General features: G+C 40.2%; 3 protein-coding genes and 1 non-coding gene across 4 annotated transcripts; 2 read left to right on the top strand and 2 right to left on the bottom strand.

Annotated features, from left to right (window-relative positions):
• Positions 1-25,001: 25,001 nt before the first annotated feature.
• LOC138910554 (uncharacterized) lies at positions 25,002-26,791 on the bottom strand. The gene is made up of 2 exons (XM_070201796.1): positions 25,817-26,791; positions 25,002-25,553 (listed from the first exon to the last, which is right to left on the bottom strand). The coding sequence occupies exons 1-2, from the start codon at positions 26,789-26,791 to the stop codon at positions 25,002-25,004; spliced, it is 1,527 nt and encodes a 508-aa protein (XP_070057897.1).
• Positions 26,792-32,119: 5,328 nt separating this feature from the next.
• On the top strand, positions 32,120-32,226 carry LOC117279702 (small nucleolar RNA R71). Its single transcript, XR_004510111.1, has one exon. It is a non-coding gene; the product is annotated as a small nucleolar RNA R71 (small nucleolar RNA).
• A 6,666-nt stretch (positions 32,227-38,892) lies between these two features.
• On the top strand, positions 38,893-43,278 carry LOC138910553 (uncharacterized). The gene is made up of 4 exons (XM_070201795.1): positions 38,893-39,484; positions 39,899-40,164; positions 40,277-40,426; positions 43,120-43,278. Exons 1-4 carry the CDS (start codon positions 38,893-38,895, stop codon positions 43,276-43,278), a joined length of 1,167 nt encoding a protein of 388 aa, XP_070057896.1.
• An 11,592-nt stretch (positions 43,279-54,870) lies between these two features.
• Positions 54,871-57,453, bottom strand: LOC138910552 (uncharacterized). The gene is made up of 3 exons (XM_070201794.1): positions 57,252-57,453; positions 56,534-56,874; positions 54,871-55,038 (listed from the first exon to the last, which is right to left on the bottom strand). Exons 1-3 carry the CDS (start codon positions 57,451-57,453, stop codon positions 54,871-54,873), a joined length of 711 nt encoding a protein of 236 aa, XP_070057895.1.
• Positions 57,454-72,089: the final 14,636 nt, after the last annotated feature.

The raw sequence follows: 72,089 nt of genomic DNA, 5'->3' as shown, positions 1-72,089 counted from the left end.
TTCTTCATGTAACTGATTTTGTGGTTCTGTTTGTGTGATGATTGGAGATGTGCCTTCAGCTGGTGTAATATATTATTAGAATTAGGTTGAGAGGTGAAGGATTTCGAGGGTATCTCAATAGGTGTTAGCTCAGGATGATCTTGTTGGAATATGTCATCTAGGTCTGAAGTCATTCCTTTGAAAGGAAATACTTGTTCTCTGAATGTGACATCTCTGCTCACTAAAAAGGTCTTGTTCTCCAAATCATATAACCTGTAGCCTTTTTAAGTTTCTGAATATCCTATTAGTACAACTTTCCTAGATCTTGGAGCAAATTTTTCTCCTCTAGGCAGAATGCTTGCAAAACACAAAGAACCAAAAACCTTTAGATGCTCAATCTTAGCTGGTTTCTTATAAAAAATTTCATAAGGTGATGTCCCTGATAGAATAGAAGTTGGCCATTTGTTTATCAAGTATACTGTTGTTTTAACACAGTCTCCCCAGAATCTGTTTGACAAGGAGATTTGAAACTTTAAGGCTCTAGCTACTTCCAGTATTTGGCTGTGTTTTCTTTCCACTGCCCTATTTTATTGGGGTGTGTATGGGCAGCTACTTTGATGCACAATTCCTAATGAAGTCAGTAACTCATTACATCTTGAATTGAAGAATTCAGTGCCATTATCTGATCTCAATGTTTTGAGATTCAAACCAAATTGATTTTGCACCATGGTAAAAACATTCTTCAATACAACAACTACTTCACACTTGAACTGTAACAAACATAACCAAGTATACCTGCTAAAGTCATCCATCAGAGTTACAAAGTAGTATTTTCTGTCATATGTTGGTATCCTATGAGGACCCCAAACATCTACATGCACAAGTTAAAAAATCTGATTTGTTCTATTAATACTAGGTTTAAAAGGTATTCTATTTTGCTTAGCTAAAGGACACACTTCACAACTATGTTGTAACTTGGTATCCACCTTATTCTTTAATAGAGGAATATGTTGCATTGAAACAATTGAATAATGACCTAATTTGATATGCCATAGTGTGCACGTGGAGCCGCAGATGCGAAGGTGCGGAAGCGTGGATGGGGCCGCAGATGCGGAGTTGAGGGGCCTGAAAGAGGACCGCAGAAGCAGTATTTTGGCCGCACCTGCGGGACCGCAGAAGCGGTCAAGTGACCGCAGGTGCGAGAGGTCGCTGGGCAGTGTGTTTCTTTAAGAACGGGATTTGGCCCATTTTCTTTCATTCTCTCTTTGTTTGAGCGATTCTTGGAGTGTTTCAAGATGAGGTTTTCATCATCAATGGCAAGGTAAGTTATCTCCACCCATTGTGAGTTAACATTGATTATATAAAGATTTTAACATGGAAATTAGTGGGAATTTGGGAATTTTGGAAGAAACCTAGAAATTGGTATTTTTGGATTTCGACCGCGAAATTGGGCATGGAATTGAAAAATAAATTATATATTTGAGTTCGTGGGGTTATGGATAATGTTTATCTTTGAAAATTTTTGGAATCCGGGCACGTGGGCCCGAGTGTGATTTTTATCGACTTTTCGAGCGGAGTTGGAAATTGTTGTAAATTAGATTGTAATGAGTATTAGAGTATATATTTATGAATTTGCACATTTATTGGCTAGTTTTGGAGCGTTGGGCATCAGTTGGAGTTGTTGGGAAGGATTGGGAGTCGGTTATGGAATTTCGGAGCGAGGTAAGTCTCCTTTCTAACCTTGTAAGAGGGAATTAACCACATAGGTAAAAATTAATTATTATGTGCTCATATATGTGGGGGCTACGTACACAGGAGGTGACGAGAGTCCGTATGTAGCTACTAATTATGCTATTGTTCGGGTAGTCTAGGACCCATATCATGCTATACCTGCAATGTTTGCCCTTACTTGATAACATAATTGCTTAAGTCATATTGAAATTTGATAAAAGAGTTGTAAAAGGTTAAATTTTACTTACTTGAAGTTGTGAATGGGACAGTTGACTGTTATTGAAAATTTGTGTTTTTTTAAAGTAATTTCTTTTGTGGAGCGGGCCGAACGCCTCGGTAGCAGATAGATGCATCTATGATTTGTGACATTCGACCTTCGGCATTACACATTTTAGATATTTATGTTGGAACGGGCCGTACGACCTTGGCATTGTTTGCGCATGATAAATCTTTGGAATTATTAATATTTGTTATTTCTTCATTTGCTTGAGATATAAATTGTTAAATGACGAAACCAGAGTTGGAGATTTCCTAAATAATAAAAGAAATGTTTACTTACTTAATGATTATTGAGCCTCCCGCTGTTTAATATAATTCATGTTTAATTATAATATCGGTATTTTATTGATAGCCCATTGTGAGTGTCGCAATCGACCCTTCGTCACTACTTCTTCGAGGTTAGACAGAATACTTACTGGTACACGTTGATTTACGTACTCATACTACACTTGCTGCACATTTTTGTGCAGGTGCATTTATGTTTAGCGGCCTTGTGAGAGCCGAGGCATGTATGCATGCAGAGACTTAGGTAAGCTGCACTCCATATTACAACCCGAAGCCAACCGAGTCTCCTTCAGAGTATTTGTATTTCTCCTGTCCAATTTGTATTTCGGGCAGATGCTGTATTTTATTTTATATTCATAGATGATGCTCATGCACTTGTGACACTGGATTTTGGGGTGATTATGGGTTGTCATGTATTAACAATTTTTAAAATATTATTATTTACTCTGTAAATTCCATATTTTACTAGTTAATTGAAGGAAAATATGATTTCTAAAATATTGAAATAGGAACCAAATAAAGAATTTACTGTTGGATGGCCTGACAGTGGTGTCCGGCGCCATCATGACCTTTAATGAATTTTGGGTCATGACAGGATGCGCATCTGCGAGCCCGCAGATGCGAAAAGGGAAATGTGAGCATTTCCGCAGAAGTGGGCGAAGGGCCGCATAAGCGACTCTGCAGGTGCGAGACCTGGAGCGCAGGTGCGAGCCTAGTGTTTTTAGTGAGTTCCGCAGGTGTGGATAATTTTGCGCAGGAGCGGTTCCGCATGTGAGGAAATAAGGCCGCATGTGTGAAAGGCCTGGGCAGAACATATAAATAGGAGACTTTGAGATTTTTCACCATTTTCACTATTTTGAACTCGGATTTTGGAGGATTTTGAGAAGGATTTTAAAGTGATTACTAAGGTAAGCTCGTTGTGTCCATTTATCTTCATTAATGATCTTTCCCCATTAATTTTACACCTAATTGGTGAGTTTTTCAGGTAAAATTTGGGGGTTTAGGGCTAGAAAATTGGAGAGTAAATTTTGGGGATTTGGATGACCAAATGGTACCCGATGTTGATAAATTTGGGATGGTTAGACTCGTGAGTGAATGGGCTTTCAGGTTTTGTGATTTTTGTCAGATTTCGAGACGTGGGCCCGGGGGCCGGGTTGAGCCTATTTCAGATTTTGGCCTATAATCTCGTATTTTTCTTCTGGAATTGATTCCTTTAGCCTATATTAATTATATCGTACTACTTGTGGCTAGATTTGGGACATTTGGAGAATGATTCGAGCGGCAAAGGCATTTCAAAGTAGGATTTTGCGCGGTCTGAGGTAAGTAGTAGTTCTAAATCTGGTTCTGAGGGTATGAAACCATAGATTTTTTATAGTATATGATTGTTTGAAGGTGAAGCGCATGCTAGGTGACGGACGTGTGGGCGTGCACTTTTTGAATTGGGACTTGGTCCATTCCGTGAAAACTATACTTGTTGAATAAGCTCGTTGTTAGCTATGTGCCCTTCCAGTGTTATAGAAACTTGACAGTGAATCATGTTAGAAATCATGCTTAGGCTATGTGTTGGTGCTATAAAGACCCCTAGTAGTCGTGATACCTGTTGAACCTTCCTGCTTATTATTATTATGCTCTGTTGTAGTATTTCTTGCATATTATACCCCAGTCTCTGTTATTCCCTATTGATACATTATATCATCCTGTTTTGGTTGATTCTCCTTTATTATTATGGGCTATGAGACTAGAGAGGTTGATGACTGAGTGAGGCCGAGGGCCTGTCTGTGAGGTATTGATACTATAGCATATGAGTTGTGCGTGAAGATTCTGATACGATACTGTAGCACATGAGTTGTCTATGCAGATCTTGATATGATACTATAACATGTGAGTTTTCCGTGCGAATTATAGTGCTTGGGCTGTAGGAGCCCCTCCGGAGTCTGTACATCCCAAGTGAGCGCGGGTATCCATTGAGTGTGAGTATTGAAGGCTGAGAGCCGAGTATTTGAGCTATCGAGAGCTTTAGTGATTGTTGCCCTGAGAGGTTGCATTTGTCTTCCTTTGTTGCTGCCCGTAGCTAAATTATGTCATTGTTCTGAACTTCTGGAAAATATTATATCTGGTTTACCTGAACTTAGTAAATAGGCAACTATCTTGACTTATATTGCCGGAATCGACTCGTGTCTACTTTCATTGTTGAAATTACTGAAATGAACTGTATTTGTATAGCTCGGCACTACTTCTCAGTTCTTTATTTACTATTGTTACTTACTAAGTTGGTTGTACTCATGCTATACCCTGCACTTCGTGTGCAGATCTAGGTGATTGCAGTCACAGAGGACGTTGCTCTCGTGCGTGGCTGAGTATCGGAGATTTACGAGGTAGCTGCCGGCGTTCGCAACCCTTGTCTCTCCTTCCTTGTTACCTATTTCTTTTCTGTGTTTGTATTATGACACAGAGTCTTGTAGACACTGTTTCCTAGACTGGTTGTTTAGATGTTCATGACTTGGTGACACCCCGATGTCTGGGGCTATTATTCCGCGTTGTATTTTGAGTAAATTCCTGTTTTTATGAAAATTCTGTCATATCAAAGATTTTGTTTTATTTTGTAAAACATTTGAAGTATTTTTGAAAAATCGGCTAGCCTAGGACCATCGATAAGCGCCATCATGACAGGTTAGGATTTTGGGTCGTGACATTGCAACAGAAGTGGGGTCCACAATTATAAATGTCTAAATTTATTTTAAAAATGAATATGGGGCGGCTAAAATAGTGACATGTCGTACATGTCATCGCGATTGTAGAACACACTCTGTAAGGGGCGTTTTTCAGTTGTGTTTTTGTAAAGTAGAAGTGTTTAAATAGAAAATGTATAAGTTTATATACCGGGATGAAAAATGGGTGCAAGTTTAGGTGGTCAGGAGGCTCTTTTGCCTTAAAATAATAGGGCAATTAGGAAGAGTTGGCACTTAAATGCGGCATTACCTCATTGGTGACACTAGAGAAATCATGTGGAAAAGGGTGGCAACTTTTCATTTTGTTTATTTCACTAATTATTTTATGATCTGAAGTTAGGTAGATATCGTAAGAAATATAAGGTTTTATATAAAAGTATGTTCGAGAATTTGGGATGTAAAATTATTTATTCTAAATCAATTGTTTTTCTTTACTTGTTATTGTAATAGAATCATGAAAGTATTTTGTGATGTCGGATGACCAATGAAAACACATCTTACATCTCTTCTCACTACCAAATAAATTCAGAAAAAAATCTATCAGCATATAAAAGTTAAGATAATGCCCTTAATTATCAGACAACTCAACGATCAATGAATCACAATTCAAACTTGTTACAAATTTAATACCAGTGGTCTCAAAATCATCGCTTGTCTACTTCTAACTTTCCTTACTCTTCCATTTAACTATGTAAATGAACAATGTCTATATACTACATTGCAACAAAAATGAAAGCAAATTTGCATATTACAAATTGTGTTGGTCATATGGAGTTTGCAAATGTAGTAAATTGCCAATTGCCAAATGAGTTGGTGAAGGATGGGATGAATACATTTGAGTTTCATTTTTATAGCATGTTTGGCCAGATCTGTCAGGGAGCTCGATTTGTCAGGGAGCCCGATTTTGACAGGGAGCAAGATTTTGACAGGGAGGCTGAAAAAAATTGCTTATTTTGATTTCGAGAAGTGCTTTTCGAAAAAATACTTTTGAAAAGAAGCAGTTTGTATTTGGCTAATCAATTTGAAAAATACTTTTGAGCAATAATTTGTGTTTGGCCAAACTTTTCAAAAAGTGCTTTTAAGTATCAAATTACGAATAAAGACAGGAAGAGATTTACTTAATAGTTAATATTATATGAATAAATAAATAATCTCAAATATTTATTATTAAAGACAATAATTAAGTTTTTTCATTTTATTTAAGTAAAATATGAAAATAAAATTTAAAAGTACTTTAATTCTTTCGAGATGATTTAAATATATCAAAAAAATATTTTAACAAATATAAAAGTATTCATTTCAAAAGTTACCATATATTAGAAAGTTATCCTAAAAATAAAAATAAATATTTATACATTAGTAGAGTTCAATAATATAATCTCTAATTCTAAGTATAATGTTTAAAATAAGTAAGGTTATTTTGATATATACCCATATTTTGCTAAGGGTATTTTTGGTAAGAAAAAAAGTTAAAACTGCTTCTACTTCTGCTTCTGGGGAGAAACTACTTTTTTCTGCTTCTGCTTATGCTTCTTCCCAAAAGCATTGTTTTCCCAAAAAAGCTTGGGCAAACACCTCAAGTTGAGAAAAAAGTACTTTTTGAGAAAAACTTGACAAGGGACGCCAAAATTGAGAGACGCGGATTACTTAGCTAGCGTTTGGCCATAGATTTCCAAATTTGTTTAGAAAAATCTGATTTAGGTGATGTTTGGTTTGAAGATGAAAATGTATTTGGACATGAGTGTTGGTATTATATAAACTTGATAATGCAAAGTCAAAGATTTCTTTGTGGTCCCTTTTTCCTTCTTTACTTCTTTCTCTTTTGTGAAAGACAAAGTGTCCCTCATTGGTTGTGAAAAGTCATTTCCTTCTCTTTATATTGAATTGCTTTTTGTTGGGCTTGTAAATAGCTAGTAAAAGGGAGCAGTCTCTCGCATATGAGAATTTGGTACTGGAGGCAAAATGGGTCGATTTGCCCCCCTGCGCGCGAGATATACGTGAGGCCTAATCCAAATCTGATTTTGCTAAAATTATTTTTTCATTATTTTTAGCTTACCAGAAGAGTGTCCAAATACATGCTTACCAGAATATGTCCAAATTCTTTCTCTTTGAATTGAATTTTGTAATGTTCCATTTATTTTTTTGTAACTGCCATGCTTTAATTTCTGTAACAGTTGTGTTTAATTTATGTAATAGCTGTTGTTAATTCATGTAACAACTCCATCTTTATTTTTTGTAACAGCAACAGATTAATTTCTTAATATATAATTGTCCAACAACTTTTCCTATAAAAGACAGTCTTCTTTGTGAATTATCGAACACAGAAAAACACCTTCATCTTCTTTCTACTTCAACAGAATTCTGGGCAATTGTTTTTGTGTAAACTCCAAACTTGCAGCCACGAGTGCAGGTGTTTGGAGGCGCTGTGGAACCTTGGAAAGCATCCGATCTTAACGATTTTCCCCCAGTCGGGCCGAAATCGCTTTCAAGACAGTGACTTGCCACGATAATTTTTTTTGTTACGTTGTTATTCTTTCCGTCTTGTTCCTTGTCAATACAATCTATCATTATTCTTACAATTTGAAAGCGATTTTTACATATAATATTGATTAATGGCTATCACTTTGAACAAAACACTTCCTGACTTGTCAAAGCTTGAACCTTTATATGGAAACAATTATAAGTGTTGGTCCCAGAAACTTTTAATTTTCTTTGAACAGTTAGAAGTTGATTACGTTTTGTTTAATAAACCACATGCTGATGTTGTTGCTGATAGTTCTAATGTTGCTACTACTGTTGTTGCTCATGATGCTGCTAAGAAGAAATTTGAAAAAGGATAACAAAACTATTCGAGGGCATTTTCTTAACCATATGACTAACCCTCTCTTTGATTTATTTATAACTTATAAATCTGCTAAAGTCATATGAGACAGCTTGGATAAGAAACATGGAGCAGATGACGCGGGAAAAAAGAAGTATGTCGTTGGAAAGTGGATTAAGTTTTAGATGGTTGATGATAAGCTAATCATGGAGCAGGTTCACGAGTATGAGAACTTGACTGTTGATGTTTTGAACGAAGGCTTGGATATGTGTGAGATTCTTCAGGTTAGTGTTCTTCTTGAAAAGTTTCCACCTTCCCGGAGTGATTACATGAATCAACTGAAACATAAGCAGAAAAACTGTAATGATCCGGCCGGTTGTTTCGAGCGTTATAGCCCCATTTCCCCCATTTCTAATTCTTTTGTGCTTTACAACTGCATTATATTGTACAGGATTGGTTGGTTCGGGTTCGGAGTGGTTTCAGAGTAAATTAAGACACTTAGTCTCTTTATTAGAAACATAAGTAGGAAAGGTCAACTGGATGTTGACTTATATGTAATCGATCTCGGATTTGAATGTTTATGGTTCCGTTAGGTGATAAGGACTTAGGAGCGTGTCCGGAATGTGATTTGGAGGTCTGTAGTAGAATTAGGCTTGAATTGGCGAAAGTTAGAAATTTGGCGATTTTGGTCGGCAGTGGAAATTTTGATATCGGGGTCGGAATGGATTTTCGGAAGTTGGGGTAGGTTCGTGGTGTCATTTTTGATGTGTGTGTAAAATTTGAGATCACTCGGACATGGTTTGATATGTTTTGACGTCGTTTGCGGAATTTGGAAGTTTAGAAGTTCTTAGGCTTGAATCCGATAGTAATTTGGTGTTTTGATGTTGTTTTGGTGATTAGAAGGTTCGACTAAGTTTGTATGATGTTATATGACTTGTTGGCATATTTGGTTAAGGTAATTCCGGTAGCTATCAGAGTGTTGGGAGTTTGGAAAATGCAGTTGAAGCTGCTGCTACTGGTGTGTTCCGCACCTGCGGAGTGGGAGCCGCATGAGCATGGGGAGAGTCGCAGGTGCGGCTAAGGAAGGCTTGGGCATAGACCGCATGTGCGATGGGATTTTTGCATATGCGGTGGTCGCAAAAGCGGTTTGGGAGTCGCAGATGCGAAGCTGGGCCGCAGGTGTGGCTAGGGTCCCGCATCTGCGATGGCCGCAGATGCGGTCAGGTGATCACAGGTGCGAAGCCAGCCTTTTAATGAATTTCCACAGACACGGAGCCCTCTTCGCAGATGCGGCTCCGCAGGTGCGGAGCCAGGACCGCAGGTGCGGTTTTTGCTGGGCAGAAAATTCAGCTTGAGGCTTTTGTCTCTTATTTCGATTTTTTGGTTTGAGGAGCTCGGGAGAGAGGCGAGTTTTCGAAGGTTTTCAAGGAGCAACGTTGGGGTAAGTGATTTTAACCCATAATGGTATAAATTTCATGAATCCATGGATTTATTCATCATCTAATTAGGGATTTGAGCTAGAAAATTGGGGGTTAGGGCTTGGGAATTGGAGAGTGGATTTTGGGGATTTGAGGGACCAAATGAGGTCGGATTTTGATAAATTGGGTATGGTTAGACTCGTGAGTGAATGAACTTTCGGTTTTTGTGAATTTTGTCGGGTTTCGAGATGTGGGCCTGGGGGCCGGGTTTGGGCTAATTTTGGAATTTTGGCTATAATTTGATACTTTTCTTGTGGAATTGGTCCCTTAGCCTAAATGGATTGTGTTGTATTACTTGTGGATAGATTCGGGATGTTTGGAGGCAGAAATTAGAGGTAAGGCATTCCGGAGTAGGACTTTGCATGGTTTGAGGTAAGTAACGCTTTCAAACTTGGTTATGAGGGTTCGAAACCCCAAATTATATGCTATGTGATTGGTGTTGAGGTAACGCACATGCGAAGTGACGGGCGTGCAGGCGTGCACCGTAAGAATAGTGACCTGGGTGATCCCATGGCACTGTTTAGTGACTCTACCTGTTGATATCCATGTTTTCATCATGCGATAAAAATCATTGAGCTGTAAATCATGTATCATGTATAGGCTTTATGCCGATATTGTTGGGACCCTTAGTGGTCGATTCCTACTGTCATCTCACTATTTTCATTTATATCCTGTACTCAGTCATTTTCATGCATTTTTATATCGTATCCCAGTTTCGGTTATTTATCGATTCATCATATCATTGTTCCAGGTTTGTTTTCATGACATTGTGAGCCTGTGGGTGAGACTGGAGAGATTGATGACTAAGAGAGGCCGAGAGCCTGAGTGTGAGTGACAATTATGGGATCAGGCTGCATGCCGCAGCGGTTGATATGATTGAGGGATGGATCTTCCCTGGACATGGATCTTGTCCGATGTACTTATTACCTGGAGATGAATCTTCTCCATAGGGCTGGATTGGCCTTAATCCTCGGTACTGGATGACCTATGGTCAGCGTTGTGTATATATTCCGGGATGGATCTTTCCTGGGCCGTATGAGCCATATATAGTACCGAGTGGTTGAGATATCGAGAGTGAGGACATTTGAGACTGATACCATGGTGCATCATTTTCATTATATGCATTGGCATGTAGTGATAGTAGAGTTATTTTCATTACGTTGTACGACACTGCCTTACTTCCGGTTAAGAATTGCCTAAATTGTCTAAAGAGCATACTTATGTTTCTATACATTTATTTCATATTATTTGCACTGGTTGGGTTTGTCACTATCTTCAGTCCATAGTTTGGACTTGTTACTTACTGAGTTGAGTGTACTCACGTTACTCCCTACACCTTGTGTGCAGATTTAGGCATTTCTGGTCATGGCAGAGGCTACTAATTTTGGCATTTGGAGTCAGGGACTATTGATGTAGCTGCATGACGTTCGCGGACCTTGATTTCCCTTCCTTAGTTTATTTGTACTTTTGCGTTTACCTATATAGATATTGTTATGGACTATATCCCGGTTATTAGACACTCATGTACTCAGTGACTCCCCGATTATTGGGACGGTTGTATCGTATTTTGGGTAAATTCTATTTTCAAATGGGCTTTTATTTAACCGTTAAACATTTTCGATGTTAATTCAAAAGGATGTTTTTACTGTAATGGAAAGGAAATGTTGGATTAAGGCTTACCTAGCTCCATGATAGGCGCCATCACGATAGGTTAGGTTTTTGGGTCGTGATAAGTTGGTATCAGAGCGTAGGTTACATAGGTCTCATGAGTCATGAGCGGGTTTAGTAGAGTCTTGCGGATCGGTACGGAGACTTCTGTACTTATCTTCGAGAGGCTGCAGAACCTTTAGGAAATTCCACATTCTTGAATTCTTGTCGTGCGAATGTGTTGATTCTGGTAACTAAACTTCTGTTGTTCATTCTCTCACAGACGGTGAGGACTCGCACTACCGAACAGGAGGGCCAGCCATCAGTACCACCAGCTAGGGCCGCGAGAGGCTAAGGCTGCGATAGAGTCCGTGGTAGGGGAAGAGGTGCAGCCCGCATAGCAGCTGGGGAAGTACTTGCAGATCCACCAGTTCCCCAGATAAGGACCAGGTCCCAGTTATGGGTGCTCTAGCTGGACTAGCACAGGAACCACCTGTGCCTATTGTGATTCCTGGATTTAGGAGTCCCTAGCTCAGATTCTGATAGTGTATACTGGCCTTGCTCAGGCGGTCTCTGTTTTGACGGCCGCAACCACTTCTTAGACCGGGGGAGGCACTCAAACCCTTGCCGCCCGCATACCTGAGCAGGTTCCTACTATGCCTGAGGATGAGCTGCGTAGATTAGAGAGGTTTGGGAGACTCCAGCCTCCATCTTTCAGTGGTGCAGGGGGTGAGGATGCACATGGTTTCTTGGATAGGTGTCAGAGGATACTCCGTACAACAGGCATTCTGAAGACCAGTGGGGTCTCATTCACTACTTTCCAGTTCTCTGGGGCTTTATTCAGTTGGTGGGAGGCTTATGAGAGGCGTAGGACGGTCGGCGCAGCACCCCTTACTTGGCAGCAGCTCTCCGTTATCTTTCTGGAGAAGTTCGTGCCTCAGTCCCATAGAGAGGAGTTGCACAGACAGTTTGAGCAGCTCCGTCAAGGTGATATGTCTGTGATGCAGTATGAGATATGATTCTCGGAGTTGTCCCGTCATGCTATCTGGTTGGTTTCCACAGACAGAGAGAGGATCAGAAGGTTCAAAGATGGCCTCAGTTCTCAGCTACGACTGCTTATGACCAGAGAGAGAGTGTGTGGTGCTACCTTTGATGAGGTTATCGACATTGCTCGGCAGATTAAGATGGTTCGCAGTCAAGAGAGGGTCGAGAGAGAGTCCAAGAGGCCTCGTGGTTAGGGTGGATTTAATGGTGCTCCTTCTGGGGGTTAGTTCCAGCACAGTAGAGGTCATCCTTTCTAGCATGCTCAGACGGCTCGCCTAGTGCACCAGGGTACATCATCCGGTCATGGGCCCCATGGTTATCAGCAGGGCTAGACATTATACGGTGCACTACCAGCTCAGAGTTCGTCTCATGCACCATCAGCTCAGGGATCATCTGTGTCAGAACCTTCTAGCAGTTATTCCAGTGCTCGCCCTTCAATCCCCACCGCCATTTGCAGGGTGAGATTGCTCTGAGTATGGAGACTTGGGTCATATTAAGAGGTATTGTCCCCGCCTTTCAAGAGGTTCATCTTAGCAGAGGAATCAGCCTGCGACTTTAGCACCAGTTCCTCCACCACTCGCCCAGCCAGCTAAGGGTGGAGCCCAGTCAGCTAGGGGCCGCCCGAGTGGGGGAAGCCGATTAGGGGGCAGCTAGGCCTATTTTTAGGCCCTCCTAGCCAGACAAGATGCCATTGCCTAAGATGCTGTGATTATAGGTATTGTTTCAGTTTGCCACCAAGATGCCTCAGTATTATTTGACCCTGGTTTCACTTATTCATATATTTCCTTGTATTTTTCTCATTTTCTGGATATGCCCCGTGAGTCTTTAGTTTTATTTGTTCATGTATCTACTCTTGTTGGCGATAATATTATTGTGGACCATGTATATCGGTCATATGTGGTGACTATTAGGGGTCTGGAGACCCGAGTGGACCTTTTGCTGCACAGTATGGTTGATTTGAATGTGATATTGGGTAAGGATTGGTTATCTCCATGTCATACTATTCTAGATTATTACGTTAAGACCGTGACGTTGGCGATGTCGGGGTTGCCAAGGGTTTAGTGGAGCGGTTCTATAGACTATGTACCTAGTAGGGTGATTTCATATTTGAAGGCTCAGAGTATGCTTGAGAAGGGTTGTCTATCCTATTTGGCTTTTGTGAGGGATGTTAGTGCAGAGACTCCTGCCATTGATTCTGTTACAGTGGTACGTGATTTTTCGGATGTGTTTTTCCTGCAGACCTGCCAGGAATGCCGCCTGACATGGATATTGATTTTGGTATTGATTTGGTGCCGGGCACTCAGCCCATTTTTATTCCACCATATCGTATGGCACCAACGAAGTTGAAGGAGTTTAAAGAACAGCTCCAGTAACTCCTCGATAAGGGGTTTATTCGGCCTAATGTGTCATCTTAGGGTGCACCAGTTCTATTTGTGAAGAAGAAGGATGGTTCCATGAGAATGTGCATCGATTACAGGCAGTTGAACAAGGTCACCGTCAAGAACAAGTATCCTTTTCCTTGTATTGATGATCTATTTGACCAGTTTCAAGGAGCGAGGGTATTCTCCAAGATTGATTTGAGGTCCGGGTATCACCAGCTGAAGAATCGAGATTTGGATATTCATAAGATAGCTCTTAGGACCCGATATGGCAATTATGAGTTCTTAGTGATGTCTTTTGGGCTGACCAATGCCCCAGCAGCCTTCATGCATTTGATGAACAGTGTATTCCAGCCCTATTTGGACTCATTAGTTATTATATTCATTGATGACATCCTGGTGTACTCTCGTAGCCAGGAGGAGCATGGTCAGCATCTGAGGGTTGTATTGCAGAGATTGAGGGAGGAGAATCTTTATTTAAAGTTTTCCAAGTGTGAGTTTTGGCTCGGTTCAGTAGCATTTTTGGGGCACGTGGTGTCCAGTGAGGGTATTCTTGTGGATCCGAAGAAGATATAGGTGATGCAGAGTTGGCCTAGACCGTCCTCAGCCACAGAGATTAGGATATTTCTTAGTTTGGCGGGCTACTACCGTCGCTTTGTGGAGGGATTTTCATCTATTGTATCGCCCTTGACCAAATTGACCCAAATGGGTGCTCCATTCAGGTGGTCGGATGAGTGCGAGGAGAGCTTTCAGAAGCTCAAGACTGCTTTAACCACGACTCCAGTTTTAGTTCTGCCATCAGCTTCAGGTTCTTACACCATGTATTGTGATGCCTCGAGGATAGTTATTTGATGTGTTCTGATGCAGGATGGTAGGGTGATTGCCTAGGCCTCACACCAGTTGAAGACTCATGAGAAGAACTATCCTGTCCATAATCTTGAGTTAGCAGTTATTATTCACGCCTTGAAGATTTGGCGGCGCTATTTGTACGAGGTTCATTGTGAGATCTATACCGATCACCAGAGTTTGCAACATATGTTCAAGCAGAAGGATCTTAATTTGCGTCAGCGGAGATGGTTGGAGCTTCTTAAGGACTATGATATCACTATTTTGTACCATCCCGAGAAGGCCAATGTGGTGGCCGATGCCTTGAGTCGCCAGGCGGAGAGTTTGGGGTGTATAGCATAGCTTCCAGTGGCAGAGAGACCTTTGGCATTAGATGTTTAGGCCTTAGCTAGCCAGCTTGTCAGATTGGATATTTCGAAGCCGAGTCGGGTATTGGCTTGTGTGCTCTCTAGGTCTTCCCTTTATGACCGTATAAGGGAGCGTCAGTATGATGAACCACATCTACTTATTCTTCAGGACAGGGTTCATCGAGGTGATGCTAGGGAGGTGAATATTGGTGATGATGACGTGTTGAGGATGCGGGGCCGGTTATGTGTGCGTAATGTAGATGGGCTTCGGGAGTTGATTCTTGAGGAGGCCCACAACTCGCGGTATTCCATCCATCTGAGTGCCGCGAAGATGTACCAGGATTTGAGACAACACTGTTGGTGGAGGCGAATAAAGAAGGATATTGTTGGATTTGTGGCTCGGTCTCTCAACTGTCAGCAGTTTAAGTATGAGCATCATAGACCGGGTGGTTTACTGCAGAAGTTAGAGATGCCAGAGTGGAAGTGGGAGCGGATCACCATGAATTTTGTAGTTGGGCTCCCACGGACTTCGAGGAAGTTCAATGCTATTTGGGTGATTGTGAATCGGCTTACCAAGTCCGCGCACTTCATTCCAGTTGGTACTACTTACTCTTCAGAGCAGTTGGCTGAGGTTTACATCTGAGAGATTGTTCGCCTGCATGGTGTCCTAGTTTCCATCATCTCAGATAGGGGCACTCAGTTTACATCGCAGTTTTGGAGGGCCGTGCAGCGGGAGTTGGGTACTCAGGTTGAGTTGAGCACAACCTTTCACCCTCAAATGGATGAACAGTCCGAGCGCATTATCCAGATATTGGAGGAAATGTTACGCGCTTGTGTCATTGACTTTGGGGATTCATGGGACCAGTTTCTGCAACTTGCGGAGTTTGCATATAACAACAGTTATCAGTCGAGCATTTAGATGGCTCCATACGAGGCTTTATATGGGAGGAGGTGTAGATCTCCAGTGGGATAGTTTGAGCCGGGTGGGGCTAGACTCTTGGGTACAAACTTGGTATAGGATGCATTAGACATGGTGAAATTGATTCAGGAGCGGCTTCGCACGGTGCAGTCTAGGTAGAAGAGCTATTCGGACAGGAAGGTCCATGATGTGTCTTTCATGGTCGGGGAGAAGGTTTTGCTGAAAGTATCAACCATGAAGGGTGTTATGAGGTTTGGAAAGAGGGGCAAGTTGAGCCCCCGGTTCATTGGGCCTTTTAAGGTGCTTCAGAGGTTAGGGGAGGTGGCTTATAAGCTTACCTTGTCACCCAACTTGTCGAGTGTGCATCCAGTGTTTCATGTTTCTATGCTCCGGAAGTATATTGGCGATTCGTCCCATGATTTGGACTTTAACATGGTTCAGTTGGATAGCGATATGACTTATGATGTGGAGCCGGTGGCCATTTTGGAGTGGCAGGTTCAGAAGTTGAGGTCAAAGGATATACCTTCAGTGAAGGTGCACTGGAGATGTCAGCCTATGGAGGAGGCCACTTGGGAGACCGAGCGGGAGATGCGAAGCATATATGCACACCTATTTGAGACTCCAGGTATGTTTTTAGACCCGTTTGAGGACAAACGATTATTTAAGAAGGGGAGGATGTAACGACCCGGCCGGTCGTTTCAAGAGTTATAGCCCCGTTTCCCCATTTCTGCTTCTTTTATGATTTACAACTACATTATATTGTACAGGGTTGGTTGGTTCGGGTCCGGAATAATTTTATAGTGAATTGAGACACTTAGTCTCTTTATTAGAAGCTGAAGTTGGAAAAGTCAACTGGATGTTGACTTGTATGTAAACGACCTCGGATTTGAATTTTCATGGTTCTGTTAGCTCCGTTAGGTGATTTTGGACTTTAGAGCGCATCTGAAATATGATTTTGAGCTCCGTAGTAGAATTAGGCTTGAATTGGCGATTTTGGTCGGTAGTGGAAATTTTGATATCGGGGTCGGAATGGATTTCCGAAAGTTGGAGTAGGTTCGTGGTGTCATTTTTGACGTGTGTGTAAAATTTGAGGTCACTCAGATGTGGTTTGATTGGTTTCGGCGTCATTTGCAGAATTTGGAAGTTTAGAAGTTCTTAGGCTTGAATCCGAGGGTAATTTGATGTTGTTTTGGCTGATTCAAAGATTTTACTAAGTTCGTATGGGGTTATATGACTTGTTGCCTTGTTTGGTTGAGGTCTCGAGGGCCTCGGGGTAATTTCGGGTGGCTATCGGAGTGTTGGGAATTTTGAAAATGCAGTTGAAACTGCTGCTACTGGTGTCTTCCGCACCTGCGGAATGGGATCCGCTGGTGCAAGGCCGCAGGAGCGTGGGGAGAGTCGCAGGTGCATCTAAGGAAGGCCTGGGCTCAGACCGCAGGCGCGATAGGATTTCCACATCTGCGGTGGTCACAGAAGTGGTTTGGGAGGCGCAGGTGCAAAGCCAGCCTTTTAATGAATTTCCACAGAAGTGGAGCCCAGTTCGCGGACCTGCGGATCCAGGACCGCAGGTGCGGTTTTGGCTAGGCAGAAAACATAGCTCGAGGCTTTTGTCTCTCATTTCAATTTTTTGGCTTAAGAGCTCGGGAGAGAGGCGAGTTTTTGAATGTTTTCAAGGAGCAACGTCGGGGTAAGTGATTCTAACCCATAATGGTATAAATTTCGTGAATCCATAGCTTTATTCATCATCTAATTAGGAATTTGAGCTAGAAAATTGGGGGTTAGGGCTTGGGAATTGGAGATTGGATTTTGGGGATTTGAGGGACCAAGGGAGGTCGTATTTTGATAAATTGGGTATGGTTAGCCTCGTGAGTGAATGGGCTTTCGGGTTTTGTGAATTTCGTCGGGTTTCATGACGTGGGCCCGGAGTCCGGGTTTGGGCTACTTTCAAAATTTGGGATATAATTTGATACTTTTCTTCTGGAATTTGTCCCTTAGCCTAAATGGATTGTGTTGTATTACTAGATTCAGGACGTTCGGATGTCGAATTGAGAGGCAAGGGCATTCTGGAGTAGGCCTTTGCTTGGTTTGAGGTAAGTAACGCTTTCAAACTTGGTTATGAGGGTTCGAAACCCCAAATTATATGATATGTGATTGGTATTGAGATGACGCACAAGCCAAGTGCCGCGTGCGGTCGTGCACCATGAGAATAGTGACCTGGATGATCCCATGGCGCCGTTTAGTGACTCTACCCTATTGATATCCATGTTTTCATCATGCGATAAAAATCATTGAGCTGTAAATCATGTATCATGTATAGGCTTTATGCCGATATTGTTGGGACCCTTAGTGGTCGTTTCTTGCTGTCATCTCACTATTTTCATTTATATCCTGTACTCTGTGATGTTCATGCATTTTTATATCGTATCCCAGTCTCGGTTATTTATTGATTCATCATATCATTGTTCCGGGTTTGTTTTCATGACATTGTGAGCCCGTGGGTGAGACTGGAGAGAATTATGATTGAGTGAGGCCGATAGCTTGAGTGTGAGTGACAATTATGGGATCGGGCTGCACGCCTCAGCGGTTATATTGATGATTATGATAGCGCTTGGGCTGTAGGAGCCCCTCCGGAGTCTGCAACACACCCCCAGTGAGCGCGATTGATATGATTGAGGGATGGATCTTCCTTGGACATGGATCTTGTCCGATGTACTTATTACTTGGAGATGGATCTTCTCCATAGGGTTGGATTGCCCTTAGTCCTCGGTACTGGATGACCTATGGTCAGCGTTGTGTATATATTCCGGGATGGAACTTCCATGGGCCGTATAAGCCATATACAGTACCGAGTGGTTGAGATATCGAGAGTGAGGGAATTTGAGACTGATACCATGGTGCATCATTTTCAGTATATGCATTGGCATGTAGTGATAGTAGAGTTATTTTCATTACAATGTACGACACTTCCTTACTTCTGGTTATGAATTGCCTAAATTATCTTAAGAGAATACTTACGTTTCTATCCATTTATTTCATGTTATTTGCACTGGTTGAGTTCGCTATCTTCAGTCTATAGTTTGGACTTAATACTTACTGAGTTTTTTGTACTCACGTTACTCCTTGTATCTTGTGTACAGATCCAGGCATTTCTGGTCACGGCAGCGGCTGCTAATGTTGGCATTTGGAGTCGGGGACTATTGAGGTAGCTGCATGACATTCGCGGACAATGATTTCCCTTCCTTAGTTTATTTGTACTTTTGAGTTTATTTCTATAAATATTGTTGTGGACTATGTCCCGGTTATTAGATGCACATGTACTCAATGACGCCCCTATTATTGGGACGGTTGTATCGTATTTTGGGTAAATTCTATTTTCAAATGGGCTTTTATTTAAATGTTAAACTTTTTCGTTGTTAATTCAAAATGATGTTTTTATTGTAGCGGAAAGGAAATGTTTGATTTAGGCTTGCCTAGTTCCACGATAGGCGCCATCACGACAGGTTAGGTTTTTGGGCCGTGACAAAAACTTAACTCTTCAAGAACTGATCAGTCACATGAGAACTGAGGAAGCAAACCGTCTCAAACATGAGCGGCTTAAGGATAATATGAAATCTCTCTCTCTTAATTCTTCTAAAGCTAACCTTGTGGAATCTTCTAGTACTTTTGTGAAAGACAGGTTTAAAGGGAAACAGAAGACAGGCCAGAAGAAAGGACATGTGAAGAAGAAGAATTACTTCAATAAAATGGAGGGTCATATTCAAAAGTCGAAAGGACCTTGCTATGTTTGCGGAAAAAATGGTCACAAGGCTTTTCAGTGTAACCAAAGACAAGCACAAAGCTCAAAGAAAGGAGGAAAAGCTCCAGTCCAAGCTAACCTTACTGAGGATAGTAATGTCATTGCTACTGTGGTTGTTAAGGCGAACATGGTGGCTAACAAGACTCACTGGATATTGAACGCATGCGCTTCAAGGCACCTTTGTGCCAACAAGGAGCTGTTTCACGACTTTGAGGAATCTGCTGATGGTGAGTGTGTCTACATGGGTAACTCCACTACAGCTGGAGTTATGGGTAAAGGAAAAGTTCTCCTTATGTTAACTTCTGGAAAAACCATAGCTTTGAACAATGTTCTGTATGTACCCTCCCTTCGTAGAAACTTAGTTTCTGGTGCGCTTCTCAACAAAGCAGGTCTTAAACTTGTTTTTGAATCTGATAAAGTTGTTATTTCTCATGGGGGAGACTTTGATGGGAATGGTTACCTTAGTGGGGGTTTATTTGTACTGAACATTGCTCAAGAGATTACTAATACTCTAGAAGTATTTTATGGGGAAAATGATATTATACATGAGGTTAGTGCTCCCTATACCCCCCCAACAAAATTGTGTAGCCGAACGGAAAAATAGAACCCTTAAGGAAATGATGAATTCTATGCTTTTGAGTTCGGGTTTATCTGATAATATGTGGGGGAAGCTATTTTATCTGCATCCTATGTTCTTAATAAAGTCCCTTATAAGAAGTTGGATAAAACCCCGTATGAGTTATGGAAAGGGTTTTCCCCTAACTTGAAAATTTTAAAAGTGTGGGGGTGTTTAGCTAAGGTTGGTCTGCCCGATTTTAAACAAGTAACTATTGGACCCCAAGACTTTTGATGTTGTTTTCATTGGCTATGCTCAAAATAGTGCTGTGTATAGATTTATGTCTTTGAATGATAATTCTATTTGTGAATCTAGAGATGCATAATTTTTTAAGCATGTTTTTCCATTGAAAAATAATGTGCCTAGTGATGTGCTTAATAATGCTTCTACATCTGTGTTTGTTAATTCTCGTATTGTACCTTCTTCTAGTGTTACTGCTAATGAGCATGAAAATGAACTTAGAAGGAGTAAGAGGCGTAGAATTAAAGCTAGCTTTGGTCCTAACTTTATCACTACTTTCTTGACTGAAAATATTGATCTTGATGTTTTGAGTGATGAATTAGTGTCAATCTATTTAATAGAAGAAGTCCCTAAGACATATAGTGAAGCGATGAGGTCAATAGATTCTAATTTTTGGAAAGAGTCCATTAAAAGTGAATTAGACTCCATAGTTTCTAATCACACTTGGGAACTTGTTTGATTTGCCTAAAGGTTGTAAACCCATAAGTAATAAGTAGATATTTAAGTGGAAATTGAGACCTGATGGTACAATTGAAAAATATAAGGCTAGACTTGTTATTCTCCTATGACTAAGATAGCAACTATTAGAACTCTTGTTGTTTTAGCCGCTATTCATAATTTAGTGATACATCAAATAGATGTTAAAACGGCTTTCCTAAATGGTGATTTAAAGGAAGAGATCTATATGTATCAACCTGAGGGGTTTGTTATCCAAGGACAGGAGAATAAAGTATGCAAATTGAGAAAGTCTCTATATGATCTAAAGCATGCACCTAGCAATGGTATGAAAAGTTTAATAGCACATTAGTGGGTAATGATTTTGTTGTTAATGCATCTGATATTTGTGTTTATTCCAAGATGATAGGATCATATTGTGTTATTATATGTCTGTATGTGGATGACATGTTAATCTTTGGCCCTAGTGTGAATGTTGTTAATGAGACTAAGATTGTTTTGTCTTCTAAATTTGAAATGAAAGATCTTGAAGAATCAGATGTGATTTTACAGTAGCCGAAAGCATCACTAGCTTATGCTCTGACCTGTTATTAAAATCAAAAGAACTTCTAATCTCAGTCTCATTATATTGAGAAAATGTTGAATAGGTTTAATTGTTTTGATGTAGCACCTGTGAGAACTCCTTATGATCCTAGCATACACTTGAAAAAGAATAAGGAATCTAGTATTTCTCAAACTGAGTATGCTAGGATAATTGGTAGTGTAATGTTTCTCATGAATTATACACGGCCTAATATTGCTTATGCTGTTAGTAGATTGAGTAGATATAATATACTTACAACCCTAGTAGTGAACACTGGAATGTTCTTCATCGTTAGCTAATGTATTTGAGAGGTACTATGGATTGGTGTTTGCATTTTAATAAATTTTCTGCTGTTTTAGAAGGATTTTGTGATGCAAACTGGGTTACTGACAATGATGAAGTTAGATCCACTAGTGTCTATGTGTTTACTTTGGGTGCAGGTGTTATTTCATGGAAGTCTTCAAAACAGACTTGTATAGCACGATCTACTATGGAGTCTAAATTCTTTACTCTTGAGTCCAAAACTTGTTCTCTCTAGTCTAAGAACTGAAAATAAGCCAAAGATGTGCAAAAGATCTGCTAGGTCGTGTATTTGTGGGTTTTGAATTGAGGAGATGTCAATTTCCAAGTCTGCTCAGGTCTGAAGCTCGTCAACCGTACAAGCGGAAGGATCCTCACAGGTGCGGCTCCGCAGATGCGGCCCATGATGAGAAGCACTGGTTCTGCAAAAGCGAACGTACAAGCGCAGATGTGCGACCACAAATGCGGACTTCAAGCGCAGCTGCGCTTCCGCAGATGCGTTGATCAGATCGCAGATGCGATTCTAGCCTTCCAAGTCTTCTTCCGCAAATGTGGCTATTTCCTCGCAGATGCGAGGTCGCAAAAGCGACCAGTGTTCCGCAGATGTGGAATCACTGAAGAGTTTGGCACTGTTTCCATCTTTTGTTTTCTCAATTCCTCTTCAATTGAATTCAAATCACTGCATGGCATCATTTACCTGAAAATCTAACAATACACACCATAAACGACCTCATATTATAATTAAAGGACGCAAAATCTAAAGAAAAGAGACTAGAATGAGTGGTAAAATCACTACTCATCATACTCCACACTTAACTTTTACATAATTCATAACCATTCAAGTGCTCATGAGAGGCGACAAAGTTCAAATAGATGGTTAATTCAAATAAAAGGGTAAGGCTTGTAATGTGGTTGCCAAAGAAATATGATTACATGCTCAAAGAGGTTAACTACGTTTCATAACATTTAGGCGGGTAAACTATATATCTCTGGCTCAACAAAGAAATGCCTATATCACTTCCCAGACTGAACAAGACTATTATTTCGCTTTGCAAAAACATAGGTACATCAACTGCAATGCGCATAATACACACAAACCTCACATACACATGGCATATAACTCACTCAGGATTGGTTTTATCAAGACACTCTAGTCAAAGCAGTTAAGCAAATTTAAAATTATATGATTTAAGGTACTTATACTAGAGTCAAAAACTGAGCCTAAGTGTCACAACCAGCGTACTCACTATTCTCAAGGCATAACAAAGTCAAGAGATATTGCTTCAATTCAATTCATAGCACAATGGTTCCTATTCCTAAAAAAATTAAAACTAACCGGTTCAACCTAAACCGTTGGAAAAGAACCGCGGTACAAAGAAAACCCAAGGGGGAATTACTACACTAGCTACAAAGAAAATGTTTTTTTAGACTTAATTCCCTCAAGAAAACTTCTAGGAGATCCATCGTCGGGTAGAGTTCATTTTTTCTACTTTTTTTTTTCAAAAGCTAAGACGACACTAAATATTTTCATCCTTTTTTAATATTTTTTTCCCTAAAAGTCTAAGACGACACTAACTAAAATAAATAAATAAATAAAATAAAACTAATATCTACAAATTACCACCCCACCCTTAATTCATGCAATGTCCTCAGTGCATACACAAACTGACAAAATAAAAAACAATGAGTAGGGTGGTATGAAAACTCCCTGATAAGGCCTCATCCTCGCCTTCATCCTCGAAGGCTCCATCTGCAGCTGTCTACTCCTCATCTTCTGCTTCCTCCTCATCATAATCATCATCATTCTCAGACTGCTCCGGCTCGACCTCAGACTACTCTGGTGTGTTGACATCCTCATCCTCAGGGAGTCTGTAGCCATCGCCAAGCCTAACCATCTGCTAGCATGAGCATTGAGCGGGAACCGCTCCTCCAAGATGTCCCTCTCTTCAGTAGTGGCCAGTTATCCCCCAATACGAAACTGGAAGTCCATCGTCCCATATAAATGGGCAATAAAGTTATCATCGCGAGCATTGCGCTTGGCACCTGTCAGTGAAGACATAACATTCTCCTTATTAACCCAGAAGATTGTGATGTCCCTTAGTCGAAGGGCGGAGGAATGACTATATCGAAAGCTTTCTCCTCCTCCACCTCTTTTTGTCTCAAGTACTAAGTCAACATGTTCGCAAAGGGCATTCAATCAATTCTCTTGCTAGTTCTCATTTAGGTCATCTGGAAGCGGATCAAATGGCCCACATTCACTCTCTGACCAGTCATTAGGAAATATAACATGCAAGTCCTTTAACGATTAATAATAATGTTAGGGTTACATGGTAGGAGTCCTGTATTAATCAATTTCAACCACACTTGCGCTTCTGCCTTCATTTGCTTCTTAGGGAATTTCCTATGGCGATTGGTTTTCTTGTCTATAACCCAAGCCACCACAGAATTGAGACCGCAAAGAGTGTGTATCAGTTCTCGATATGTAGGATGGGTGATGAAGTTGTCCAAGGGTTCCCGGGGAGCTTCGGTATTGCATATTACCGAAGCTGAAAAATCGATCAACCTTCCCCAAATAGGCACAAGATGCTCAGGATAATTTGGATTAAAACCAGCATAAAACTCCTGAACAAGATTGAAATTGATATCTCCGGTGTTTCTAAACACATAACTCAACCCCAGATCATGAATACCTTTCTAGATTGCATGATACTTGGCTTGTAGGCAACGCTCATGAACAGCTGATTCTGAATGTATATGTCTCGGCCGACAACGCTTGTACCAGTCCTTGACATGTGGGTGTATGCTCTTGATTTCGAATTCCCGCTGTCCCTGAGGTTATGGGCGAGTGGCTACTATAGCTGCAACTGCTTGCAACCCTTCAACCTGACTTGAAGTGGCTTCCCCCCCCCCCCCCCTTATCTCTTTTTCGTTGGAGGCGCGGAGGGAGCCTTAGCCTTGGACGGAGCAGTGGCTTTGCCCTTACCTTTACCGGTATCCTTCTTTGAAGGCATGTTCGTACCTTCACAAGTGAGCATTAGTCAGTTTTAGACACATTGCAAAATTTCAAAACATGGTCTTGCGACCCCACACTTAAGAGTTCCTCACATAATGTTTAACAATTTTTGAGGTTACTCAGACTTCACCTCGTTATTTTAGCATGAGAATCAAGCAATGACACAAGGATGTTTTCTATAATTTCAAAGCATCGGGCTACCGGTGAGCCACCCCACACTTAAAATTTGAAGTGGTGCATGGCGACATAGCAATAGTATTACAATCCCGGGGACTCGGGCACCAATGGGGACAAAGAATGTCTTTAAGGCATTTTGACAAACACTTGGCATGCACTGGTGCCATGGAAATGCTTATAGGAATGAGGGATTGTCTCACCCTCCCAAATCGGCTTGGGAATTCCGTGTTACCACTTTTTCACACAACAACAATACCATTCCTATGGGGTTTATGGGTTTAGGACACATAAACACATTGTTACTATGAAGAACAACCCCAAAAGTTTTATCTGATTTCATGGCATACGGCTAAAGGCAAAGGCAAAGGTCCCATACGGGTATGTGAATGTAGTCTTCTCTTGATCTTCTAAGGCGATGTTGATTTGGTTATAGCTAGAATAACCCTCCATGAAGTTATAGAATGACCTTCCCGCTAGCCGATTAAGAATTTGATCAATAAAAGGCATAGGGAAATTGTCCTTGCGAGTAGCACTGTTGAGTTTCCGGTAGTCCATGCAAACTCTCCACCCGATCACCATCCTCGTTGGGATGAGCTCATTCTTGTCATTTTGAATCACGATCATGCCTCCTTTCTTTGGCACATATTGCACTGGACTCACACAAGGGATATCGGCAATGGGGTAGACTACCCCGACATCTAACCATTTTATGATTTCTTTCTTCACCGCCTCTTGCATGGAAGGGTTTAACCTTCTTTGATGCTCCACGCTAGGTTTGATCTCTTGCTCCAATTGTATCTTGTGCTCACAAATTCCAGTGGGAATCCCTCGGATGTCTGATATTGTCCACCCAATGGCCTTTTTGTGATCCCTCAAGATATTCAACAACTGTTCAACCCGCACATCATTCAAAAAATAAGAAACGATTATAGGTAGAGTTTCATTAGAGTCAAGGAATTTATACCTTAAGTGTGGTGGAAGTGGCTTGAGCTCAAGTTGTGGCAGCTCGATAATTGAAGGCCTAGTGGGAAGAGTGACTCTATTCTCTAAGTGAAGAGAGATTTCTTTGGTGCATAAGTGTAGGACCCAAGCCTTTCTAATGCATTTAATGATAAAATGTATCCCTCCATGTATTCACCATCAAAATTCACCAAAATAGCCGCAAATGCCTCACCAAGGCATTCTTCTTCCATCTTCAACTCGATTGCATCCTCTACCTCATCAAAAATATAAATGACTGAGATGCTTTCATATGCATGTGGTAATTTCATACCCTTACTCGATTGAAAAGTAACCTCTTCGTCATTAACTCTGAACTTGATCTCATTTCGTTCTGAATCCATGAGTGCTCTTCTGGTAGCAAGGAATGGTCTCCCCAAGATGATAGGGATTTCTTTATTAACAGCACAATCAAGGATCACAAAGTCAGCAGGGAGGAGGAACTTTCCCACTTTCACAAGAACATCATCAACAATCCCCACCGGTCTCTTTATTGAGCGATCAGCCATTTGCAACCTCATACTTATAGGCCTCGGCATACCTAAACCCGCTTGCTTGTAAATATCAAGAGGCATCAAGTTGATTCTAGCCCCATTATCACAAAGAGCTCGTGCAAAATAGCGCAACCCGATAGTGCATGGAATGGTAAAAGCTCCTGGGTCTTCTTTCTTTTGAATGGTGGTTGTTGCATTGATGGAACTAACCCGGTGAGTCGCATTCACCACTTTATTCTTGGAGGTTTTTTTCTTGGTGATGAAGTCCTTCAAGTACTTAGCAAAACTCGGCATCTCTTGAAATATTTCCACAAATGGAATGTTCACCGATAATTTCTTTAGAATGTCATAGAATTTCTCGAGTTTGCTATCATCAACCCTTCTAGCAAGCCTTTGAGAGAAAGGAGGGGGAGGTCTAGGAATTGGTGCTAGATCTTTTGGTGTCTCTTTTACCTTTTCCTTAACCTCTTCATGGTTCACTTCTTGAATTTTTACCTCTTTTGGGAGTCTTTCAGCTTCAACAACAATTGGCACCTCAACTTGTGCCTCAACCTCTTGTTCAGGATCTTCCACTTCGACCACTTGGTCATTCTCTCCTTGAAGTATTTTCCCACTTTGGGTTGTGATTTCCATACAATGAGAAGTCGGACCACTCCCATTACCTTTTGGTTTTGCTATTGTGTCACTTGGGAGTATGTCATTCTGCTTCGGATTTTGCTATCTTAATAGATCTCTCATTTTCATTTCTAACTTTTGTATGGATGCGGTGTGAGAACTCACAATCTTGGTTATGTTCTTCATTGAAGTGTCAGATCTTTCTTGATTTTGCAATACTCTTTCAAGTATGTTCCCCAATTTGGACTCACTTGAATAACTTTCCTTCCAGTGCGACGAGTTAGAGTATTGCCCCTTTGGTGGAACATAGGGTTTTGAACTCCGATTTGTATTGTTGTTGTTATTGTTACTCCAATTACCTTGATTTGAACTACCTTGATCATTTCACCACTATTGCTGGCCTTTGCCCTTGCGGGTTAGACCTCCATTGGTTTTGTTGTCCAGAACCTTAGTAGGGTTTTCTTTGGTAACCACCTTGAGAGTTGTTCACATAATTTGCTTCCTCGTAATCCTCATTTGACAAGGGTTGCACATCTTCCACAATATTCACCTTTTTTATTTGGCTTTCAGTGACCATCTTAATCAACACATTGATGTTGATAGAAAGCCCGGCAATTACTTGATCTCTTTCTTGGTTCTCCTTATCATGTTGGTTAAGGAAGGAGTACCATATGCAATTCCACCCGTAGTGTCTTCCGAGTGCCAAGCTTGGTTATGTTCTTCCATCTTGTCAAGAATTTGTGTGACCCTTGCAAATGTTTTATCGATAAAAGATCCATAAGCTGCATTTTTGGCTATGGATTGATTCATAGGATCCAAGCTCATGTAAAACTTCTCAAACAAGATGTTGTTCGGAAAACCATGATTCGGCGACCTCACTAGATATAGCTTGAATCGATACCATGCCTCATGTAAATGCTCTCCCGGTAGTTGGTTAAAGAAATTTTTTTTATCCCGGAGCTCGGACTTCTTGCTTTGCAGGAACCATTTAGCTAGGAAAGCTCAGACGAGTTCGGGCCAAGTATGAATGGAATTAGGTGGTAGATTTTGGATCCATTGCCTTGCCTCTCCAGTTAGTGAGTACTTCAACACCCTCAACCTTAGGGCATCATCTGAAATGTGATTCTGCTTTTTCATCTCACACACACCCAAGAAGTTTCGGAGATGTTGTGTCGGATCATCATCGGTGGAATTTCTAAAACCCCCTCTACCTTGAGCATTAGGATTAGACTGTGTTCCACCTTGAAGGTGGGAACATCAACTCTTGGAGGCACAATGGCATTTTTATCCTCAATATACTCATCTATATCCGCAAAAGTGTTCTCTTCTTCCGGATCGGCCATGTTTACCTAGTAACACCAAGCAAAGCAAGAAAAGTGTGATGGAATAGAAGAAGACGTAAAGTAAAGCACACACTAAATAGTAATTTCAAAACCATATTCCCCGCAACGGCTCCAAAATTTGATACGCTCAAATTACACCTAAATAAATGGTGTAAGGCAGTCGATGTAAAATATAATAACCCAACTAGGTTGGGGTCGAATCCCACAGGGAATAGGTATGAAAAGGTTACTTGAATAGTGTGAGACTTGACTTAAGTAGTAATCCTACTCCGTTAGCTTAAAAGAGAGTGTTGTAATTATGAGTAATAGAGAAAACTATTTTGTTGTGAGAATGTAATTAATTTGATTAAGAAAACCAAGGTTATGTCCCCATCAATGGAATGTAATGCTATCGGTGTTAATATAATATATTTCTAATGGAAGGTCCTTTGATATGAAAATAGTTTCTAAATGACTACCCAATATTTCCCAATGGTTAGGCAGTATTTTCTCTTTATGATTTTCCCAAATAAAAAAGAGTTGCAATTAAGAATAATCAACATATGCCAAATAGAACCCACTTATTCCTAAGTAATTCTATTAAACAAGGGTTAAAACCTTGAGTTTTTGTTATTCATTTCTACCAAACCCTAACTCACTCTTTCTGGTAAAAATAGAGTGAAATGACATTAGTCAATGTTTGCAACCACCAACATTAAATGAAGCATAAGAAATGAATAAATATCAACCAACCATTATATATATATATTCAATGGTAAACACCCATTAACATTACACCCATTTATGGTCCACAACCTTAGTATTTAAAATTAGCTACTCATACTAGAATCAAAGAACAAAGCAATAAATAAAGTCATAAATCTTACAAAGATACAAGATTTTCTCTTCAAAAGCTTCCAAAATAATGGTGTATTTAATTCTCTTAATGTAGCCTCTTTTTTAGACAAGATGTCCCACAAAAATCCTAGTAAATCTATTTATAATGGGCTAAAAGTCGGGGTTCGATTTAGACAAAAATACCCCTGCAGATCACATCTGCGACTGTAGAATGGGTCGCAGATCACGTATGCGGTCCGCAGAAAATCAAAGTCACCTTATAATTGCACGCCCAGTTGCCCAGTTGTCTATCGCAGATCTGTTATGCGTCCCCATATTGATTATGTGATCGTAGACTACATCGCAAAAGTGCTCTCGCAAAATCTTCTCTTGCACTTGTGCGGTCATTATGCGGTTCGCAGAAGCGTTATGAGACCGCATATTTCTCTCTTCAAAAACTGCAACACGTGCTTCAGTCTGCAGTTGGTTTGCGGCCCGTACGTCAATTTTGCGGTCGCAGACCTGTCACATTTCTGCCCTTCTATGGGTTTTTGTCATCTTTTCCGTGTTCTTGGTTCTTCAAGTCTGATATACTGCAAAACACCAAAACATCATAAGAAATAAATAAAAATGCTTAAAAAGATGAGTGAAAGTCTATGTAATTGGTATCAAAAGTGCCGAAATTCTACGGCATATCACGTATCCATCCAAAAAGCAAAAGTGGGATCTCCCAGCCAATCTATCTAACATCTCATCAATGAACGACAAGGGAAAATGGTCTTTTCGGGTGGCCTTGTTCAATCTTCTGTAGTCCATACAAATTCGCCCTCTCGTGACTGTTCTTGTTGAGATCAACTCGTTGTTCTCGTTTTGCACCACAGTCATTCCACCTTTCTTTGGCACATACTGAACTGGGATAACCCAGTTGCTGTCAGAGATGTGGAAAATGATTCCCGCATCTAACCACTTGATCACCTCCTTTTTCATGACTTCTTTCATGTTGGGGTTCAGACTTTTTTGATGTTCTCTGGAAGGTTTGTGCCCATCTTCCAGTAAAATCGTATGCATATAGAAGGTCGGGCTAATACCCTTAATGTCTGCAATGATCTAACCAATTGTAGTTTTTCACTCTATTAACACATGCTAAAGTTGTTCTACCTGCACATCTAACAAACCAGATGAGATATAACAGGTAAAGTTGAGTTAGGTCCCAAGAAAGCATACCTGAGGTGAGGTGGTAGCGGTTTCAGTTCCAACTGTGGTGGCTCTTCGATCGTTGGCTTAGCTGGAGGAGTCTTTCTTTCTTCTAAGTGTAAAGACTCAAATTCGAGCTCTCTTTTCCTTACCCTTGGACTTCAAGAGCCAACACCCACTCCGCCAAGTCCAATCCATTTACCTATTCTAAGTTCATGAGGCAAGCTGCTAGAGGGTCTTTAGCGTTCAGAGCCTCATCTTCCTTCTCCAAAATCACAGCCACATCTTCTATCAGAGAGCAGTTAGCAAATTCACTTGGTCGCCTCATAGACTTCTACACATTGAACGTTATCTCTTCATCGTTCAGTCTCATCTTTAACTCTCCAGTTCATAATCAATTAGAGCTCTCCCGGTGGCCAAGAATGGCCTTCCCAAAATTATGGGAATCTCCTCGTCAACCCAGCAGTCTAGAATGACAAAATCTCCCGGAAACACAAATTTTCCAACCTGCACTAGTACATCATTAATTTTACCTGATGGCCTCTTCACCGTTCGGTCGGCTAGCTGTAGTAACATGGATGTGAGTCTTGCTCTTCCAATTCCTAACCTTTTATAGATAGTCAAGGGCATCAAGTTTATGCTCCCCCCCAAATCATACAATCCTTTAGCAAAAGCATAGCTGCCTATTGTGCATGGGATTGTGAAACTCCTTGGGTAAGACAACTTTTCAGCTATGGGTCTCGTCACGACCGCACTACATGTCTGAGTTAGTGTAATAGTGGCCAAGTCTTGAAAGTCGAACTTGCGAGACATCAAATCCTTCATCATTTTTGCATAACCAGGCATCTCCCTCAAGGCATCAATCAGTGGAATGTTCACCTCGATTTGCTTCAATATCTCTATGAATTTCTTATACTACTCATCCTTCTTATAATTGGCCAATCTCTATGGGAAGGGTGCTGGAGGTCGCTTCCTTCCTATGATTAGAGTTTGATCTTGCTCGGGTACTACTTCTACTGCCTTTTCTTTCACTACCTTAGTCTCCTTCGCAACCTCCTTTTCTTTTCTTGTGTTCTCTTGTGCGTGTTGTATCATTACCTTAGCTAACCTTGTTGAACCATCTACCTCAATAGGTACTGGCACAAGTATTTCAGTTGGTCAGCTTTCGCGAGCAATTTCTTGCTCTAGATCTAGATCTCTACCATTTCTTGGACTCACCGCCATAAGCTGCATCGGGCCCTGCTCTTTTGGATTGACATGTGTGTCTGCAGGTAACGTCCCTTGGGGACGATTATTCAGAGCCATAGATATCTGCCCCAATTGAATCTCAATGCCTTTTATCTCTGAGTCATGTGCTTCCACCTTCTCTTGTCTCACTATCTATTGTTGGTAAGGCTGTTGATAAGCTAGCTGCTGATTTTGCTTATTGTATCCCTGTCGCCTTTGGTAAAGCACAACTTGGCCCTATGGTCGCATAGCTCCGGGATTGTTGCTATTATTGTACTACTGTTGTGCTAGTCTATACTGCTGATTCTACTGCCCCCAATTCTGACCACCTTGCCTCTATCCTCCATAGTTGCCCACATAGTTCATATTTTCCTGATAGTTCTCGTTATTACTTTCACCACTGCACGAGCATACGTACGATTGGTTAATTCATGGTGTACATAAGACCCCATTAGTCGCGTCAACTATGTATACCTGCTTCTGGCCTGATTCATCAATCATTTTGGTGAGGATACTCATTTGTGTCATCAAAGTTGACATATTCTCGGCTATGGAGTTGTTTGGGTCCAAAGCTACTAAGTGAAGGACAGGAGTGATTGTAGAGTCTCTTGTCATCCATCCTGAGTTTTGAGCCATTTTATCAAGTAAGACCTTGCATTCCCTGAATGATTTGCTCAAAAATGCTCCACCTGCTGATGCATCAACATTGGCCTTCAAGCTGTCTACCAATCCCATGTAGAACCTTTGCCCCAATATCTAATCTGGAATGCCATGATGTGGACACTTAACCAGCATACCTTTGAACCTCTCCCACATTTCTTGGAGTGTTTCAGTTGGTTTCTGCCTGTAGATCAATATCTCATCAACTTGTTTGGTAGACTTATTGGGTGGGTAGAACTTGTTCAAAAATTGCTTGACTAATTCCTCCCAAGTAGTGATGGAGTTTATGGGGAGCGAATTGAGCCAAGTCTGAGCCTCTCCCGTCACTGAGAATGGAAAAAACAACAACCTTATTGCTTCTGGTGTCACATTTAGCTGCCTTTGCGTTACACATAGCGATAGGAAAATTTTCAAATGATGCTGAGGATCTTCAATGTAAGACCCCGAGAACAGCCACTTGTTCTGCAACAAATGTAACATGTTGTTTGTGATTTGAAATGATTCCGCCTGTATCTGAGGACTGCAGTTGCAGTTGCCAGATTTTTGGTGGTGGGTTGTGCCCAATCATACAAGGATACTTCTGGCACAAGAGGCACCACACCCTGATTGTTCGGGTCATTCTCAGTATTACTGTTGTTTGGGCTGTCTATTACATCACCCATGTCTAGTTTGATTCGTTTTGTTGAGTTCTGTTGCTGTTTATCCTTCTTGTTCGCAAGATACAATGCCTTGAAAACTTTCTCAGGATCTGATAATGCTTCGAATAATTCACTAGTTCCTAAGGAGTTTCTAAGCATGCACCTGTAACACCCAAGACTACAAACGTTAGAATTTAAATGTACTTAGTTTAAAATGAATAAAATTGACTAAACTAAGAATTCTAGCACTTCTTTTAGCGGCAATTAATAACACTGTTAATCCCCGAAAACACTGCCAAAATTTGATCATTCCCAACTATGCCTCCTAAGAGGTCTAGCGGTCGTTGCAAATATAATCTAGTTAACAAGTCCGAAGTCGAATTCCACAGGGAATTAACCTACTAAGTACAACCACTAGACTCGCACGAATTCAAGTAATCAATCTTCAGAAATGTTAAATAACAAATTGGATGTTTACTAACTAAAGGCCAAGTAATGAAAATGCAGTAATTAATAACCAACGACGGACAGGTTGTAGACCAGATTTGGAATGGTCTAAGGTTATGATTTTCCCTATTGTCGGAATCCTCTCCGCTATATTTCCTATAAATTTGCCTAAGTTTTCTCTACCGATCGTGAGTACTTTGAGTGTCGTAATTCTCTTCCGAGTAACTACCATAATTTACTAGACATATTTTTCTGAATTACGCTAGCTGGCACTAAGTCACAGCTCACTCGGATCGCACCAAGGTTTCGTTATTCCTAATCCCACCTTTAAATCCTCTGTACTGATCCCTCACATACGCTAGGAGTGATGTTGTTCAACAACTACCTAAATATGTATTCTCTTCCAAGCAATACACACTAAATAGGCATAGTTAATAAAGAGCTCTTCAATCAACAACAATGTAAACGTAGTTGAGCAAATAGAGAAAAAGCTAAGGCAAATCTATATTAAATGTAATAGGAAAATCATCCTCCAATAGGTTCCATCAAAACCCCTAGATTAGAAGTTTAGCTACTCATATTTATAGTAACAATTTTTCAAGTATTTTGCATAAACAAATTACAAAGAAAAGATGAAAGAATGTAGAACTCGATGATTCTTTCCCCCAAAAGTTGTTCCACGTGCTATTGCCTCCAGTCACAAAAATCCTCCAAAAATAGTATTTAATGACTATTTATGTGTAGGAAAAAACCTAAATGAAATAGCCCAAGTCCAAACCCAACAAGGAGACGAAATAGGCTTTTAAAATCTAGAATACCCTCGTTATATCCCATACGCCGCGAGCTCTACAGCGTGCTTCACCTCGCCTCAGCCTTTGCATCGCCAACTCTGCCGCGAGCTTGACCTCACCTTAACCCAGGAAGCACATGCTCCAATGCGAGCAAGACAACTTGTCTCACCTGCTCTATCGCGAGCAATTTGGCTTGCTATGCCTGCTCACTGCTTCGTTTGCATTTTTTCGTCCAAAATATTTGTTTTGCTCGCATTTTTATCTCCATTGTACCTACATATAAAATAACTCAAATAAACACAAATATAGTGTACTTTAGCATTAAAGCACCTAAATGTAAAGTACGTAATGCATTAAAAATATATAATTATAACCACACATCAATGTCCAAATTCTTTCACTTTGAATTGAATTTTGTAACTTTCCATTTATTTCTTTGTAATTGCCATGATTTAATTTCTCTAACAGCTATGTTAATTTCTGTAAATATTGTTGTTAATTCTTGTAACAGCTCCATCTTTATTTTCTGTAACAGCTACAGATTAATTTCTTCGTTTGTAACTGTCCAACATCTTTACCTATAAAAGGCAGTCTTCTTCGTGAATTAGCGAACATAGAAAAACACCTTCATCTTCTTTCTGTAATTGGATATGTTTTACCAATACTTTGGTGTTTTTAGGTGTTTTGAATGTTGAAAGATGACCGATTGAGCTCAATTGTTGGAGTTTGTTATGTAGGAAGCCAATAGTAAAGAATAGAGGTGATTTTAGCAATAATGAAGGTAAAAGGCAATTTTTGAAGAAAAAAAAATCGGACCAGGCAGTGAAGTAACTTCGAAAAGCACAGGGAAAGAACAGAAAAATCTAGAAAACACAACCAGGCTCTGTGCGAAGCACAACTATAGCACAAGGGAAAATTTGTCTGCGTCTTATCTTGAGGGTAAACTTAGTCAATTGACTTAGGGACGTGATATAAAAGCTTTCAACCCTTATTTCAGCCACATGCTTGACTTGAGAAGGCAAGAAACACCATTGTTGAAGCAAAGTTGAGCCCGAAATATCCTCAAGTTTATTCAAGAAGACGAATCGAAGAGTTTCTCTCTACTTTTCTATCTTTAATTTTATGAATACTGGTTTGACAATAGTTTATGTATTTTTGAGTAGTGTTATGAGTAGCTAAACCCGTCATATAGGTTTGATGGAACCAATTGTTGGATGAATTCTTGATTGCGTATTGATATAGATGAGTCATTATTATTCTTTAATTGTTCAACTATATGTTTTTTGTGATTAATTGAAGGGACCTTGATTAATCGTCTCTAGTTATCTTGTGTTGCTTGAGAAAGAGCACTTGATTAGATTTTTGTTGAACAACGCCACTTTCGAGTAAGTTAAGAGATTGATTACTTGAATTTAAATACGGGATTAGAGATAAGGAAGCTTTGGCGTGATATTTATGAGTTGTACAAATTGTCAACTAGAGTAGTTCAAGAGAATACTTCTAGTAAATTATCGTACTTGTTCGAGAGATAATTACGGTAAACAAAGACTCATCATCTTTAGAGAGTGTTACGGCGAGATTATAGCTAACGTGTCAAGAATTAATCTGACAATTGGGGAAATCGTAAACCCTAGATCCTTTTATCCTTGAATTTAACTCCATTCTTGCTAATTGATAGTTTTTTATTGTCATTTCTCCTTAGTTAAGTAATTTATGCTAATTCATAAATTAATTCTTAAACTCTGGAAGTTGTCTAAGCTTATCATTAGTAATACTAAAAAGTTGTAGCAAATAGGTTAGTTTTCTGTAGGATTCGACTCCGGACTCTTGAAGCGGATTTGTTTTGCAGCGACCGCTTAGTCCTTTTTATACGGCATAGTTGGGCATGATCAAATTTTGGCATCGTTGCCGGGGAACTAACAGTGTTATTCATTACAACTTGAATGAATTTCTAGGATTTTTAGTTTAGATCAATTTTCCATGGTGCTAAAAATATTTCCATTGAAATTCTCACGTTTGAACTCTTTTGTGCCTCAGGTGCATGCCTAGAAGTTCCTTGAGAACTGGTGAACTCTTTGAAGGACTCTCAGATCCCAAGAAAGCATTCAAGACATTAAAGCGGGCTAACAAGAAGGGCAAACATAAGAGTGGTAGCACCTCTTGTGCCGGAAGCTGCTCTATATGATTGGGCGCAACTAACTGTTGATAATCTAGCCACCGCAATTGCAGTCCCTCCAATACAAGCGGAGATGTTTCAGATTACCAACAACATGCTACACTTGCTGCAAAATAAAGGGATGTTCTCTGGGTCGTACATCGAAGACCCACAACAACATCTGAAGAATTTTCTATCAATTTGTGTCACTCAAAGGCAGCCGAATGTGACTCCTGAAGCTATTAGATTATTACCGTTTCCATTCTCAGTGACCATGGAGGCTCAAACTTGGCTAAATTCGCTCCCAATAAACTCCATTACTACTTGGGAAGAGCTAGTCAAGCAGTTCTTAAACAAGTTCTATCCACCCAACAAGGCTGCAAGGAAAATTGATGAGATATTGCAGTTGAGGCAGAAACCAACTGAAACTTTGCTAGAAACCTGGGAGAGGTTTAAGGGCATGTTGGTGAAGTGTCCAGACCATGGCATCCCAGATCAGATGCTAGGATAGAGGTTCTATATGGGTTTGGATGATAGTGTGAAGTCTCATGTAGATGCTTCAGCCGAGGGTGCATTCTTCAACAAATCATTCACAGAGTGTAAGATTCTTCCTGACAAGATGGATCAAAATTCAGGCTGGATGACGAGGGATAAAACACTGACTCCAATAGTGCATTCAGTTGCGCTTGACCCAAACAATACAAATACAGAAAATATAGACACTCTAATGACCCAGATGAGTTTGCTGACAAAGAAGATTGAGGAGATGGGCACGAAACAGGTTCATATTATTGACACAACAAATGGAGGCCTATGCACTCCTTGCATCAATCAGTCGTATGTTTGCTCGTGGAGTGGAGAAAATGATAACTAGGGCTTTAGAGAAGACATGAATTACGTAAATAATTTTGGGGGTCAGAGGTAAGGTGGACAGCAATGGGGACCTTAAAAGCAACAGTACAGACCAGCAAAGCAACAATACAATACCAATCCTGTGGGAGCACGACCACAAGGCCAAGTCGTGCCTTATCAAAGACAGTAGGGCTACAATCAGCAGCACCAACAACAATTGGCTTACCAACTGCCTCATCAACAGTAGGTGACCAGACAGGACGACAGTAATATGATAGAAATCAAGGGCATGCTGTAACAAATCATTGGGACAAACGGAAGGATGCAAGAAAAGTTAGCCGCACGTGATTCAGCTATTAAAGGCATTAAAACTCAATTAGGCCAGCTGTCCATGGCTTTGAACAATCGCCCACAAGGAACGTTGCCTGCAGACAAGAACATCAATCCAAAGGAGAAGAACCTAAATTAGTTAATGGCATTGAGTCTAAAGAATGGAATGGATTTAGGCAGAGAGCAAGAAGTTGCTAAATGTAGTAGAGACGCAGTGCAAATTACTCTAGTGACATTAGAGATCGACGAGTCAATGGAGCTCACAGAGGTTGTAATTGAACAAGCACAAGTGGACAAAGGCAAAGAGAAGGAAATTATACAACTCCCAGAACAGGTGGTGAAAAAGACTCCTAATCAAGAAAAGATACCACGCAGTGGGCAGAAGCTAATTCCTGCACCATTCCCTCAAAGGGTGGCAAAGCAAACGAAAGATGATCAATACAGGAAATTCATGGAAATGCTCAAACAAATTCAATTGAATATTCCGCTGATGGATGCTTTGAGGGAAATGCTAGGCTATGCGAAAATGATGAAGGATCTGATGTCTCAGAAATTTGACTTCTAGGATCTGTCTATTGTAACTCTGACTCAAACTTGTAGTGCGGTAGTGACAAGACCTATGGCTCAAAAATTGTCTTATCCCGGTAGTTTCACTATCCCATGCACAATTGGAAGTTATGCCTTTTCTAAAGCATTGTGTGACTTGGGAGTCAATATCAACTTGATGCCCTTGGCAATCTACACAAAATTAGGCATTGGCAGAGCTAGACCGACCTCAATGTTGTTGCAACTGGATGATCACACGGTGAAAAGGCCGACATGAATTCTAGATGATGTGCTCATCCAAGTGGGGAAGTTTGTATTTCCTATCGATTTCGTTATTCTTGACTGTCAAATTGACGAAGAAATACCAATAATTTTGGGGAGGCCGTTCTTTGCTACTGGGAGAGCATTAATCGATTGTGAAATTGGAGAGTTCAAAATGAGGTTGAATAATGAATAAATAATATTCAATGTTCAACAATCTCTGAGGAGGGATAGCTAATTTGCAAATTGTTCGATAGTGGAGGCGATTGATGTAATACTACTAGAGGAGGCTGAGACCATAAATGTTAGAGACCCGTTAGTAGTTTGCTTGAAGAATTTGGAAGACGTAGATGGTGAAGAATTGGCAGAGTGGGTCATGGCTCTCAAAGGTCAAGGGTTCTGGAAAAGGGAACCCCAGTTTGAGCCACTACACTTAGAAGAAAGAGAAATACCACTTGCGAAGCCAACAATATAGGAGCCAGCACAGTTGGACCTGAAACTGCTTCCAGCTCAACTCAAGTATGCTTTCTTAGGGCCTAACTCTACTTTACCCATTATTATCTCATCTGGTTTATTAGTTATACAGGTAGAACAACTCCTACAGGTGTTACAAGAATGTAAGACTCCTATTGGTTGGAACATGGCATATATAAATGGTATCAGCCCAGCCTTTTGCATGCACAAAATTCTCTTTGAAGAGGGGTACAAACCTTCTAGGGAACATCAAATAAGGCTGAACCCGAACATGAAGGAAGTGGTAAAGAAGGAAGTGATTAAGTGGCTAGATGCGGACATCATTTTTCCGATCTCGGATAGCCTCTGGGTAAACCCAATCTAATGTGTTCCGAAGAAAGGTGGTATGACAGTTGTACAAAATGAGAATAATGAGTTGATTTCAACTCGTACAGTCACGGGTTGGCGAATTTGCATGGATTACAGAAAACTGAATGCTGCCACCCGGAAAGACTACTTTCCCCTGACATTCATTAACCAAATGTTGGAAAGATTGGCAGGGAGGTCTCACTTCTTCTTTTTGGATGGATATTCAAGGTACAATCAGATCACAATAACCCCCGAGGATAGAGATAACATGTCATTTACTTGTCTGTATGGCATCTTTGCCTTTCGAAGAATGATGTTTGGCCTATGCAATGCACTGGACACCTTTCAGGGGTGTATGTTAGCCATTTTTATTGATATTATGGAAGTCTTTATGGATGATTTCTCAGTGGTAGGGAATTCATTCGAAGACTGTCTTCACAATTTGAGAAGAGTGTTGAAAAGGTGTGTGGAGACAAACCTGGAGCTGAACTGGGAGAAGTGCCATTTTATGGTACAAAAAGATATAGTTTTGGGACATCGAGTATCAAGTAAGGGTATTGAGGTCGACCATGCTAAGGTTGACGTGATTGAGAAGTTGCCACCGCCCACTTCGGTCAAGGAAGTAAGAAGTTTCCTTGGGCACGCCAATTTTTACAGGCGATTTAAAAAGGATTTTTCTAAATTTGCTAACCCCTTATGTAAACTGCTTGATAAGGATCACCCCTTTGTGTTTTTTGATGATTGCAAGTTAGAATTTGAGGGGCTGAAGAAGAGACTGGTGACCGCACCAATCATCGTTGCACCCGACTAAGAGCAGCCATTTGAGCTCATGTGTGATGCGAGTGACTATGCTATAGGAGCAGTTATGGGGCAGTGAAAGGACAAAATGGTGCGCCCAATTTACTATGCAAGTAGAACGCTAAGCGGTGCACAACTCAATTATATCGTGACTGAGAAAGAGATGTTGGCTGTGGTGTTTGCATTCGACAAATTCAGGTCTTATTTGATTGGTTCAAGAGTGATTATTTATACTGACCATGCAGCACTTAGGTACTTGATAGCAAAGAAGGAGTCAAAGCCACGCTTAATCCGATGGGGTCTTTTGCTACAAGTGTTCAATTTGGAGATCCGCGATAAGAAAGGAACGGAGAACCAAGTGGCAGACCACCTTTCAAGGTTGGAGGGAGCTAAAAAGAAAGTAGAGGTTGAATACATAACGAAGACATTCCCGAATGAAAAATTACTAGTAGTGACAATGAAAGAGACACCTTGGTATGCTGATATCGCTAACTATTTGGCAAGCAGTATTGTACCTTATGAACTCTCTTCGATCCAAAAGAAAAAGTTCTTTTTGTGATTGTCGGTCCTATTATTAGGATGAACCTCTACTTTTTAAAATCTGTATGGATAACATGATTCAGAGGTGTATCCCCGAGAAAGATCAATCTTCCATTTTGCAGGCCTGTCACGCTTCACCATATGGTGGGCACTTTGGAGGAATTAAGATAGCTGTGAAATTGTTGGAGTCGGGTTTATATTGGCTGACTCTATTCAAGGATGCCCATGCCTGGGTGAGAAGTTGTGATGAGTGCCAAAGAACCGACAACATATCTCGTCATCATGAGATGCCGATGACTACAATTTAAGAGGTGGAAGTGTTCGACGTGTGGGGAATTGATTTTATGAGACCATTTGTTAGCTCGTATAATAACAAGTACATATTTGTAGCAGTTGACTATGTCTCCAAATGGGTTGAAGTAGTGGCTCTTCCAACAAATGATGCAAAATGAGTAATAGGATTTTTAAGGAAAAATATTTTCACACGATTTGGCACCCCGAAAGCTATAATCAGTGATGGTGTGGAACTCATTTCTGGAATAAAGCTTTTGCAAGGCTACTAGAAAACTATGAAGTTCGCCATAAGGTTTCCACGCCTTACCATCCGCAAACGAGCCGGAAAGTAAAAGTGTCTAACAGGAAAACCAAAAGTGTCCTGACCAAGACAGTGAATGCGACTCGGACTCATTGGGCAAGGAAGTTGGATGATGCATTATGGGCTTACCGCACAGCATTTATAACTCCAATCAGTATATCTTCGTACAATTTGGTATTTAGGAAAGCCTGCCATCTTCCGGTAGAGCTTGAGCATAAAGCCATATAGGCATTGTGGCAGTTGAATTTGGATATGGAAACCGCGGTCACAAGTAGAGTTACAGAGTTGCATGAACTCGAGGAGTTCAGGTTCAAGGCATTTGAAAGTAGAAGATTGTATAAGGAAAGGATGAAGATGATGCACGATAAGCACATTCTAGAAAGGAACTTTAAACTCGGAGATATGGTGTTGTTATACAACTCGAGATTGAGATTATTCCCGGGTAAGCTGAAATCTAGATGGTCGGGACCATTTAGAGTTATGCGAGTGATCCCAAGTGGAGCTGTAGAAATTGAGTCAGAAGGTGGAACTAATAGGTTTAAAGTGAATGGGTAAAGGTTGAAATACTAGCTTGGAATGATTGAAGAAAAAGGAGAGAAAGATGTGATGTACTTGAAAGAGCCCCAATATGTGAGCGAAACAGAATCCTGAAAGCCTATGTCGTGCCACGACGTTAAATAAGGCGCCGCGTAGGATCCAACCCACGAATTTAAGTCATTATTAGTATTTGGTTTAGGGTAAAATTAATTTTAGTTTGTTATTTTTGTTTGTCTTGCATGATTAATACACAGATGCAGAGTTCATGGAGAAAATAAGATCACCCCAAAAGGGGTTAGCTTGGAAGATTCACGAATTTTTATAACTGTTAAAAAAAAGGTCTTTATAACATTATGCTAAGAGATTATAGCACAGGGATAACACAACAAGGCGAAAGTTTTCCTTCCTTAACAATGTGCTAAGAGAGTATAGCACAGGGATAGCACGACAAGGCAAAAAAATTTCCTCCTTAAAAGTGTGCTAAGAGAGTATAGCACAAGGATATCACAACAAGGCGATATTTTTTTTCTTTCCTTAACAGTGTGCTAACGGATTATAGCACAGTCATAGCACATCAGGTAAGTAAATTATTTTTCTAAGTCTAAAAAAAATGTAGCCTTCCCTCAAATAAACCCTTCTCCTTAATTCCCCTCCTCAATAAATAATAAAAGAACTCAACCCCTCGCTTTATACTCCCTCCCTCCCTCCCCGATACTCTACCCCAAAGCTGCTGCTCAGACCATCGCCACCACCATCCGGCAACCTGGTAAGTGTCTCTTTCTCCACTTTTCTTTTGTTTCTCTCTCTTCTCCTCTCTTTACTCTCTTCCTCTGCTCTATTCTCCTTTCTTGCTGCCACACAGCCACCCTGTCACCAATAAAATTCTAGGGTTCGCCGTAATTAGTCGGACCCTAGCCCATGTTCTTCTACCCCTATTCCACCACTCTTTGTCGATAGTTTGGTGTAACAGTTTCTAGCCCTAGGACAGAAATAAAAAGAAAAAAAAGAGGAGTTGTGCTTTATTTATGCTAAGTGGCTAGATGATTATGTATATGTCAACCTTGGTTTGAAATTGGATGGTATTGCATAATTATCGACGACGATTCTCGTCTCTTTGGGAGGGAAGTACCCTCCATCAATTGTACAAGGTGCAAGTTCTAAGTTAAGCATACTTAAGCTAAGCACACCAACTATTTGATAATTTGCCTTAACAACGAATGGTAGTTTTCGTGAAGTCTGAGTAGCGAGCCATCGTTTGAAGGTTTTTATGTGTTAATTGGACTGGGTGACACTCTTTTTGGATTTTGTTGGATTTTCAATAATGTGCTTATATTGTTAACTCGATTGCAGTTGTGTGAAGTTTGTGTACTTGAAGTACTTGATCGAATTGTAATGCTACGACACCACTCTGACATGTTCGTAGATTATATTGAATGTTGCAACATATTTATGTGCTCCCCTTGAGTTTGCTTCTTCTGGTAAGATAATGTTGTCATGGCCCCAATTACTACGTGTAGAATGGGTAGGTATGCTCGATTTTGTTGAGGGAAAGTCTGAGTACCCATTTGATTGTCTCTGTTATTAGAATGTGTGTGCTGGAGAAGCTACCAGTCATTATTCTATACTGCAAGATTCGTTAAATTAAGGAAGTTTGAGTACTTAATTCTTAGCTTACAGTCGTCGTAATTGTTTACTTGAACAGAGCAAGGTGCGACTTTGGGAATATTCACCTGTTAGACTCTACTTCTTATAATTTTCTTATGCAGCTGACACTAAATATTGCTCTCCTTGCAGATAACACTATGGCACCTAAACAAATCACAACGGTCATCCTTTCAGGCTGCACCTAAGTCCGAAAAAAAGAATCAGCTGTCTACGGACAAAGAGGTAGTTGGACAGCAGCAAGCAAAGAAACAGAAGGTTCCTGCGCCACTACAGTTTGTCAATGACTAGGCAACAAAGATTTTCCAAATGGTTAAGCGAAAGAAGTACTTGGCGGGAAGACCTGTAGATGAAGAAAAATTGAAGAAAAGGTACAAGGGGATTTGGAAAGATTTAATTGAGAACCGCCAGTGGGGTCCATTGTTCAAGCCAGCAGGTGACGCCAACATCACAATGGTCCAGGCATTATATGCCAATTGGGTATATTGGGAGAGCGGAGTATCTAAGGTGAGAGGGGTTGATATTTACATAACACCGGCGGCCTTTAATGAATATTTAGGACTCTCCAACTAGATGACATCTTCAGTTGGAAAAAGCAGCATGACTATGCTAAAATCAGAGAAGTTCTATGTGATGGCAACAAGCAGGCTAAGTGGAAACGAAAGGGTCGGAGTCGACACCATGTGTTGCCGTATATGTATTTGAACCATATGGATAGATTTATTTGAACTTTATCTGTAATAGGATCTTACCATGCAAGCCTATCATTATTGTGCGACGCACACGTGTGTTTTTGACATATGCTCTTATGGCGGGCATCACAGTTAATGTGAGTGCCCTTATGTGCTTAGAAATGCAGAGGACATTGCGGTGGGCAAGGTGTCATTCATTTTATGCAAATACCCTGACCAAATATATGAAGGATAAGTTTAAGTGTCCAACCAAGGAGGCGATGTGAAGCAGCTAGCTGAGAATAAATTAGACAACTACTCTATGGTCAGGGGTCCCGAAAAATCTATGAAGTTGAGTACTGACCAGAAATTTGATGTGATTATTGATAACTTCAAACAACTGCGGTCTATAATTGTCTCTAAAGTTAAGAAGCGAGAGGAAACTGATAGAGACTTCATGAAGTCTATACCATTTAGTGATGAATTGAAGTTTGCCGTAAACATTGATGAAGATAGTGATGTTCATCCGTCTGAGGACGAAGTCACACCACCCATGTCAGCGGAAGAGGATGATGAAAGTGATGATGAGTCTGACTAGGAGGTGGCACCTCATGCTAATACTTCTACTCTTGCTTTGCCATCCCCAGACCTTGTAGATGGACAGTCTCATAGTGGTCCAATCACTGTTGTTGATGATACTGCAGGTGATGCAAATGTAGAGGACGTTGGTGACTCTGATGTTGTCGACTCCGACTACGATACTTAGAGGGACTATTTCTTCACCCCTGTTCTTTATTTTTCTGTATTGGGGACATTGTAGATTCATAAGTGTGGGGTGGGGGAAAATGTTATCTGTAGTATAGTTTAATTTTTTTTAGTATAGTAATCTCATTAGGTTTTCTTGGACTTGGTTCTTTCCCAGTGAGTTTTTCTTTTGAACCAAGCATTTTTCTTTCTTTCCTTCTGCTTGTAATATATATATATATATATATATATATATATATATATATATATATATATATATATATATATATATATATATATAATAAAAAAGTAGAGAGAACTTGAAGCAAAGAGAATTCACTCCTTGAAAAGCTGAATTTTGTGAGAGTCACCTAAGTTGTTCTTGAACCTCCATTCTGAGCTCATATTTGTACATTGACGGTGAAACAGAGTGACTTGTAAATCCCATGTATATTGTGTGGGGAGTTCTTGTTGTGCATTTTCGTGTATGCATGTCAATCTAGAACTTACCCTACCTGTTATTTGAGGTGAAATCTTAGGAAGTTTTGATCCTTAGAGTGATAGTAGGCCTTCTTTGATATAAACCTCTTGTGCCTAAATTAGCCTACAAAATGAATTCATATCCCTAGCGTCCCAATTCGCGCTTATTAACCTTTTCTTCAGCAACCCATTTTACAAGCCATGTCCATTTTGCATTAGTCTATCTTGTTAACCCATCTTCCCCTTAACTACTTTAGGTTGTGTGATTGGGCAGAAGTTGTGGTTATGAGAAAATATTATGTACTTAAAAATTCAAAATTGTACCAAAGAATGAAAGTTAAGTCCCTTGATACTCCCTTTTTGAAGATCCATTATTTAAAAAAAAGAAAGAAAAAAGAGATGTTGTTGGGAAAAATAAGAGGGAGACAAAAGAAAATAATAAGTTGGGACTTTGGTGCTTGAGCTGCGAAAAAACAAAAAAGAAGAAGTGGAAAGTGTCTACAGAGAAAAGAGTGGGAAACGTAGAAGTTAGTGATGCTTAAAGTGTTTAGGGGAAGATTTAGTCACTATATAACCAAAAGTGTCTAGACCTTACCCCAAGCCAACATTACAAACTTTGAAAATGTCACGCCCCAAAACCGAGGAGTGCGACCGGCGCTCAACCGAGTGAACCCGACTGAGCAAGCCTGTTATATTTCATTCTATCCAGATTCATTCATGAATAAAGAGGAGATGTACTCCGTTAATCAAATACTGAAGATATTTCATTAACCGCTTCCATTTCATTCCCATTAACATCATCATTCAATATTTCCAAAAATAGTACGAGTTTATAGATTTAATGAAAGACATGTTGCCAAATACCAATAGTTCTAATTTAATTCCCAACATCAAATACCACCCACAACCTGTCTACGGAGCCTCTAAGTACAACTGAAGATTAATATGGGAATGTCGGCAACAAGGTCCCGGCTATACCTCAACCACAAAGTACATGAGAAACAAAAGATACATGACCCCAAAATGAAGTGGGGCTCACTAAATCGGCTGAAAGGAGTGTACTGCTATCACTGATCAATGCCACCTGCTGTAGAACCACCTGCATCCATTAAATATGCAGCGCCCCCGGCAAAAGGGACGTTAGTACTGTCGAATAGCACTATTATGTATAGCTAGAAATCCTCTTTCAAAATAGAATGCCCATATGATCTGTACGTGGAAGACATAATATAATGTAATTGAAACAACATGTACAAACAAGGACAACAAAAGGGACACCTATTATCTGCATTAATAATGTGTCTCATTAGACCATCTTTAGTGTTCACCTATCATATTATACACTTGTGCGTTTCTTAGACCGTCCACAGTGTTTATTCATACCGTACATCTATACCTCTTATACACAATGCACCTATGCGTTTCATAGACCGTCCACGGAATTTCATATCACAATTGATTTCATAACACAATATACCTATGCATTTCATAGACCGTCCACAGGGTTTCATAACACAATGTACCTATGCGTTTCATAGATCGTCCATAGTATTTTATAACACAATGTACCTATGCGTTCACAGACCGTCCACAGGGTTTCATAACACAATGTACCTATGCGTTTCATAGACCGTACACAGAATTTCATAACATAATGTACCTATGCATTCACAGACCGTCCACAGGGTTTCATAACAAAATGTACCTATACGTTTCATAGACCATCCACTGGATTTCATAACACAATGTACCTATGCGTTCACAGACCGTCCACAGGATTTCATAACACAATGTACCTATTCGTTCATAGACCGTCCACAGGATTTCATATCATAATGTACCTATGCGTTTATAGACCGTCCACAGGATTTCATAACACAATATACCTATGGGTTTCATAGACCGTCCATAGGGTTTCATAACACAATATACCTATGCATTTCAAAGACTGTCCATAGGGTTTCATAACACATTTGAAACAAAAGTACAAATACGTACATCTCATAACCTTTCACATCACATATCACCTAATCCGTACTTTCAACCACTTACAACATTATTATTTCATTGACTCTCTTGGCCATACATATGATTCTTTATTCATGGCGCAATGACCGTATTTTATATTCCACACTTTTATTTCTTCCCTTTCATAGATCATCATCATAATTATCAACAAGTAGAATATTCCAAAAATCACAACTTTAAGATCATTAGTAATGAAGGCTTTAAACATAATCGATTTCTTTCCAATAAATGGAGTAAAATGATTGGCAATCGAAGCACAAATTATAATCATACACAATTTCCACTCACGAATGTGTAAGAATGCAAAGCACGTTGAAAATTACTTACAAAACATAGCATTAGCTAAAACAGCCACATATGGGCATCACTTGAGTTCATAAACTTTTAACCGATTATATTGTCGAAGTCAATTTTGGAATAGTTGAGTCAAAATTCATTTCATAACCTTTCTCACATTATTTCATTATATCGGCACCATTGGCCACAAGTATACCTTTCACTATTGGCACGTTGGCCACACTTTATATTCCCAATTTACTGATTTCACTTAGAACCATTTTTATAGGTTATCAATAATAAGACATTCCCAAGTAAGACTTTAGGTATACATATGAGCAATTAAGAGTCTTAAGAATATTGAAATTTTCTCACACAATTTGTCATACTAAAATTCATTTGAAATACAATTCAAGCCACCACATTTTAATATGCAACCCATACTTTGAAACTCATGAAAACATTATGGAATTCAATTCCAAGAGAGAACGTTTAGCCAACATACCTCACTTGAGCTTCCTTACACTCTAAATGTTCCGAAATTCTTAGCAACTTCAATCTATTTTAGAAATATAACAAATTAAATCGAAATTAGGAAGATAATCATTGTTCTAGCTTATTTGAGCATTTTATCAAACACTAGATGTGCATTAAGGTTTCAATATCCTTTTATGGAGGATTCCATCATCTCACAACCCAACCTTTATCATTTTTAGCTCAACAATGTTTCTACGCTCCTTGATAACACATGCATGTAAAATAACCAACCCTCTTGCCCAGAAATTATCTTGCTTATTATCCATTTCTACACAAAATTTGAAATTGAAGGTTAGGGTGTAGAATCTTACCTCTAGGATGAAGACCTAGTGAGTTTCCCTTCTCAATCTTCCAAAATTGGGGCACGAATTGAAGAACAATTATTGGAGAACACCTTCTCACTCTAGGGCACCCTCTCTCACTCTAAAATGTTAGATATTAGCTCAAAAATGACCCAAAGAGTGTACTTAACGAAATAGGGTCGGGTTTTCAAAACCCAAAAATGAAGCTCCGAAACAGGTTCTGCGGTCGCATATGCGACCGTATAATGGTTATGCGGACCGCATATTGGTCGCATAGTTGGTGTCCAAAATGACCAAAAATCTGCATGAGTCTGCGGTCACTATGCGGTCCGCATAACAGTTATGCGGTAGCATAGTACACCGTATAACAATTATGCGGTCGCATAGTCGACCGCATAATCGCTTCCAATAGACCCAAACAACTGCATCACTCTGCGGCCATTATGCGGTCCGCAGAGTGATTCTATGGTCGCATAATGGACCGCATAAATGCACAGTTCTGCCAAAAATATTCCTTTACTTTCCTGTGTATTGTTCAACCCAAAAGGTCAGAGCTATAATCCTCAAATACGTAAGCCTAGTCCGGCACCATAAAACATTATTTTCTTTGCAACTTTTACCGGGCTTTACACTTAAGTTCTTCAAAAATTTTCGGGGTGTTACAGAAAAGTCCTACTTGACTGTGGATTGAGACTCCTACATTAGTGGATAGTAACAGAATGGGCAAGCTGATGGCACTGTATGTGTTGCATGTGAAATTCCTTGATGAGTGTGAGTGTTTTGTTTTATATTCCCTAGTGCTTGTGATATGTTACTAAAGATGTGTGCTTTGGGGGCATTTCTTTGTTTGTGAGGTACAATGGGATTTGTGAGGAGCAAAGTTTCAAGTTTCAATAGATGAATATGAGCAAAAGAAAGGTGTTCACTCTTGTGGTTGATATCTATGAATGATTACTTGACATAGTGTTTGAATGAGCTTGACTTCTTCTATGTGACTTGTCTGTGATATCATGTGTTTGCTCGATGACAAGCAAAAGTCTAAGCATGGGGTGGTGATAATATGCTAGAATTACATGTAATTGGATATGTTTTACCCCTACTTTGATATTTTTTAGGTGTTTTGAATGTTGAAAGATGACCAATTGAGCTTAATTGTTGGAGTTTATTATGTAGGAATCCAAGAATGAAGAATAGAGGCGCTTTGAGCAATAATGAAGCTAAAAGGCAATTTTTGAAGAAAAAGAAAATCGGACCAGGTAGTGAAGTAACTTCGAAAAGCACAAGGAAAGTACAGAAAAATCTGGAAAACACAACCAGGCCCTGTGCGAAGCACAGCTATAGCACAAGGGCAAATTTGCCTGCGTCTTATCTTGAGGGACAACTTAGTCAATTGGCTTAGGGACGTGATATAAAAGCTTTAAACCCTTATTTTAGCCACATGCTTGACCTGAAAGGCAAGAAACACCATTGTTGAAGCAAAGTTAAGCCCGAAAGATCCTCAAGTTCATTCAAGAAGATGAATCGAAGAGTTTCTCTCTACTTTTCTATCTTTATTTCTATGAATATTGGTTTGACAATGGTTTATGTATTTTTTAGTAGTGTTATGAGTAGCTAAACCCGTCATCTAGGGTTGATGGAATCAATTGATGGATGAATTCTTGATTGCGTCTTGATATAATTGAGTCGTTATTATTCTTTAATTGTTCAACTATATATTTCTTGTGATTAACTTAAGGGCCCTTGATTAATCGTATCTAGTTATTTTGTGTTGCTTGAGAAAGAACACTTGATTAGATTGTTGAACAACGCCACTTTAGAGTAAGTTAAGAGATTGATTGCTTGAATTTAAAAGTGGGATTAGAGATAACGAAGCTTTGGCGTGATATTTATGAGTTGTACAAATTATCAACTAGAGTAGTTCGAGAGAATACTTCTAGTAAATTATCGTAATTGATCGAGAGATAATTACGGTAAATAAAGACTCATCATCTTTAGAGAGTGTTACGGCGGGATTATAGCTAACGTGTCAGGAATTAATCCGATAATTGGGGAAAACGTAAACCCTACATCCTTGAATTTAACTCCATTCTTGCTAATTGATAGTTTTTTATTGTTATTTCTCCTTAGTTAAGTAAATTCTGTTAATTCATAAATTACTTCTTAAACTCTGAAAGTTGTCTGAGCTTATCATTAGCGATACTAAAAAGTTGTGGCAAATACGTTAGTTCCCTATGGGATTCGACTCCGGACTCTTGAACCGGATTTGTTTTGCAGCGACCGCTTAGTCCTTTTTATAAGGCATAGTTGGGCGTGATTAATAATATATTGAAAAAGTTGAAATGAATATAATCATGAATAAATGAATTGAATCGGAAATAGTATAACCAAATTTCACTCATGGCTTTCATAATCTAAAACATTTTGATCTTCTTCTGGGGTAAATACATGAGTATATTATGATTTTGGAAGCACAACAATATTGACAATTTGATATGATACCTTAAATAAAAACAAAAACAAAAAAAATGGGGGTGGGATCTGTAAAGTTTTGGTTACCAAGTGAGAGCAAAAATGTACAGTATTGACAATTTAGCTTCAATTTCCTAATATGGAATTCTAGATCGGGTGAAACCTAGCATATCAAAATCAGACCGATTCATACATAATTTCAGTCTCCAGATCTCCACAAGTTTTCATAAGTTCCCCTAATTTATGTGGTAGTTTTATGAGCGATTGAATTGAAGAAATGGCGCAAATATGGATCAATTTGAAGCTTATTTTCGTAAAGCGAATTTGGATCAAGATGGAAGAACTAGTGGTTCTGAAGCCGTTGCATTTTTTAAAAGGATCTAATTTACCTCAACCTGTTCTAGCTCAGGTACTCTCAATATACTTGTAGTTGAATTGTGCTATCTTAATGTTTATATAGTTGTACTTGTGGTTGAATTGCGTATTATAATGATCTCAAAATACTCAAATAGTTAACTAAATTGTCCGAGCGATATAAATGAACTCGAAGAGCACATGGAATTGTTTTAGTATTGGAAAGTTTGTCTACTAGGTAACGCTGAAGAACAATTGTAGCATGAATTCCAGGGGAATTGTTGCTCCCAAACGCACACGCACGTATCGAACCCACAGAGTGTGATTATACTAACTATATTCACCAAGTCGGATATCGAACCCACAGAGATTTGTATCAACTACTCACTAAATTCACCAAGATTGTTATTCAGTCAAGCCAAAATCGAGTTCAAGAGTGTGATTATACTAACTATATTTCTAAGTAGTAACTAAATTATCAAGAGAAACATAATTGTGGTGTATTTAGTAGAGATAAATATTCCAGGGTTGTGATCGATTCACCAATATTATTTTGTTCTAGTTAACTCTCCCTTTCACACAATTCACTCATGGTTGCTAATTAATCGAACAATTGCTCTTATAGCCTTCTCCCGAAGTACTACTCGCCTATTAAAAATAGATTAACGCCTATCTTCCTATGAAATCAATCTATTAAGAACTCATTAAGATTATAATATTTAATTAATTACGGTGACTAGGTATATTCCTATCTTAACCACAAATCCACCCTCCCAAGAGTTAAGATCGTTCCCTCTTCAATTGAAAGTGCGCCGCAGGCAACGCCCCACGCTACTTGTGGCCCTTAAATTTTCACTTTTGCTCTTTTCTACCCAATTTCGCTCCAATTCGCGCCCGTTCGTCCCAAATTGCATACGAATGATTCCTACACATAGAAATACCACATATTAGCACAAATCATCATATTATACGTCTCAAATCTTCGAGATATGAGCAAAATGTGAGGCAATATATATCAAAATATGCATACATTAAGCCGATTATCAACACTCCACACTTAGACTCTTGCTCGTCCTCGAGCAATGGAACTATATTAACCCCCAAAACATACCTACCAGTATGAAAGATCACTTCACCATTAATTCAATCAAACACCCTACCTTTGGACTATGATCAATATCAGCAATTAAGTATGAACACACAAATTTCACATTCTTCATGTTCGCCAAGTATACACAATGTTATTCAACCAACTCAAGCAACCTCTCCACAACCACCTTACCTCAAGAGACGACTCTTTACCACTAAGCATCCTCAACTCACGTATTCACCCAACAAAAGAAAGTGTACAACATCATCAATCTGTCATGAGACCAAGTGCCCTCGCCACAATAAAAGAGTGAATATAAAAGTAGTCCATACATCAAATATGTCATTGAACATAAATTAAGGATATCACACAATTGAACAACATTCACTCACCCTCATAAAGAATTCATGTGCATCCCGTGGTCGTACCATAAGCTTGCCCGTAGTGTACATCTCTACTAATCTAAGCTAGCCAAATCTAAGATCAATTAGGACTTTAAGATTGTAATGTAGGATAAGGAACGGGTAGGATACATTTAGGAATAGTGACTAACCCTCCTAAGCACTTTAATACACTACACTCACAAATCACGCGCATTTTCTTTTTAACCCATTCACTTGTCATACACCATATATAACATTGTCCTCTTTTCAATTCAGCACCTCTATACTCACACTAGCACAAATTAGTAAGAATTAGAAGTGTGTTTGTGTTTCTTTTTTCTACATACCTTGACTATCAATTTTTTTTCCTTTCTTCTACACACACTCCACATATTAAAGTTCATCGGCTAGTGACTTTTGATTTCAAATTTAGTGCACCAAAGGTCCCTTCCATGGTTCCACTCAAAAGCTACTCCCCAAATCTCTCACTTTACTTCTTTTAGCGACTGTATCTTAGGAGTAAAGGTTCAACAATCTCACATTAAGAATAAAATAGGGGTATGGCTTGTAATGTTGGTGCCAAGGAAACGGTCTATAGGCTCAAAGGGGCTAGCAACGAAAAATTTTATCTTTATGTGACAAGCACATGTATGGTCAAGCAAGAAACGCCTACGTCATCTCCTAGACTAGCACAATTTAATGATTTTGCATTGATTTACATACGGGACAAGTTCTAAACTATACAAGATCGCATAGAATATCAACAATCCTTACACACACATGGCACTTGACTTACTCAAGACAGTTCTATGTGACTCTCGAGTCAAGCAAGCATAGCAAGTTGAGAATTTTTAAACAACAATGCACTAGGTGGCATATAAGTCAACCAACTGAGAAAAAGGCGTCAAAGAATAGGCTACTTACTTTACTTGGGCATTACAGTTCAAATCAAATATTCAAAAAGACAGAGCACATGCCATAACTTAATTTACCAATACTAATCATGTCAACCAGTACCTGAGAGCACCTCAGTTTTCTCCCTTATCCTATTCCAAAAAAAAGATATAATAAAACACCTGGTTCGAGCTACACCCTTGGAAAAGAACCGACATCCAAAGAAAACCCAAGGGATACTACCTAACTATCCTAAATTACAATAGAAAGTTTTTTTGGTATTTTTAATCGGACTTTAATTCCTCAAGAAAATTGTCCAACAGATCCATCGTCGGGAAAAGTCCGAGCTTTTTCTTATTTTTTCTTTTTTTAGTTTTCGGTTTTAATGTAATCTAGCTAATTAGACTAAGTTAGTCTTAAACTAAGCTAAACGATAATAAAAAATAAAACAATAACACTAAAAAAACAATTATACAATTACAAGTCAAGGAGTATTCCCCCACCCCACACTTAAATAATGCATAGTCCCTGATGCATAATAAATTCAAAACAAAGTAAGGTGGAAAGAAAGAACTCCCTGCTAGTCAGAATCTGCCTCCTCGGGATGCTCCCCAAATGCGACTATGGGCTCATCATCATCACCTAAGGGTACCAAAGCAATTGGCCCCGTAACTTAATCACCATCCGCATTCTCATCATCAGATACCTTGTGAGTGTTTTCATCCTCAAACGGATGAATGAGACTGCCTGGTGCTATGCCCAACATCTCCTTGGAAGAACTAGAGAGATCATTTTGCAAGTGCATGCGCTCTTCATCTGACACCTTTAGCCTGCTCATTATAACATTGAGGGAATTGTAAAGGTACCTGTTAAAATTTTCGTCCCTCTCATTCCTAGCAGCCTGGGTGAGCTTGGATGTGGACTCTAGCAGGGATGTGATATCTAGCAATGTCGTGGGTGCCTCCACTACCTCATCATAGCCAGGGTACTCCGGTACCCCACGAGATAGCATGTATTGTGTTAGGATGTTTCCAAAAAAAGCCTTTTGATCCTCCCTCCAAACCGGGTGCAGGCCATTTCTCCGAGCATGAGCTCACCCACATTTAGGGGTCGTTCGGTCATCAGAAAGTAGATCACGTACACTCGAGCTCGAGTACACTCATTGTTATGCTTAACGGGCATTATTCTAGTCTGCACAATGTTCTAACATACCTTGTCCGTCTTGTTGAAATCGAACTGAAGCATCTCAAGGTGAGTGTTTCCCTTATTCCACATCCACTTCGCATTAGAGTCAATGCCACAAAGTGTGTGACGTATAGCCTGGTAGCGTGGACTTTTGACGAACTTTCGTAGCCTCCGTGGATTTGGGCTATTTACTCCCAAGAAGCGACACACGGCTTCCCTATCCATTGGAATTTCCTTTCCTCTGACCCATGACATGTCCATGCCCTCGTTCCAATTGGCATAAAACTCTCGTACCATGCTCATATTTGCAGGTCTCGGACATTCGAGAAGCTTATCCATCTTCTTTTCTATCAACCTTGAAATTATATCTGGGAAGTTCCTTTCTAGGGCCCTTACATTAATCCCCATTTCGGAGACATATTTCCCATATGGAACAAAATTATCATGCCATTTGATGGCAACATCTCGAACTAGTTCCACCCGAGGCCTTGGTGGCCTTGTTGACTCGCTAGAAATTTGCTTTCCCTTAGCTTGCCGCGAAGAACTCTCGCCTTGCTTGTATTTCTTGGTAGGGGGAGTAGTAGTGGAGGACTTCCCACCCCTTTTCCTTTGGCGGCACCGTCACGAGCCATAGCAACCTACACACGATAAACACAAAGATGAGAATAAATCAAGAATTTTGCCTAAGGTCATCGTGAGAGGCAAAGATGACCCCACAATTAAAATTGAAGGCTATGTATAATTGAATCACACTATTGGTTCAACTTGTACCGGTATGTCATCACCATGCTATATGTACTCAAGACTTCCTTATGCCATACAATTCAAGTAATTTAACATGGTCATAACTTAACTATGGTGCAAGCAAGCAAAGCTAAAGTTCACATTACTACTCTAATATAGTACACTAACTACGACTTACCATAGTTTACAGCAAGATACAACGCCCCCAAATACCCCACACTTTGCCCAACCTCATATACAACTACACTCGGCTACTCAGAATTCACCAGTGCTCAAATTATTCTCTTATGTATTTTAGCAAACACCTTGTGGGCATCGATTTTGCTTCTCTTATTTCAACTATGATGGAGCAAGGTGGCCCTCCCAAATTAACATGAAGTAAAGGGAATTATAGTTTACTACTTTAAACACAAACTCACAACCAATTTCGTGCATATTAGGTCCACCCACAATAACAACAAAGCATGTTTAAGAGACCTATGGGATTGGGGTTGTTGGAGAAGGAAGACTAAAATTACACTAAGAAACTTCAAAATACAAGAAAAAAGATACAAAGAAGAATATACCTTTGAGTCTTGAGATGAAAGTGAGCAAGAAAAGTGAAGAATTCTGAGAACTTGAGAGAAAGCAAAAACAAATGAGGAAGAATAAGAAGAGAGAGGGCAGGCATGCATTTTAGTTAGAAAAGAGGGTTTTTTTTGGGTAATTGGGTATTTTAATTTAGGTGGGGGTGAGTTTAGGTAATTGGGTATGGACTAGGTTTAGTGTGTATGTAGGTAATTGGGTTAGGTAATTTAATTAAATACAGAAACAAAAAAATATATACTTACCTGTTGACCCCCTAGCCTAGCGCCCCATGCTAAGGCTGGCGATGGGTTGTTTGTTGCACACTGTAAATTGCGCCCCAGGCAGCGTGGGCACTCGTTTTGGATATATATATATATATATATATATATATATATATATATATATATATATATATATATATATATATATATTGTTGATAAAATCCCTCCTACCGAGCACTCAATACATACATTATACATACCCCATATCATTCCCACCTATGATTTTTACAACTACAAAGAAAATAAAAAATAAATTAGTCAACTCTAACTAGAAGAAAACACAAAAACTAAGCTACGAAAGCAATAAAAATTGGGTTGCGTCCCAACAAGCGCCTGATTTAACCTTGGTCTTCTCAGGATCAATTATTCCTCCTCAATAATGCTTTACTCTCTGTCTATTCACCAATAATTTTCTTTCACCATTCAATGCTCGCAGCTCAATTGCACAATAAAGGGTGACTCTCATTACCTTAAACGGGCCTGACCATCTCGATTTTAACTTCCCAGGAAATAGCTTTAGTCTAGAATTGAATAATAATACCTGTTGGCCTGGCTCGGGGAGACGCGGTTTGATATGCTTGTCATGCCATCTTTTTGTCTTTTCTTTGTAAAGCTTAGCATTTTCATAAGAGTGCAGCCTGAACTCATCTAACTCATTCAACTGCAAGAGTCTTTTCTCGCCCGCAGCTTCAAGGTCCATATTTAACTTCTTAATGGCCCAATATGCTTTGTGTTCAAGTTCAACAGGCAAGTGACATGCCTTCCCATAAACTAGCCTATACGGCGATGTCCCATTTGGCGTTTTGTATGCAGTTCTATATGCCCACAAGGCATCATCTAATTTTGCAGCCCAATCTTTTCTATTCACACTCACTATCTTCTCTAAGATTTACTTTATTTATCTATTAGACACCTCAACTTGTCCACTTGTTTGAGGATGATATACCGTCGCAACTCTATGGAGGACTCCATATTTAGCTAGAAGGTTATTCAACAATCGATTGCAAAAGTGTATCCCTTCATCATTAATCAAAGCATGTCGAGTCCCAAACCTCGAAAATATGTTCGTTTTCACAAACGCAGCTACCACCATGGCATCATTTATTGGCAATGCGATCGCCTCTACCTATTTTGACACGTAGTCAACTACTAGTGAAATGTATTTGTTTCCTCTGGACAATGGGAATGGTCCCATGAAATCTATCCCCCACACATCAAAAATCTCGACCTCCAGGATGTTATTCAAAGGCATTTCATGCCTCTTTGTGATTTTCCTGTTCTCTGACACTGGTCACACTTCTTAACAAATGCATGGGCGTCCTTGAATAATGTTGGCCAATATAAACCGGATTGTAATACCTTTGCAGCTGTTCTATCACCTCCACGATGGCCTCCATAGGGTGATGCATGACAATCATACAGCACTAGTTCGACCTCCTTTTCAGGTATGCATCTCCTCATCATTTGGTCAGTTCACTTCTTGTACAAATATGGCTCATCCCAATAGTAGAAGTTGACATCATGTAAAAACCTCTTTCTAGCTTCAGATTCAATTTCAAAAGAAAGTACCCCGCTCACCAGATAATTCACATAGCCCGCGTACCATGGGGGAGGGTCTTGGATGATAGCAAAAAGTTTCTCATCAGGAAATACTTCTTTAATTTGGCCACCCTCCTCCACGTGGTCGTGATTTTCTAGCCTTGATAGATGGTCAGCTACTTGGTTCTCTATGCCCTTCCGATCTCGTATTTCCACATCAAATTCCTTCAACAACAAAACCCAACGCATCAATCTAGCCTTAGATTCCTTATTTGTAAATAGATACCTGATTGCTGCATGATCAGTATGGACTATGACTTTTGTTCCCACCAAGTATGCCCGAAATTTCTCAAAGGCCCACACCACAACTAACAACTCATTTTCAGTGGTGGTGTAATTTAGTTGCGCATCATCAAGAGTCTTACTCGCATAGTAGATGGAATAAAATATTTTTTCCTTCCTCTAGCCTAGCAGTGCCCAAATAGCATGGTCACTTGCATCACACAAAAGTTCAAATGGTAAGGACCAATCTGGTGCGGCAATAATGGGGGCAACTACCAACTTCTTTTTGAGCTCTTCGAATGCTTTCAGGCAGGCGTCGTCAGAATTGAAAGTCATATCTTTTTCAAGCAACCTGCACAAAGGAGTAGCAATTTTAGAAAAATCATTAATAAAGCGTCGATAGAATATCGCGTGTCCCAAGAAAATCCGGACACCCTTCACAAAAATAGGTGGAGGTAATTTTTCAATTGCCTCCACCTTCGCCGTTTCAACTTCAATGCCGCTCATAGATACTTTGTGACCCAACAATATTGGTTCAAGTGTTGGATAATTGAAAATACTAAGAAAAGATGGAGACAATAGAGATCTCTTTGCTCTCGAATGTTTCTCGTGCGTATTTCCTCTTCAAAGTGGCGTCTGTCCCTTCAAAATTGGATTAGGTTGGCTTTTATATGAGTTGGAGGCGTCTTGGGGTCGAAATAACCGAGTCCTAGTCAAAACCGGACAACTTGCGTTTTGAGCATCCAAGGCAGCGCTGGCCCTGGCACACAACTTCTCAACAGTTCGGGAAAGTGCGTCACAGGCAACACCCCACGCTACCCGTGGCCCTCAAATTTTCACTTTTGCCCTTTTCATCCCAACTTTGCTCCAATTCGCGCCCTTTCGTCCCAAATCGCATCCGAATGATTCGTACACATAGGAATACCATAAATTAGCACAAATCATCATATTATACATCTCAAAACTTTGAGACATGAGAGAAATATGAGGGAATATATATCAAAATATCCATACATTAAGCCGATTATCAAGAATCAGTGATTCACCTTATTTCAAACCGACTGACCACATTTAGACTGTAAACTAGTGGGGAAATGATGCACAGACTATGATGAATATTCATGCAGGTCATTGGGTTCTTAGTTGACATGATAAGATGAACCCGCCATCTCTGCCCATGGGTTTCAAGAAATAAGTTACTGATTGTAAGAGGACTGAAGAGAGTGGTTGAGAGTGGGAGAAACTGTTGGGTTTAAGCTTCTTAGAGCTTAAAATAGAGTGAATGGGAAATGGAGGGAGCATGTAATTTTTTGAATTTCCCTCTCTGACAAAGGCACATTGTCCCATATTGGAGGAGAAAAAGAGTTTTGATGGGTATATATACAGTTGCACTTCTTCTAGCTCTTAAAGAGTTGAGAAGAAGGCAGGCCTCTCGCCATCGTTGATTCGAATTCGGTCAAATGATCTGATTGATTAATTAATTTTTTAGACCAAAATTTATTTTTTAATATTAACGCAATATTATCAAAGTAGGGTATGTTAGCCATGTGGTATTTATGTTAGTTAGTCATGGGTACTTTAGCCTTTTTACCCATTTTACACACGTGACTCGTGTGAGGGAGTTGTATATAACAAACACTCTGTATTAACAGAGTCGGTTACTATAATAGAATGAAATGATCTTCTTCCTCATTCATCTTCTTCTCTCTACACGGCTTTCTTCTTAATCACATGCAACTGCGATTTCCTCAAGTTCTGTACTCGAATTCTATCATGGTATCAGAGCGAGCGATTTGAGATTAGATCGAAGATTTCAAAATTCCAATTGATGGCCATTTTTGAAGATTGAGCTGGTCTGTCATACCGAAAACTGGAATCTGCAAATTGATCACAATCACCCACTATTTCTATAAAGTAACACCCCTGGAATATCATTGATTGATATCAAGCTTACAAGACCTAAAAACTACGAGCTATGGAGAAGATCAATGAGAATGACGTTGTTGGTGAAAAACAAGTTAGGGTTCATAGATGGAACCTGTCTGAAAAGCTCTTACATATGTGAATTAGGGAATCAATGGGAATGATGTAACGTCGTGGTGCTTTCATGGATTGGTCGCACTATATCTACTTAATTATTGCCAAACAGCATCTACGCATCAGATGCGAAGAAGGTATGGAATGAATTTAAGGAACGTTTTAACAAATCGAGCCTTACTAGGTTTTATCACTTGTGGACAACAATAGGAACCCTAAGGCATGGTACAAACACTATAACATCCTATTATACTAAAACAAAGGAGTTTTGGGATGAAATGGATCTAAAGGTTCCAAGAGCAGGATGTGATTGTGAGGAAACTAGGCTTTTCTAGATCAATTTAAAAACTTACACTAACTGCAATTCCTTGTTGGTTTAAATGAAAGCTACAGTCTTGTGAGAAGTGAGATCCATCTTAAAACACATGTGTTAACTGTGAATCAAGCGTATGCACTAGCAGTTCAGGAAGAGAGTCAACGAACACTTAGTGTAGCTAATTCAGACAAGGAGCCTTTAACTATGCTGGCTGGAAGAGGACAAGGTTTCAAGGCTGCAAGGAAACCGGGTCACATATGTGATTACTATAGTTACAAAGGTCATTTGAAAGAGAATTCTTACAAGATTATAGGCTATCCACCAGACTTTAAAAGCAATAAAAAGCCTCAGAACCCTGGTGTGGAAGGATATGCTAACATATCAGCAGGAGAAGGAGGGAGTTATAACACTACTCCTCAGACACATGGGCATTACTTCACAGAAGATCAATATAAACAACTGTTGGGATTTTTAAACAAGCCAGATCCTGATCTAGGTGACTGTCATACTTTAATGGCAGGTATAACTTCATTATTGTCCAAGGCATTTAACTATGATTGGATAATAGATGCGGGTGCTTCACATCATGTTACACCTTATAAAGAAGTGTTAGACATTGTAAGAAAGATTGAAAACCAAAATAACAATGTTGTGCAAGTACCTACATGAGGTAAATGTCATGTAGCACATACAGGAAATGTTTCTAAACTGACTAGGAATTGTCATATTGTGTTGCATTTTCCCCTGATTTTTGTGTATTTCAGGGTCTCTACAGTGGGAAGGTTTTGAGGATTGGTAAAGAACACAATGGTTTGTATCTGATGAAGAAGGAGCTCAAAAAGGAATTCATAGCTATAGTATGAAATATTGTGCAAGTACAGGAAAATTCACCCGCTTCTGTGAAACTCGACCGCATATGCGGTCCCAGCCTTCCCCAGCCTGAACCGCTCCTGTGACCCTGATGGCCGCTTCTGCGACTCAGCACCTGCGTCCCTAACCTCGCAGGTGCGGTTACACTAGAAGACAGTAGCTTCAACACCTTCATAAGGCCAAATTCAATCTGCTAACCATCCGGAATCCACCCAAGGCCCCCGGGACCTCAACCAATTATACCAGCACGTACTAAAATACCATACGGACTTAGTCGAGCCTTCAAATCATGTCAAGAAACATCCAAATTTTGCCGAAACATCCAAACATCAAGAAACATTCGATGCCGAAACCTTTCATATCACGTCTGATTGACCACAAATTTTGCACACAAGTCGCATTCGACATTATAGACCTACTCCAACTTTCGGAATCGGAATCCGAAACCAATATCAAAAAGTTCGCTCCCGGTCAAACTTCTCAAAAGTCTTCAAATTTCTAACTTCCGCCAAATGAGCCCGAAATAACCTACGGACATCCAAATCCACTTCCGGACGCGCTCCCAATACCAGAATCACCATACGGAGCTATCCTCGGAATCCCAAACAGACATCGATAATATTGAAATACACCTCAACTAAATTTTATGAAATTCTTCCAAAATGCCAACTTCCACAATAGGTGCTGAAATGCTCCCGGGTCATCCAAAACCCGATACGGACATACGCCCAAGTCCAAAAATCATCATACGAACCTATTGGAACCTTCAAATCCCGATTCCAGGGTCGTTTACTCCCACATCACACTTAGTCAATTCTTCCAACTTAAAGCTTCTAAAATGAGAATTTTCTTTCCAAATCAACTTTGAACTTCTCGAAATTAAATTCTGGCCACGTGTGTAAGTCATAATACCTGAAGCGAAGATGCTCAGGGCCTCAAACCGCCGAACAATGTGCTAGAGCTCAAAACGGTCGGTCGGGTCATAATATTCTCTTCCACTTAAACATACGTTCGTCCTCGAACGTGCTAAGAACTGCTCTGGAGTTGTCCAAAATCTTTATTTAACACCTCGTGCACCTACATGTGCTACCACAACCAAGTTGAGCACATTTACTTGAGCAAACCTTAAAATCCTTCCTTTTATCTAGTCAAATATGCCTAAGAGTCAAATTCCAACATCTGAAATTCTCTACCAGGTATGTTTCCAACATACGAACACCGTATCCATCACTACATGATGTACCAATACATGATTGTATACTCTTACTGAATTCAAACCATGCATTGCATTACCCGCATGACCATAATGACATCCCCTGACAACAAGAGCCTAAATCCCACGAATTTGATGCCCACAACATACCTCATGATGCATATAAGTCCCGTTTCAGCTCTCACAATACTGCCACGACAGAAGAGATGTGTAGAAACTGATGACCACCTGCCGAATCACAACTCATGGAGTCTCTCCTCCCGACAAGAACCATTACCTCATTCTGGACTGAATATCGATATTCACTCTTTATTGCGCCTCACATAAATCTGATCGCACTAATCCCAGGTTTAATAATCTCGTCTCACCCAATTCAAGCTATTCAGGCAATAAGCCACCTCAGACACTCCCAAAAGTCTTACATGATGCCACAATGTGCCAACAAGCTACAAACTCGAACGTGATACATAAGGGAAAACGAACTCTGGAAAGAACTACTCAACCCACATAACTAATTTAAACAACCTAAAAGATACTACGAACCTTCCTTAGAAAATGAGAAGCAAAACACACAATAAATAGATATGGGAAATCATAGCCAACATCACACTATTGCGGCGTGCAACCCGATCGACATATGATACCGTTGCGGCGTGTAACCCGATCCAACCATGATACCTGTGGCGGCGTGCCACCCGATCAACATATAATAATCTATAAGGAAATACTTACCGAGCTAAAATGCTCATACCTACGAAATACCCGAATATCAACAACAAGCACATGAAATGCATAACACAAATCCTAGGTAGACGGATAGTGCTATACTCTACGAAACTCAAGCACAACTAAGGTACAATAAATTACCTGTATCTTGAGAGCCATCCTGCTCTCACAAAACCACAAATTACACAGGATCTCAACACGAATGCGAATAATCAAACCACCTCACAACTCACATGGCACAATAGAGATTACACGGAATGGATTAACAAAGATAACATCCAACCCCGAAGACTCCTCCGTAAATAACGCTAAGCTGAAATGAAAACATTCGGCCTGATATAGAGCCCACATTCACATTTAGATCCACCCACGGACCTCGAGCTGATTCTGACCGTACCATATTATGCTAATAACCTTTCAAGGATCCACACTAACCCTTTTTTTCCCATGACACACAAGAACATCCATCAATCTGGCACAAACATCCACAGTTCGTAAATAAATAAATAGAACGTCTTCCAAGCCTAAACCCTCACATTAGTGATAGTACCATAATCTCCATACTTGGTTCCAATCTTCAATCAATCAAGTGACCATAGGTCACACTTATACCGTCTTCCCGTGGGATACGCTCCCACGACCTTCCTCACCAGGTAACAATGTCTGCACATCCATACCACCGGCCATACAATGTTGTAAGGCGAATCGAGAATCCTCAAATCAGTACACAATGCCTCTTACACGGGACATCGATCTCTCAGGCGATGCTAAAGACAATACCAGCTTATTCTAACCATCTGAATCCTTTCTTGCTCATCCGAACTCGTGATATTCTTATCAACACCAAACTGCGACCTTGATCCACAACTCCCAATTCCCATGCCGCTCACTGTACCTAACATGCCAATATGCGAGAATACAAAAATTCCATAATAACCCCTAATCCACTGATAGAATAAATACTCCATCATATAGCAATGTTCCAATTAACTCATTGCAGGAGAACCATTGCGACACGCGACCAAATTCTCATAACTGCAGGAAATACAACCCTAAGTAGTGGTCTGAACCACCATAATGCTTCCGGGATCCATCTACACATAACATGCGATAATAATCGAATACTTATCAATAAATCAAATTACGGCAGTCATCACGCTTCGCACGTACCGCCACAAATCACATGTATAACTAAACACGCTGAAAGAACTAATCATTGCCCCTATCATGCCAATTCAACCATCGCTAACCAATCTGACTTCTTCTAATTTACTCTGGACTTGCCTTAGGAATAATAGTAGCTCCATCCAAACATAACGAACTCAAATCTGCACTGATCCTGAGTGACCTTATTTCACGAGACCACTTTGTCTCTAAAACCCACGAACCATCTCATACCCTCCTTGTGCACATCTTCGCATCTTCAACTGGTACACCCATTTTGGAAATTCCTCTATGAATCCGAAGTTATTTCCTCCCGTCCCTCCAAATGTTGCACCACAGACCGAATAGAACATAGAACACTCCAAGCCCCCTTTCTATAACCCACTACAATAGCTCAATACATAACCATACTACGGACTCGAAATCCTTAGGGACCGCATTTTAACCTTTGAATCCACTAGGATCGTTGATGAGAGTCACCCACTCTGTCTTGGTCACGAATATAATCAAACTCCAAGGCCCTGATAGCACGTGAACACCCTCTCATCGAAGTACTCGGTTGAATTCCTTTCCCTTGTACATTACTCCCACTGGAAGCAGAAATTCTGAGTCTTCTCAAAACTGAACATGAATCGATAAGGCCCAAATATAGCACACATTCTTCGAATCCTTTGCTCAAATTACCATTGATATTTTCTTTCCTTAGTTGTAATAACCCACCAATACACTGATAACCAGAAACCTCACAAGTAGACAGCCATGCAATCCAATCGTAGGCGGTGGGGCTCTCCCACTTAGCTTGAAGCTACAATTTTATAACCCTGGAACCTACCAAGATTCCTTATTCTTCATTGACATGACCTCGCACAATCGACCCGCTAAATTCCTTGAAATCTTCCTGTTAACCATTTCATGAACACTCTAAATCACTTTACATATTCGACCTCTTACCGGATAGCCAGTAAAATTCTTCATAGAAGCTTCATCAACACCACGCAACCGCTAAACTCCTCACATGAGATATCCCACCTGTGGAAATTCCATGCCGACCTCTTTTGACGATGTTGCACCGAGTACAATTACTACGAAACTAATAAAACCTCTTGAGCCTGTGCTCATTCGTCAACTACAGGTGCAACAATACATCCCAATCCGAAGTCATATTGCATCCCTCTTCATATCAAGCAACTTCTTCCTGTCGTATCCAATTTTCCTCAGTATAGTAGCCAATATTCCAAATTAGTCTGTAAACCTAGTCACTGTCCACCATAAATCCCAAATCACTCTAAACGTTTTTCAAGATGTGTAGTTATCCTACCATGGAACCCATATGCTACTCTTCCACTTTGGTCAAGCCCTCTCCTTTAAGCAATTACCCGACTCATGTTTCTTACCCCTGGCCTTCTAGAAATTTAACCACCGCAAGATGACTCCCACATGTCCTTCCTCATCCTTCCCTGCCCAAATACTGCCTCAAAGCAAAATCCATCTCTGCGGCTCTTGATCTGACCAATTTCTACCAACTCTAAGCCTCCCCGAAGATCATCTTTCTCGAGCCATCAACATTAGAAACACTAATTCTATCCCAAAACTGCTACACACCGCTATCTCTGACAACCGCATCTCAGGAACCATTTCCCAATACCTTTCCCCTAAGGCAAATTGAAGAAGGCTATAACATTGGCGAACCTTAACGCGTTCAACAAGGACGATGACACCACATCACAATTGAGAACTCTACCACGCTCAAAAATACCAAGCCTTGTTACACCATCAACCCAAACCTAAACATTCCCAGTCAGATTGCCTTTCCTCCGCCTGAAATAAAATACTGAATCTCTGAATAGTGCACTTAGTAAAACCTCCTTTCAGATCATTCACTGCATCGACGCCTTGACAAGCATCCTACCATTACACAAACAATGTGCAAAAGCAACGCACAAATCATCATAACAATCAATGCCAAATCTCAAAACCTTAGTTAATACTGATACTAGGCTAAAACGATAGGACGACCTTTCGCAAGGCGACAACAATAGCCCAATCAAATACACAGCGAGAAACATCCTGCACCACCTCTGCAGTACCATTACAATTCCTTGATTCCCAATTGATAACAAGCACTTTGCGTCGCATAAGATTTAATAGGAAAGAAATGAAGGCATAAGCCTCAAAGGAATCAAGTTGCATGATGAGGAATCAAAAAGGGAAGTGCTCCTAACAGCCTTGTATCCTCTTGATGATGAGCACCGACGTCTCCATACCGATACGTAAGGCTTTACTAGACTTGCTAATGACTCATCAGACTTATGTGAACATAGGGCTCTGATACTATATTGTCACGACCCAAAATCCATTAAAGATCGTGATGGCGCCGGATGCCACTGTCAGACCAGCCAACAGTAAATGCTTAATTTGGTTCCCATTTCAATATTTTAGAAATCATATTTTCCTTTAATTAATTAGTAAAAGATAGAATTTATAGAGTAAATAATAATACTTTTTACAATTTTAATACATGACAACCCATAATCACCCCAAAACCCGGTGTCACAAGTGCATGAGCATCATCTAAGAATATAAAACAAAATACAACATCTGTCAGGAATAAAAATTGGATAGGGGATACTTTGAAGGAGACTCTGCTGGTTGCGGGTCGTAATATGGAGTGCAGCTCACCTAAGTCTCTGTATGCATACACGCCTCTGCTCTCACAAGGCCGCTAAACATGAATGCAGCACAAAAATATGAAGCAAGTGTAGTATGAGTACGTAAATCAACGTGTACCCAGTAAGCATCCCGTCTAACCTCAAAGAAGTAGTGACGAGGGGTCGACTTCGACACTCACTATGGGATATCAATAAAATTCTAATATTATAATTAAACATGAATTATATTAAATAGTGGGAGGCTCAATAATCATTAAGTAAGTAAACATTTCTTTTATTATTTAGGAAATCTCCATATCTGGTTTCGTCATTTAACAATTTATATCTCAAGCCAATGAAGAAATAACAAATATTAATAATTCCAAAGATTTATCATGCGCAAACAATATCGAGGTCATACGGCCCGTTCCAACATAAATATTTAAAATGTGCAATGTCGAGGGTCGAACGGCATGAACCATAGATGCATCTATCTGCTACCGAGGCGTTCGGCCTGCTCCGGAAAAGAAAATACTTTAAATAAACACAAATTTTCAATAACAGTCAAGTGTTCCATTCACAACTTCAAGTAAGTGAAATTTAACCTTTTACAGCTCTTATATCAAATTTCAATATGACTTAAGCAATTATGTTATCAAGTAGGGGCAAACATTGCAGGTATAGCATGATAAGGGTCCTAGACTACCCCGGACAATAGCATAATTAGTAGCTACGTACGGACTCTCATCACCTCTGTCACGACCTGGAATTCCCACCGTCGGGACCTTGATGGCGCCTAACATTTCACTTGCTAGGCAAGCCAACGTTAGAGGATTTTTAATGCCAATTTTAGCCATTTTCAATAATAAGAGCAGTTAAGCTAAAATAGAAACTAAAACAGCTTTGCGAAATAATATAAACCCGTAATATCCGAAACATTTAGGATCTGGAGTCACAACCCGCTATCCAAAAAGTCAAGGTTTGGTCAAACATTTCAAATTCGTTAAGCCTTTAACTTTCAAATTTCGATAAAGTCCGATATCCCGGGCTCGGGACTTCCGAATTCGATTCCGTCCAGACGCCTAAGTTCCAAATCACTGTACGGACCCATCGGGACCGTCAAAACACGAATTTGGGTCCATTTACTAAAAATGTTGACCGAAGTCAACTCAAATGAAGTTTGTAGGCAAAAATTCTTATTTTTCTCAGTTTTTAACATAACAGCTCTCGGGAAACATGCCCAGACTGCGTACGCAAATCAAGGAAGGATAAAACGAGGTGTTTGAAGCTTAAAAATGCAGAATTGGGTTCTAACACATAAGATGACCTTTCGGGTAATCACATTCTCCACCTCTAAAATAATCGTTCGTCCTCGAACGAACATAGAAAAGTACCTGAACTAGTGAAAAGGTGGGGATATCTACTCCGCATGTCCGACTCAAACTCCCAGGTAGATGCCTCGATGGGCTGACCTATCCACTGCACTCGAACAGAAGGATAACTCTTCGACCTCAACTGACGAACCTGTCGAGCTAAAATAGCCATCGGCTCCTCCTCGTAAGTCAAATCCTTATCTAGCTGGACAGAGCTGAAATCTAAAACATAGGACGGATCATCGTGATACTTCCAGATGATGGTGCACTAAGGATGCAGGGCAGGCTATGTGTGCCCAATGTAGATGGTCTGCGTGAGTTGATTCTCCAGGAGACTCACAGTTTACGGTACTCCATTCACCCGGGTGCCGCGAAGATATATCAGGACTTGAGGCAGCATTACTGGTGGAGGAGAATGAAGAAGGACATAGTGGAATATGTAGCTCAGTGTCTGAATTGCCAGCAGGTAAAGTATGAGCATCGGTGTGAAGGTGAATTGCTTCAGAAGTTAGAGATTCCGGAGTGGAAATGGGAGCGGATCACTATGGATTTCGTTATTGGGCTTCCACGGACTCAGCAAAAATTTGATATAGTTTGGGTGATTGTGGATAGGCTAACCAAGTCAACTCATTTCATTCCTATGATGACTACCTCCGAGCAGTTGGCTCGAATTTATATCCGCGAGATTGTTAGGATTCATGGTATACCGGTATCTATCATCTCTGACCAGGGTACGCAGTTTACATCACGGTTCTAGAGGGTCGTACAGCAGGAGTTGGGTACTCGAGTAGAGTTGAGCACAACATTTCACCCTCAGAAAGATGGACAGTTCGAGCGCACTATTCAAATATTAGAGGATATGCTCCATGCATGTATGATGGAGTTTGGAGGTTTGTAGGATCAGTTCTTGCCACTTGTGAAGTTTGCCTACAACAACAGTTATCAGTAGAGCATTCAGATGGCACCGTATGAAGCTTTGTATGGTAGGCGGTGTCGGTCCCCAGTGGGTTGGTTTGAGCCGGGCGAGACTAGGTTATTGGGTACAGACTTGGTCCAAGATGCTCTGGGAAGGTTAAGGTGATTCAGGATCGACTTCGCACAGCCCAGTCAAGACAGAAGAGTTATACAAATCGGAAGGTTTACGATGTTGCATTCATGGTTGGAGAACGGGTCCTACTCCGGGTGTCACCCATGAAGGGTGTTATGAGGTTAGAAAAGAAGGGCAAGTTGAGCCCAAGGTTTATTGGCCCATTAGAGGTGTTACGGCGTGTTGGGGAGGTTTCTTATGTGCATGCCTTGCCTCCCAACCTAACATGAATCCATCCGGTATTTCATGTTTCTATGTTTCGAAAGTATCAATACGATCTGTCTCATGTGGTGGATTTCTTCTCATTCCAGTTGGGCAAGGATTTATCTTATGTCGAGGAGCCAGTGGCTATATAGGACAGGCAGGTAAAAAAGCTAAGGTCAAAGAACATTGCTTCCGTGAAGGTTCAGTGGAGGGGTCAGCCGGTCGAGGAGGCTACTTGGGAGACCGAGCATGATATGCGCAGCCATTATCCTCATCTTTTCACCACTTCAGGTATGTCTATATGCTCGTTCGAGGACGAACGATTATTTTAAGAGTGGGAGGATGTAACGACTCAGCCATTCGTTTTGAGAGTAATAGCCCTGATCCCCTATTTACTGCTTTCCCCATATCTTTTTCTACTTATGTGACTTACCGGGAGGTTTTGTTTGTGGTTTCAGAGTGATTTGGGACACTTAGTCCATAAAGCTGAAGCTTAAGTTCTAGGATTTTTACCGTAGTCGGAACTATGGGAAAACGAATCTAGAATGCAGTTTTGTCATGTTCGTTAGCTCTGTTGGGTGATTTTGGACTTAGGAGAGTGTCCTAATTGTGAATTGGAGGTATGTAGCTGAATTAGGCTTGAAATGGCAAAAGTTGAATTTTTGGGAAGTTTGACCGAAAGTGGACTTTTTGATATCAGGGTCATATTCCAATTCTGTAAGTTGGAGTAGGTCCATAATGTCGAATATGACGTGTGTGCAAAATTTAAGGTCAATCGGACGTGGTTTGATTGGTTTCGACATCGATTGTAGAAGTTTGAAGTTTCAAAGTTCATTAAGTTTGAATTGGAAGGTATTTTTAGCATTGTTTGATGTAATTTGAGGTCTCGACTAAGTTCGTATGGTGTTTTAGGACTTGTTGGTATGTTTGGTTGAGGTCCCGGGGGCCTCGGGTGTGTTTCAGATGCTTAACAGATCAAAAATTGGACTTGTGTAACTGCTGAAGTTTTTCAGTTTCTGGTGTCATCGCACCTGCGGTGAGGTTAGCCGTAGGTGCGGACACGTATGTGCGAATCGAGGAGCGCAGAAGAGGAGTTGTGAGGTTTGGTCAGGGGTCGCAGTTGTGAGGAAAATGTTACATTTGCGATGTCCGCAGATGCGCTAGAGAAACCGCAGGCCCGGAGGAAGACCGCGGAAGAGGACCATTGTCCGCAGGTGCGCACACGTAGGTGCGGCAACCTGATCGCAGAAGCGGTCCCAGTTACCTTAGTCATTTCCTCACCTTCGATGGAAATTCCATAGGTGCGGCGTCGCAGGTACGACTGGAAGCCCGCAGGTGCGAATTCGCTAGGCAGAAAAGGCCAAGTTTGAGGGTTGTATCCCATTTTCAATTTTGTGACTTTGAGAGCTCGGGTTAAGGCAATAAATTTAAGAATTATTCAGAGAGAACTTTGGGGTAATGATTCTTAACTAGTTTATGGTTATATTCCACTAATCTATAGTTGATTTCATCATTTAAATTGGGAATTTGGTTGAGAAAATTAGGAAAACTAGGAGAAGTTCTTCAACTAAGTTTTAGAGTTTTGATTGGGATTTTGATATCGGATTTGAATAATTTTGGTATGAGTGAACTCGTGAGTGAATGGGTGTTCATATTTTGTGACTTTTACCCGATTCCGAGACGTGGGCCCGAGTCGACCTTTTAGGACGAATTTCAGAATTTTTGTCTTGATTTCATTAATTAGATTAGTCTATTATAGTTGTATTTATGATATGTGATTGTTTTTGGCTAGATTTGGACCATTTAGAGTCGGATAATCGATGACAGGGCATTCTTACTGATTGATTGAGCTTGGTTCGAGGTAAGTGGCTTGCCTAACCTTGTGTAGGGGAAATCCCCTTAGGATTTGGTACTGTTGTGATATATGAGCAACGTGTACGTAAGGTGACGAGTGCGTACACGGGCTATTTGTTGTAAAACCCGACCTTTACTGAGTAGCAACATGTTTTCATCTTAATTGAGTTATAATAGCATGTGTAGTTATCCTGTGTAGCCTAATATCACATGTCTACGTGCTTTAACTACCTATTTGAACTCTGTGCAACATGCCTAGTTGATTTCCTATTCTTCCTTGATCTTTATAAGTCTTAACTGTAGAATTCTTGTTGTTAATTGTTGTATTTGTCGGTTGAGCTGTGTGTTTACTTTTGAGACTACGAGGCGGTACCTCGGGAGTTCTCCCTATACATTTACTTTTGAGACTACGAGGCGGTACCTCGGGAGTTCTCCCTGCACATTTACTTTTGAAACTACGAAGCGGTACCTCGAGAGTTCTCCCTGCACATTTACTTTTGAGACTACGAGGCGGTACCTCGGGAGATCTCCCTGCATATTTTAGGACTACTAGATGGTATCTCGGGGGATCCCCTATTGATTATTTACTTTTGGGACTACAAGACGGTACCTCGGGAGCGCCCTTGTTGTTATCACATTGTGTTGTGTTGTTATTTCTCTGTAAATTCTTTCTGTTAAATTATAAGTTTTACTTCATTTTTATTATATTTTCTATCTTATTATTATATCCCAATAGGGCCCGGACCTGACCTCGTCACTACTCTATCGAGGTTAGGCTTGGTAC

This window comes from Nicotiana tomentosiformis, chromosome 4 (genome assembly GCF_000390325.3).
Source record: "Nicotiana tomentosiformis chromosome 4, ASM39032v3, whole genome shotgun sequence".
Taxonomy (NCBI): domain Eukaryota; kingdom Viridiplantae; phylum Streptophyta; class Magnoliopsida; order Solanales; family Solanaceae; genus Nicotiana; species Nicotiana tomentosiformis.
This window is presented reverse-complemented; position numbering and strand designations above follow the sequence as displayed.

Excerpts from the sequence above, each read along its gene's own strand:
- LOC138910554 (XM_070201796.1), bottom strand. The coding sequence starts at position 26,791 with ATGGAAATCACAACCCAAAGTGGGAAAATACTTCAAGGAGAGAATGAC. Across the intron at positions 25,554-25,816 it reads AGGCATTTGCGGCTATTTTG|TTGTTGAATATCTTGAGGGA; the intron begins GTGAATTTTGAT and ends CGGGTTGAACAG.
- LOC138910553 (XM_070201795.1), top strand. The coding sequence starts at position 38,893 with ATGACAGTTGTACAAAATGAGAATAATGAGTTGATTTCAACTCGTACA. Across the intron at positions 40,165-40,276 it reads ACTATTTGGCAAGCAGTATT|AGGTGTATCCCCGAGAAAGA; the intron begins GTACCTTATGAA and ends AACATGATTCAG. Across the intron at positions 40,427-43,119 it reads TCAAGGATGCCCATGCCTGG|ATAACACTATGGCACCTAAA; the intron begins GTGAGAAGTTGT and ends CTCTCCTTGCAG.
- LOC138910552 (XM_070201794.1), bottom strand. The coding sequence starts at position 57,453 with ATGAGGAGATGCATACCTGAAAAGGAGGTCGAACTAGTGCTGTATGAT. Across the intron at positions 56,875-57,251 it reads AACAGGAAAATCACAAAGAG|AGAAGATAGTGAGTGTGAAT; the intron begins GCATGAAATGCC and ends AGTAAATCTTAG. Across the intron at positions 55,039-56,533 it reads TCCCCGAGCCAGGCCAACAG|GTTGCTATGGCTCGTGACGG; the intron begins GTATTATTATTC and ends TATCGTGTGTAG.